General features: G+C 36.3%; 1 long non-coding RNA gene across 1 annotated transcript; it reads left to right on the forward strand.

Moving 5' to 3' along the window:
* The first annotated feature begins 16,489 nt into the window (after positions 1-16,489).
* On the forward strand, positions 16,490-38,466 carry LOC139038000 (uncharacterized). Its single transcript, XR_011490902.1, has 3 exons — positions 16,490-16,591; positions 34,772-34,831; positions 38,210-38,466. It is a non-coding gene; the product is annotated as an uncharacterized lncRNA (long non-coding RNA).
* Positions 38,467-72,089: the final 33,623 nt, after the last annotated feature.

Below are 72,089 nucleotides of genomic sequence, written 5' to 3' on the forward strand. Positions count from 1 at the left end.
TCTCCCACAGAGTCCACAAGTCTGTTCTATACATCTGAGTCTCTTTTTCTTTTTTGGCATATAGGGTTATCGTTACCATCTTTCTAAATTCCATATATATGTGTTAGTATACTGTAATGGTCTTTATCATTCTGGCTTACTTCGCTCTATATAATGGGCTCCAGTTTCATCCATCTCATTAGAACTGATTCAAATGAATTCTTTTTAATGGCTGAGTAATATTCCCTGGTGTATATGTACCACAGCTTCCTCATCCATTCATCTGCTGATGGGCATCTAGGTTGCTTCCATGTCCTGGCTATTATAAACAGTGCTGCAATGAACATTGGGGTGCACATGTCTCTTTCAGATCTGGTTTCCTCAGTGTGTATGCCTAGAAGTGGTATTGCTGGGTCATATGGCAGATCTATTTCCAGCTTTTTAAGGAATCTCCACACTGTTTTCCATAGTGGCTGTACTAATTTGCATTCCCACCAACAGTGTAAGAGGGTTCCCTTTTCTCCACACCCTCTCCAGCATTTATTGCTTGTAGACTTTTGGATAGCAGCCATCCTGACTGGCGTGTAATGGTACCTCATTGTGGTTTTGATTTGCATTTCTCTGATAATGAGTGATGTTGAGCATCTTTTCATGTGTTTTTTTGCCATCCGTATGTCTTCCTTGGAGAAATGTCTGTTTAGTTCTTTGGCCCATTTTTTGATTGGGTCATTTATTTTTCTGGAATTGAGCTTCAGGAGTTGCTTGTATATTTTTGAGATTAATCCTTTGTCTGTTGCTTCATTTGCTATTATTTTCTCCCAATCTGAGGGCTGTCTTTTCACCTTGCTTATACTTTCCTTTGTTGTGCAAAAGCTTTTAAGCTTCATTAGATCCCATTTGTTTATTTTTGCTTTTGTTTCTAAAATTCTGGGATGTGGGTCATAGAGGATCCTGCTGTGATTTATGTCGGAGAGTGTTTTGCCTATGTTCTCCTCTAGGAGTTTGATAGTTTCTGGTCTTACATTTAGATCTTTAATCCATTTTGAGTTTATTTTTGTGTATGGTGTTAGAAAGTGTTCTAGTTTCATTCTTTACAGGTGGTTGACCAGTTTTCCCAGCACCACTTGTTAAAGAGGTTGTCTTTAACAACCTTGCCTCCTTTGTCGAAGATAAGGTGACCATAGGTTCGTGGATTTATCTCTGGGCTTTCTATTCTGTTCCATTGATCTATATTTCTGTCTTTGTGCCAGTAACATACTGTCTTGATGACTGTGGCTTTGTAGTACAGTCTGAAGTCAGGAAGGTTGATTCCTCCAGTTCCATTATTCTTTCTCAAGGTTACTTTGGCTATTTGAGGTTTTTTGTATTTCCATACAAATTGTGAAATTATTTGTTCTAGTTCTGTGAAAAATATCGTTGGTAGTTTGATAGGGATTGCATTGAATCTATAGATTGCTTTGGGTAGTATAGCCATTTTGACAATATTGATTCTTCCAATCCATGAACACGGTATATTTCTCCATCTGTTTGTGTCCTCTTTGATTTCTTTCATCAGTGTTTTATAGTTTTCTATGTATAGGTCTTTTGTTTCTTTAGGTAGATATACTCCTAAGTATTTTATTCTTTTTGTTGCAATGGTGAATGGTATTGTTTCCTTGATTTCTCTTTCTGTTTTCTCATTGTTAGTGTATAGGAATGCAAGAGATTTCTGAGTGTTAATTTTATATCCTGCAACTTTACTGTATTCGTTGATTAGCTCTAGTAATTTTCTGGTAGAGTCTTTAGGGTTTTCTATGTAGAGGATCATGTCATCTGCAAACAGAGAGAGTTTCACTTCTTCTTTTCCTATCTGGATTCCTTTTACTTCTTTTTCTGCCCTGATTGCTGTGGCCAACACTTCCAAAACTATGTTGAATAGTAGTGGTGAGAGTGGGCACCCTTGTCTTGTTCCTGATTTCAGGGGAAATGCTTTCAATTTCTCACCATTGAGGGTGATGCTTGCTGTGGGTTTGTCATATATAGCTTTTATTATGTTGAGGTATGTTCCTTCTATTCCTGCTTTCTGGAGAGTTTTAATCATAAATGGATGTTGAATTTTGTCAAAGGCTTTTTCTGCATCTATTGAGATAATCATATGGTTTTTATCTTTCAATTTGTTAATGTGGTGTATTACATTGATTGATTTGCAGATATTAAAGAATCCTTGCATTCCTGGGATAAAGCCCACTTGGTCATGGTGTATGATTTTTTTAATATGTTGTTGGATTCTGTTTGCTAGAATTTTGTTGAGGATTTTTGCATCTATGTTCATCAGTGATATTGGCCTGTAGTTCTCTTTTTTTGTGGCATCTTTGTCTGGTTTTGGAATTAGGGTGATGGTGGCCTCATAGAATGAGTTTGGAAGTTTACCTTCTTCTGCAATTTTCTGGAAGAGTTTGAGTAAGATAGGTGTTAGCTCTTCCCTAAATTTCTGGTAGAATTCAGCTGTGAAGCCATCTGGTCCTGGGCTTTTGTTTGCTGGAAGATTTCTGATTACAGTTTCGATTTCCTTGCTTGTGATGGGTTTGTTAAGATCTTCTATTTCTTTCTGGTTCAGTTTTGGAAAGTTATATTTCTCTAAGTACTTGTCCATTTCTTCCAAGTTGTCCATTTTATTGGCATAGAGCTGCTGGTAGTAGTCTCTTATGATCCTTTGTATTTCAGTGTTGTCTGTTGTGATCTCTCCATTTTCGTTTCTAATTTTGTTAATTTGGTTCTTCTCCCTTTGTTTCTTAATGAGTCTTGCTAATGGTTTGTCAATTTTGTTTATTTTTTCAAAAAACAGCTTTTAGCTTTGTTGATTTTTGCTATGGTCTCTTTACTTTCTTTTGCATTTATTTCTGCCCTAATTTTTAGGATTTCTTTCCTTCTACTAACCCTGGGGTTCTTCATTTCTTCCTCCTCTAGTTGCTTTAGGTGTAGAGTTAGGTTATTTATTTGACTTTTTTCTTGTTTTTTGAGGTAGGCGTGTAATGCTATTAATCTTCCCCTTAGCACTGCTTTTACAGTGTCCCACAGGTTTTGGGTTGTTGTGTTTTCATTTTCATTCATTTCTATGCATATTTTGATTTCTTTTTTGATTTCTTCTATGATTTGTTGGTTATTCAGAAGCGTGTTGTTTAGCCTCCATATGTTTGAATTTTTAATAATTTTTTTCCTGTAATTGAGATCTAATCTTACTGCACTGTGGTCAGAAAAGATGACTGGAATGATTTCAATTTTTTTGAATTTACCAAGACTAGATTTATGGCCCAGGATGTGATCTATTCTGGAGAAGGTTCCGTGTGTACTTGAGAAAAAGGTGAAGTTGATTGTTTTGGGGTGAAACGTCCTATAGATATCAATAAGGTCTAGCTGGTCCATTGTGTCCTTTAACGTTTGTGTTTCCTTGTTCATTTTCTGTTTAGTTGCTCTATCCATAGGTGTGAGTGGGGTATTAAAGTCTCCTACTATTATTGTGTTACTATTAATTTCCTCTTTCATACTCGTTAGCGTTTGCCTTACATATTGCGGTGCTCCTATGTTGGGTGCATATATATTTATAATTGTTATATCTTCTTCTTGGATTGATCCTTTGATCATTATGTAGTGGCCATCTTTGTCTCTTTTCACAGCCTTTATTTGAAAGTCTATTTTATCTGATATGAGTATTGCAACTCCTGCTTTCTTTTGGTCTCCGTTTGCGTGGAATATTTTTTTCCAGCCCTTCACTTTTAGTCTGTATGTGTCCCTTGTTTTGAGGTGAGTCTCTTGTAGACAGCATATATAGGGGTCTTGTTTTTATATCCATTCAGCCAGTCTTTGTCTTTTGGTTGGGGCATTCAACCCATTTACATTTAAGGTAATTATTGATAGATATGGTCCCGTTGCCATTTATTTTGTTGTTTGGGGTTCACGTTTACACCACCTTTCTGTGTTTCCTGTCTAGAGAAGATACTTTAGTATTTGTTGAAGAGCTGGTTTGGTGATGCTGAATTCTCTCAGCTTTTGCTTGTCTGTAAAGCTTTTGAGTTCTCCTTCATATCTGAATGAAATCCTTGCTGGGTAGAGTAATCTAGGTTGTAGGTTATTCTCTTTCATTACTTTAAGTATGTCCTGCCATTCCCTTCTGGCCTGAAGGGTTTCTATTGATAGATCAGCTGTTATCCTTATGGGAATCCCTTTGTGTGTTATTTGTTGTTTCTCCCTTGCTGCTTTTAATATTTGTTCTTTGTGTTTGATCTTTGTTAATTTGATTAATATGTGTCTTGGGGTATTTCGCCTTGGGTTTATCCTGTTTGGGACTCTCTGGGTTTCTTGGACTTGGGTGGCTACTTCCTTCCGCATTTTAGGGAAGTTTTCAGCTATTATCTCCTCGAGTAACTTCTCATGGCCTTTCTTTTTGTCTTCTTCTTCTGGGACTCCTATGATTCGAATGTTGGGGCATTTCACATTGCCCCAGAGGTCCCTGAGGTTGTTCTCATTTATTTTGATTATTTTTTCTTTTTTCCTCTCTGCTTCATTTATTTCCACCATTTTATCTTCTAACTCACTTATCCTATCTTCTGTCTCTGTTATTCTACTCATGGTTCCCTCCAGGGTGTTTTTGATCTCATTTATTTCATTATTAATTTTTAATTGACTTTTTTTAATTTCTTCTAGGTTTTTGTTAAACCTTACTTGCATCTTCTCAATCTTTGTCTCCAGGCTATTTATTTGTAACTCCATTTTGTTTTCAAGATTTTGGATCAATTTTATTATCATTATTCTAAATTCTTTTTCAGGTAGATTCCCTATTTCCTCCTCTTCTGTTTGACTTGGTGGGCTTTTTTCATGTTCCTTTACCTGTTGGGTATTTCTCTGCCTTTTCATCTTGTTTAGATTGCTGTGTCTGGAGTGGGCTTTCTATATTCTTGTGGTCTGTGGTTCCTTTTTATTGTGGAGGTTTCACCCAGTGGGTGGGGTTGGACGATTGGTTTGTCAAGGTTTCCTTGTTAGGGAAGCTTGTGTCAGCGTTCTGGTGCGTGGAATTGGATTTCTTCTCTCTGGAGTGCAGTGGAGTGTCCAGTAATGAGTTTTGCAATGGGTCTTTGTGTTAGGTGTGACTTTGGAGAGCCTGTATGTTGACATTCAGGTCTATGTTCCTGCATTGCTAAAGAATTTGCGTGGTATGTCTTGTACTAGAGCTTATTGGCTCTTGGGTGGTGGTTGGTTTTAGTGTAGGTATGGAGGCTTTTGGATGGTCTCTTATTCCTTAATGTTCCATGTAGTCAGGAGTTTTCTGGTTTTCTCAGGTTTTGGGCTTAAGTCTCCTGCCTCTGGATTTCAGTTTTATTTTTCCAATAGTCTCAAGACTTCTCCAACTATACAGCACTGATAATAAAACTTCTAGATTAATGGTGAAAAGATTCTCCACCGTGAGAGATAACCAGAGAGGTTCACAGAGTTACATGAAGAATAGGAGAGGGAGGAAGGAGATAGAGGTGAGCAGGAGGAGAAAAAGGGGACTCAAGAGGAGAGAGACAGATCTACACAGTTATCTGTTCCCAAAGTGTTCTCTGTAGCCCAGACACCCACAAAGATTCACAGAATTGGATTGGGAAGAGAAGGGGAAAGGAGGAAATAGAGGTGTTCTGAGGTAGAAAACAGAGAGTCAAAAGTGGGAGAGTAATCACCACACTCCTGAATAGAAATGGGAACTGAATATTGGATTCTTAAATGTCCAAAATTTATATCACATACTGAAAAACAAAGATTGAAAATCTAGTGTAGAGGTTAGACTCTTTGAAATACAATATTTAAAAACAAAAACACACAAAAAAATTAGAAATGTATATGAAGTTTGGTTTAAAAATAGGGTTTCTCTCTCTCTCTCTTTTTTTTTTGGCAAAGTTATAGTGAAATGAAAATGAAAATTAAGGAATAATAGAGGAGTATTAGAGAATTTTAAAAGGAAACAGAAGAGAAAAACAAGAAAAAGAAAAAAAATTTTTTTCTAATTAAAAAAATCATATAAATATATGAAAATGAAAGTTGAGGAGTAATGGGGGAGTAATAGGGAATTTTAAAAGAAAATAAAAGAAAAAATTTAAAAAAAAAGGAAAGAAAAAAAAATTTTTTTTAATTAAAAACAAAAATACATATATATCTAGGAATTTCTCTGGAGTTGTTGCGGTCAGCGAAGGTTCAGTTCAATTTCAGATAGCTCCTCTTTCCAGCTTACACTTCTAGATATCTAAAGGCCCCTTCCGGTGTAGTCGGTGTTACCTTCAGGGATTTTAATCTGTTGCACCGGTCCTTTCTGAAGCGGTTCCCTTTGTTTATTTTGGCTTCTCTTCGGTGTCTAATTTCCGCCCTGACACAGGTGGGTGGAGGTGATCTCTTATTTAGGCTCCCTAGTTCAGTTTAGTCCTGCTACGGGGAGGGCGGGGCGCTGCAGACAGATACCGCTCCGTGTAGCTAGCACTCACCGGCCACACTGGGTTTGCCCCGCTCACGGGTGTCAGTGCTTTCCCCGTCTACACTGCTCAGGCTCCCGGCTGCTCTATGTGGAGCGGGCCCTGCGTTGAGTGCGGTTCCAGTTTTCTGGTACTCCACAAAAGCGCGGATTCAGTTGTGCCTGCGTTTTGTGCCTTTCCTGGCCTGAGCGGTTCAGGCAGCCAGGGTGCAGCGCGCCTTTTCCCTCCATGTCGAGCAGCCCAGGCAGCCAGAGGCTTGGGCACACTCTCCACGGATGTGGCGCGCCTTTTCCCTCCGCGTCGAGCGGCCCAGGCAGCCAGAGGCTTGGGCGCAATCTCCCTAATACGGCGCGCTTTTCCCCTCCGCGGCCCCAGCGCGCGCCGCCAGTCGGGTCTCAGGAAGTCTTTAGATAGGAACCGGGGGCCTGTTTGCAGTGTGGGAGGGGGTGGCTTCTCAGGGGCTGAGTTTCCCCTTTTCCCCTTCCCCCTGCCTCCTACCTCCAGCGGGGATGGGCCGGCTCTTCTCTGGACTTTTTCAGTCCCTTTGTTTTGCGAGCTGCAGGCAGTGTGTTCCGGCCGGTTAATTTTGTCCCACCGTTTAAAAAAAGCTCCCGCCGATTGCTCTCGGGGTCTTCAGGCCCGTCCTTACCCTAAGCAATGCCGCCCGCTCCTCTCCGTTCCGCCCCCGCTTGTTGCTGGCGGGTGCGGGCGTCTGGGGTACTTTTCTGCTGGGAGTTGCTTTTAGGCACGTAATCTGTGGGCCTTATTTAATTTTTCCTCCCAGTTAGATTGCCAAAAACTTCCCCCAGTCCCGCCAGTGCGAGGGTTTCCTGGTGATTGGAAACTTCCTCTATTAAGACTCCCTTCCCGGGACGGGTCTCCGTCCGTAGCTCTTTTGTCTCCCTTTTAATCTTTTATATTTTGTCCTACCTCCCTTTGAAGACAATGGGCTGCTTTTCTGGGCGCCTGATGTCCTCTGCTAGCGATCAGAAGTTGTTTTGTGAAATTTGCTCAGTGTTCAAATGTTCTTTCGATGAATTTGTAGGGGAGAAAGTGGTCTCCCCGTCCTATTCCTCCGCCATCTTGGCTCCTCCCCCAGATTATAGGATTATAATAGGATGTAAAAGGATTTATATAGGATATAAAAGGATTGTAAAAGACTATTATGAATGACTATATGGCAATAAAATGGATAACCTGGAAGAAATAGATTCTTAGAAAAGTTCAATCTTCCAAGACTGAACCAGGAAGAAATAGAAATTATGAACAACCCAATTACAAGCACTGAAATTGAAACTGCGATTTAAAAAATCTCCCAAAAAACAAAAGCCCAGGATCAGATGGATTCACAGGAGAATTCTATCAAACATTTAGAGAAGAACTAATGCCTATCCTTCTAAAACTCTTTCAAAAATTTGCAGAGAAAGGAACACTTCCAAACTCAATCTGTGAGGCCACCATCACCCTGAAACCAAAACCAGACAGAGACAACACAAAAAAATGAAAACTATAGGCCAATATCACTGATGAACATAGATGCAAAAATCCTCAACAAAATTTTAACTAAGAGAATTCAGCAACACATCAAAAAGCTCTTACACCCTGATCATGTTTGGTTTATTCCAGGGATGCAAGGATTCTTCAAAAGATGCAGAACAAAGCCTTTGACAAAATTCAGCACCCATCTATGATTAAAACCCTTCAAAAATGGGCATAGAAGTAAACTACCTCAACATAGTAAAGGCCATATATGATAAGCCTACAGCAAACATTATTCTCAATGTTGGGAAACTGAAAGCAATCCCCCTAAGATCAGGAACAAAACAAGGTCGTCCACTTTTGCCACTATTATTCAACATAGTTCTGAAAGTCCTAGCTAGAGCAATCAGAGAAGAAAAACAAACAAAAAGAATCCAGATCAGAAAAGAAGTAAAGCTCTCACTGTTTGCAGATGATGTGATACTGTACATAGAAAACCCTAAAGAGAGTATCAGAAAATTACTAGAGCTAATGAGTGCACTTAGCAAAGTTGCAGGATACAAAATCAATACACAGAAACCACTTGCATTTCTATATATTAACAATGAAATATCAGAAAGAGAAATTAAGGAATCAATTCCATTCACCATTGCAAGAAAAAGAATTAAATATCTAGGAATAAACTTACCTAAAGAGACTAAAGAACTGTACATAGAAAATTATAAGACACTAATGAAAGAAATCAAAGATGACATAAACAGATGGAGAAATATTCCATGTTCCTGGGTAGGAAGAATCAATATTGTGAAAATGACTATACTACCAAATGCAATCTACAGATTCAACACAATCCCTATCAAATTACCAAAGGCACTTTTCACAGAACTAGAATAAAAAATTTCACAATTCATATGGAAACTCAAAAGACCCTGAATAGCCAAAGCAGTCTTGAGAAAGAAGAATGGAGCTAGAGGAATCAACCTTTCTGACTTCAGATTATACTACAAAGCTACAGTCATCAAGACAGTATGGTACTGGCACAAAAACAGAAATATAGACCAATGGAATAAGATCAAATGCCCAGAAGTAAACCCATGCACCTATGGGGTCCTATTTTTGACAAAGGAGGCAAGAATATACAATGGGGCAAAGACAGTATCTTAAATAAATGGTGCTGTGAAAACTAGACAGCTTTATGTCAAAGAATGAAATTAGAACACTTCTTAACACCATACACAAAGATAAACTCAAAATGGATTAAAGACCTAAATGTAAGACAAGAAACTCTAAACTCTTAGAGGAAAACATGGGCAGAACACTCGATGGCATAAATCAAAAGATGCTCAACATCACTCATTATCAGAGAAATGCAAATCAAACCACAACGAGGTACCATTACATGCCAGTCAGGATGGCTGCTATCCAAAAGTCTACAAGCAATAAACGCTGGAGAGGGTGTGGAGAAAAGGGAACCCTCTTACACTGTTGGTGGGAATGCAAACTAGTACAGCCACTATGGAGAACAGTGTGGAGATTCCTTAAAAAACTGGAAACAGAACTGTCATATGACCCAGCAATCCTACTCCTGGGCACACACACCGAGGAAACTAGATCTGAAAGAGACACGAGCACCTCAGTGTTCATCGCAGCACTGTTTATAATTGCCAGGACATGGAAGCAACTTAGATGCCCATCAGAAGACGAACGGATAAGGAAGCTATGGTGCCTATACACAATGGAATATTACTCAGACATTAAAAAGAATTCATTTGAATCAGTTCTAATGAGATGGATGAAACTGGAGCCCATTATACAGAGTGAAGTAAGCCAGAAAGATAAAGACCAATACAGTATACTAACACATATATATGGAATTTAGAAACATGGTAATGATAACCCTATATGCAAAACAGAAAAAGAGACACAGATGTATAAAACAGACTTTTAGACTCTGTGGGAGAAGGTGAGGGTGAGATGTTCTGAGAGAATAGCATTGAAACAAGTATACTATCAAGGGTGAAACAGATCACCAGCCCAGGTTGGATGCATGAGACAAGTGCTCAGGGCTGGTGCACTGGGAAGACCCAGAAGGATTGGATGGGGAGGGAGGTGGGAAGGGGCATTGAGATGGGGAACACATGTAAATCCATGGCTGATTCATGTCAATGTATGGAAAAAACCCCTACAATATTGTAAAGTAATTAGCCTTCAACTAATAAAAGTAAATGAAAAAATAAATAAAGCAGAAATTGTCAATCACACACACAAAAAAAGAACTAACTCAAATGTGTTTCTTTTTATGGCTGAGTAGTAGTCCATTGTATATATGTAACACAACATCTTTATCCATTCATCTGTCAGTGGACATCTAGGTTGCTTCCATGTTCTAGATATTGTAAATAGTGCTACAATAAACAATGTGATATATGTGTCTTTTTCACTTTTGGTTTCCTTAGGGTATATGTATAGGAATGAAATTGCTGGGTCATATGGTGGTTTTATTCCTAGTTTTTAAGGAATCTCCATACCGACTTCCATAGTGGCTGTATCAATTTACATTCTCATCAACAGTGCAAGAGTTTTCCCTTTTCTCTACACACTCTCCAGCATTTTTTGTTTGTAGACTTTTTGATGATGGCTACTCTGGCAGTGTGAGGTGAGAAAAATGGTACTGAAGAATTTATCTACAGAGCAGCAATGAGAAACAGACATAGAAAATAGACATATGGACATGGGGAGAGGGGAGGAGAGGGTGAGATGTAGGGAAATAGTAACATGGAAACTTACATTACCATATGTAAAGTAGATAGCCAACGAGAATTTGCTCTATGGCTCTGGAAACTGAAACAGGGGCTCTGTATCAACCTAGACGGTTGGGTGAGTGATGGGAGGGAGGTTCTAAAGGGATCCAATATACGTATACTTATGGTTGATTCATGTTGAGGTTTGAAACAATACAACAAAATTCTCTAAAGCAAATAACCTTCAATTAAAAAATTAATTAATTTTAAAAAATTAAGGCATTTGAGAGTTGCAGAATCAAGAAGGAAGTATCAAAGAAAATAATATTTTCCAAAAGACAAAGATAAATCACAGAGATGAGCCTTACACTGGTACTGCTGTCTCTTCAAGATATGTGTTGATTCAAAATGTAGTCACAACCTCTTAGACAAGATCCTGGGAAGCTAAAGGAAATAATAGCGGAAACTGGTATTTTATGAGGCTGAAGGGCAAAACTGGGACTCAAAACCTCATAAAGAAAGAGGGACCCATTCCTTGTGTAATGGCTTAAGCAGACAGCTGATTTCACAGTGGATTAAAGCTATCAGCCCTTACACCAAAGTTTGAAAAAATAAAGATCAGTAGTCTCTGGGGGAAGATAAACATCAATAAAGTTTGATTTGCCTTTATATGCTTTAAAAAAAATGTATGTGGTTTTAAAAAGCATTCAAAAATTCAAGAACGGGTCAATATCTTGGGGGGAAGAAAAACAGTAAAAGAGACTTAGCTGGAGACTCAGTTATACTGGTATTAATGAAGAGCATCAAAATAATTATGATTAATTAAATATGAAAAGGCAGACTACCAGCAGAAACATGGAAATCATACACAGCAATCAAATGAAAACTCTAGAATTTAAAAATACAGAAATTGAAATTAAGAACACAATAGACTAACTGAAAATTCTATATATTAAGGTTACATTACAAAAATAAAAAGTGCTGCTGCTGCTAAGTCGCTTCAGTCATGTCCGACTCTATAAATCATGGAAAAGTATACACACTAAAAATAAAGTAAAAACTATGAAACAAAATATGAAAACATAAAGTATACATATACAGCTATGGCATATGTAGCTAAAATACATAAACTTAGGCTCCATGGAGGAGAGCAGAGAGCAAATGAGGCACAAAAATACATTAAGAAATAACAGTAGAGCACTTTTTGAAACTAATAAAAAAACATCAAGTTACAGTTTCAAGATTTACTATGAACTAGGGTAAGCATGAAGAAACTTGAAGAAAATCAAGCCTATAGGCAAAAGAAAAGAAAGCAAAAACAAGCCAGTCAAAAGAAAAAAAAACACAAAGAACCAGATAAAACGAAGAGAGAAGAATGACATTTTCAAAGGAATGACTAAAATAACTGACAAAACTGACTCTGTATTCATCAAAAATACCCTTCAAAACTGAAGGCAAAATACAGACAAATAAAGACAGAGAAATTATCACCAAAAACTTCAATGAATACTGAAGGAAGTCATTAAGTTAGAAAGGAAAGGACCACAGATGGAAACATAATTAACATTGTAATTACTGGTGAACAATTAAAAACATTCTTCCCTTCCCTGAAATTAAGAATAAGACTAGGCTGCCTGCCACTGTCAGTTCTATTTACCATTGTGCCAGAGGTCTATTCAGTACAAAAGACAAAAAGAAAAAAATAAAAGTCATTATTCATAGACAATACATTTATATGAATTTAAAAGCAGGAATATGAAATTAAACGCATGATCTGACCATGGCACTAGTAATAAAGAACCTGCCTGCCAATGTAGGAGACTTAAGAGACATGTGTTTGATCCCCGGGTCAGGAAGATCCCTTGGAGAAGGGAATGGCAAGCCACTCCAGTATTCTTGCCTGGAGAATCCTGTGGACAGAGGAGCCTGGCGGGCTATAGTCCATGAAACCACAGAGTCAGACATGACTGAAGTGACTGAGCACATACACAAAAGCAGGAAAGAAAATTCTGTAGCATTAGCAGTCAGTTTAAGGAAGGGCTGAAAGGGTGTGATGGAGGGACTCAAAAGAGGCATAAAGAATATTTCTGAGGATGTGCTGCATTCTATCTTGATCTATATGGTGATTACATAGGGATGTTCACTTGGTGAAAATTATTCAACCCTACAGATACTTTGACAAAAACTTGTGTATATGCATACACACATATATGCATAAACATGAAAAAAAAAAGCTACCAGCCTAACATTTCATCATGAGTGGGAGTTTTTTCTAGAGGATCCCCTATCAAACCAAGTTAGAAACTCCATAGTTGAGCCACTATTAATTTTTGAGTTACTATGCACATGAAAATATTAACAATTTTCTGCATAGTAGAATTAAGAGATGGTTTTTATTATCCATTGTTTATATTTTCTAGATGTTTAACAATCAAAGAGATTTGCTTATGAAGTGGGAAGATGAAAATTACTTTTTTGAAGAGAAATTAATTACCAATAAACAGAAAGCAAATACCAACCCACTGTAATATAGATAATAATAGCCATCAATGAGATTCATTGTCTGCTGCTGAAGACTAGAATTCACCAAACAACTACTACAATGGTAATTTGTGAGGCCAGTGACATGACCTTTCTTAGCTGTTCTCACATCATGGTGTTAAGAAAATGAAGACTTGTTATTAATGAGAAAGATAAAATTAGATCTGATATCTGGAACTGATCTAATGTTCATAGTTAAATGCCAATTTTATTACAAGCTGGCCAGTTTGTTCTCTATTTGGACATAAACAATCTTGCAAGGGTCCTATGAAACTATGAACCTAATGAGATGAAAAAGGTCATTTCACAATTTTATCTAATCACAAAAAAAATCAAGGTCACTCTACTGAGTCTTCAAAATGTCAAACAATGCCCTCTCTTGGCTAACATGAGTAATTGCTACTTCTGAACCAATTACAATTCTATCTTCATTAAGGCCTTCCTTACTTACAGACAAGATTTATTGAAATGCTGAATCATAAAATTACCCCTGATACATGAAAGATTTCAATCAAAAAGAAACCTCTACCTCCTTAGACACTCTCCAAATCACCTCACAATTTCTATATCCTAAGAAAGCTTTTGCCTAATTCCTTTATTAAGATACTCTTGTTTTCCCTTGTTTGCACTGTCACTGAAACAAGTAATAAACTCAATTTTCCTAATTTCAAGTATGTTCATGTGAAATTTTGCTGAAGGGCACTCACTCACATAGATGGTTCTATTTACTTGACAGTTTGTTGACTAACTTTATTGAGCAATACTCAGTGTTGGTGAGACTCATAGTTAAATTTCTATGCCAGGCACTTGGAGTAAAAAAAAAACAAACATATTTTTTTTTCCTTTAAACAATTAGGAACATAAAGAGAATTATTTATGTTGGTAAAACTCTACTTCTGTGTGTGACAATTAAATGCAGGCCTGACCTTATAATAAAATTCACTTGTAGTCCTGATTTGAAACTTTCAGTGATTCTCAAGTTACTCAATCTAGTGGTTTCAAAAAAAAGTTATCTTCAGCAACCTGGATAACCCAGATAATTTCCGGGAGATGGTGAAGGACAGGGAAGCCTGGCGTGCTGCAGTCCACAGGGTCACAAAGAATCTGACATGACTGAGCAACTGAACAGAAACAACCTGGCTAGCATCAGATAGGTCTTGATTTTTTTAATCCATCCAATCACTTTCCACCTTTGATTGGGGATTCTAATCCACTTACATTGAAAGCAATCATTAATAGGTAAGGACTTACTAATGCCATCTTAATACTTGATTTCTGACTGCTTTGTAGTTCCTTCGTTCCTTTCTTCCTCTCTTGCTATCTTTTGTGAAATAGTAACTTTCTGGAGTGGTATGCTTTGATTCCCTTCTCTTTATCATTTGTTTAATATAGGTTTTTGTTTTGTGCTTTGAATGAAACATCTGATAGATATGAGTCTATTATTTTACATTAACAATTTAAGATTACTTTCAGAAACTTTATACCTCCACTCTCGCCTCCAACATTTTATGTTTACATCTTTTAATATTGTGTATCCATTGACAATTATTATAACTATAGTTATATTTAATATTTTTATCCTGTAACCTTTATAATATAGTGGTTAACATAATACTATATTATTAGAGTTATCAGAATATGATTATATATTTAAATTTACCAGTGTGTTTTATATTTTCATATGTTCTCAAATTACTAAGCAGCACTCTTTCATTTCAGCTCAAAAACTCCTTTCAGCATTTCTTATAAGGCAGATCTAGTGGTGATAGACTCCCTCAGCTTTTGTTAGGCTGAGAAGACTTTCTGAAGGAAAACTTGCCATGTGAATTATTCTTGGTGGGTTAGCACTTTGAATATATCAAACTAGTCTCTCCAGGCCTGCAAGTTGCTGCTGAGAAATCCACTGATAGCCTCATGGAGGCAGTCAGTTAGTCACTCAGTTCAGTCGCTCAGTTGTATCCAACTCTTTGTGACCCCATGGACTGCAGCACACCAGGCTTCCCTGTCCATCATGAACTCCTAGAGCTTACTCAAACTCATGTCCATCGCGTTGGTGATGCCACCCAACCATCTCATCCTCTGTTGTCCCCTTCTCCTCCTGCCTTCAATCTTTCCCAGCATGAGGGCCTTTTTCAATGTATCAGTTCTTCGCCTCAGGTGGCCAAAGTATTGGAGTTTCAGCTTCCTCGTCAGCCCTTCCAATGAATATTCAGGACTGATTTCCATTAGGATTTTCTGGTTTGATCTCCTTGCAGTCCAACAGACTCTCAAGAATCTTCTCCAACATAACAGCTCAAAAGCATCAATTCTTCAGCGTTCAGCTTTACAGTCAGCTGAGCTATATAGCTGGACTTTATAGTTCAATTCTCTCATTCATACATGACTACTGGAAAAACCATAGCTTTGACTAGGTGGATCTTTGTTTGCAAAGTAATGTTTCTGCTTTTTAATATACTGTCTAAGTTGGTCATAGCTGTTCTTCTGAGGAGCAAGTGTCTTTTAATTTCGTGGCTACAGTCACCATCTGCAGTGATTTTAGAGCCAAAAAAAAAAAAAAACAGTCTGTCACTGTTTCCATTGTTTCCCCATCTGTTTGCAATGAATTAATGAGACTGGATGACATGACCTTAGTTTTCTGAATGCTGAGTTTTAAGCCAGCTTTCTCATTCTCCTCTTTCAGTTTCATCAGGAGGCTCTTTATTTACTCTTCCCTTTCTGCCATAAAGGTGGTGTCATCTTCGTATGTGAGGTTATTGATATTTCTCCCAGCAATCTTGATTCCAGCTTGTGTTTCATCCAGCCCAGCATTTCACATGATGTACTCTGCATATAAGTTAAATAAGCAGGTGACACTATACAGCCTTGGCATACTCCTTTCCCAATTTGGAACCAGTCTGTTTTTCCAAGTCCAGTTCTAAGTTGTTTTTGACCTGCATACAGATTTCTCAGGAGGCAGGTAATGTGGTCTGGTATTTCCATGTCTTGGAGAATTTTCCACAGTTTGTTGTGATCTACATAGTCAAAGTCTTTGGCATAACAAATAAAGCAGAAGTAAATGTTTATCTGGAACTCTCTTGCTTTTTATATGATCCAATGGATGTTGGCAATTTGATTTCTGGTTCCTCTGGCTTTTCTAAATCCTTTAAACATCTGGAAGTTCACAGTTCACATACTGTTGAAACCTGGCTTGTAGAATTTTGAACATCACTTTACTAGTGTGTAAGATGAGTGCAATTGTGAGGTAGTTTGAACATTCTTTGGCGTTGCCCTTCTTTGGGATAGCTCAACTGGAATTCCATCACATCCACTAGCTTTGTTCCTAGTGATGCTTCCTAAAGCCCACTTGATTTCACATTCCAGGATGTCTGGCTCTAGGTGAGTGATCACACTATCATGAAATTCTGGGTCATGAAGATCTTTTTTGTACAGTTCTGTGTATTCTTGCCACCTCGTCTTAATATCTTCTGCTTCTGTTAGGTCCATACCATTTCTGTCCTTTATTGTGCCCTTCTTTGCATGAAATGTTCCCTTGACATCTTCAATTCTCTTGAAGAGATCTCTAGTATTTCCCATTCTGTTGTTTTCCTCTATTTCTTTGCACTGATCACTGAGGAAGCTTTTCTTATCTCTGCTTGCTATTTTTTGGGACTCTGAATTCAAATGGGTATATATTTCATTTTCTCCTTTGCCTTTAGCTTCCCTTCTTTTTCCAGCTATTTGTAAGGCCTCCTCAGACAACCATTTTGCATTTTTACATTTCTTTTTTTGGGGATGGTTTTGATCACTGCCTCCTGTACAATGTCATGAACCCCTGTCCATAGTTCTTCAGGCACTCTGTCTATCAGATCTAATCCCTTGAATCTATTTGTCACTTCCACTGTATAATCATAAGGGATTTGATTTAGGTCATGTCTGAATGGTCTAGTGGTTTTCCCTACTTTCTTCAATTTAAGTCTGAATTTGGCAATACGGAGTTCATGATCTGAGCTACAGTCAGCTCCCAGTCTTGTTTTTTCTGACTGTATAGAGCTTTTCCATCATTGGCTGCAAAGAATATATTCGATCTGGCTTCAAGCCTTGTGGAGTCTCTCGTTTTTGTTTTTTGTATCACTGCTTTTAGAATTCTATTTTTGTCTTTGATTTTAGACAATTTTATTTATTTTTGTCTTTGATTATAGACAATTTTATTATGATGTGCCTTAGAGGAGACTGCTTTGGGTTGAAGCTGTTTGTGGATCTATGAGTTTCATGAACTTAGACATCTAAGTCTTTCCCCAGATTTGGAAAGTTCTCAGCCATTATTTCTTTAAACATCTTTTCTGGCCTTTCTTTTTCTCTTTTCTTCTTCCAGGTCGCCAATAATGCATAGACTATTTCACTTAATGGTATCCCATATTTCATACAGGTTTTCCTAACCAGCTTTCACTCTTTTTTGTTTTTCTGCTTGTTCTCCTATGATTGGATAATCTCCAAGGGCCTGTCTTCTACTTCACAGAAATTTTCTACTATTTGATTGCATCTGTTGTTTGTGCTTTCCACTGTATTTTTAATATAAAGTACTTATTTATTTGTTTCATTATTTATCTTTGGCTGTACTGAATCTCACTGTCATGCTCAGGCTTTTCTCTAGTTGCAATCAGCAGGGGCTACTCTAGTTTGGCTCATGGGTTTCTTTTTGGTGACGTCTCTTGTTGCACAGCACTGGCTCTCAACACATGAGCTTCAGTAGCTGTGTGCTGACTCTAGAGCACAGAAGCTTTAGTAGTTGAGGTGCATGGGCTCATAGTTGCAGTTCTCAGGCTCTAGAGCTTGGTCAAGAGTTGTGGCACATGGGCTTAGTTGCCCTGTGGATTGTGGAATCTTCCCAGACCAGGGACTCAACCCATGACCCCTGCAGTGGCAGGCAGATTCTTAACCACTGGACAACCACAGAAGACTTCTACTGTATTTTTAAATTTCATTAGCTGTATTCTTTGATTCCACAATTTTGGTTTGGTTATTTTTCATGATTCCCATCTCTTGTTCAGCTTCTCATTTTGTTCATATATTGCTTTCTTGATTTTACCTAAAGGTTTCCTGTGGTGTTTCCTATCTCACTGAGTTTCCTTGAAATAACATTGACTTATTTTGGGGCAAATACCAAATCTTCATTTTCTCGGGGTCAATTAATAGAAAATTACTATGTATCTTTGGTGGTGTCATATTTCTTTGATTTTTCATGCTCCTTGAAGACATTCACTGCTTTTTATTACATGTAAAGAAGCAGTCACCACCTTTAGTCTTTACTGAAAGGCTTTGTTAAAGAAATGCCTTTCATCAGCCCTGTTAGACTACTGAGGCTTTCTCAGATCTTTTTAATGGATTCGCTTGCTCCTATTTCTTTTTCCTTCTTTGAAGAAGTTCTTAAGATTGCATGCCTTCTCTCAATTCTTCAAGGCCATCCTGGGTGCTGACGTTCTTCATTTTGCTACCTGCTAAATGCTCAATCAAATGTGTGTGTGGTTTCTCTTAATTCTGCAGAATCAGGCCAGCTTTCTACACATGCTCACTAGTCATCTGTAAAGGCTCTCTCATTCCTGTTGGCAGCACATATGGGGAACTTACCATGAGGTGGTGGAATATGTGGGTAAGGCACATGGTATATTGAGGGTTCCTATGGATCACTTGGGGGAATCTGTAGGCAAAAAGCTCCTTTGTGACTTGTGGGCAGGCTTCCTTGTGAAGTGTTTTACACAGCTAGTAGGATTAGCATTCCTTTGACGCCCATCAAGAGCCTGTTCTAGTGTTCTCCTAGCTGTGCCCTGTAGCACACCTCGATTTTTCTGGGTAGTGTGAGAAAAAAGTTGGTCTCCTTGGCATTGTCCCACTCAGCTGGGAAAGCCAGGCACTCACTCATACTCTCTTACCTGCCCCTGCAAGTAAAACCACAGGTCAAGGAGGTCTCTCTTGGCACTGAGCCGTGTCACTATGGGTGACGGGTGACTCAGGTAACGTGAACTAGTTCCTCTTATTCTCTTCAATTTGCATCCAATCTTGGATCTTTTTCTTACCCCAAAGTTGTGCTGGAGTTTCTCTGCTAAACTCCTTGACTTCTACAAATGGTCTCTTATCCATGGGCTATTGTTTAACCGGATGTTTTGACTGAAAATGCTAGAAAATTCATATTCTTCCATGAAAATGTCAATCTCTCATTAACAGTCAAATCTTTAAAATCAATCTCCTATAGAATATTTAGTACATGTCTCTAAAATGTTACCATTTTAATAAGAAAATAATAAGTTTATTTGACTTTTCCAAAGCAAAAATGCCTATCTCCCATTTTTAAAATCTATGATTCATGGAAAAATATATACAGCAATCATGGCAAATAGTAAATAATATATATAAATAACTCAGGAGAAATATGTTAATAATGTATGATATTAGAGTAAAATATAGTATTTAATAAATACATTATTTTTACAAAATGTATTCAGCTAATCAGAGGTTTGATATTGAATTTTATGCATTGAAATAATCATAAAAACTGAATCTGTGAACCTTGTTCTATTATTAGAATATCAGAGGCTGTAAATCATTAAGTTTTAAATTATATCTCTTACTGAATTTTGGAAAATATTAATGGCAAACTATATAGATATTAAATATTGCATCATAAAATTGAAGTTAAACTCTATTTAGGAAATTTTAAATGCAGAAATAAGAATAAAAATTATTTATTTTGTGAGTTCCAAATATGCTTTATCTACATTTGTATAAATTGTGTGGGCAAGCTAATAAAGATTCCAAATCTCTATCTTTTTTTTAACCCACATTCTGATTTCAGATCTATTTATTACAGATCTCCATTTATTACAGATCTGATCTGGTCATTTTTTTCTCTTTTAATTATATTTGTTTTTCCTAATTCATTTGTGTATTTTCACATGAAGATGTTACTTTCCCTGCAGGGAGAAAATGAGATTGTTCCTCATACATCATTTTTTAAAATTCTGTTTGTAAGTACATATGCATTTTTAACAACAGATCACTCAACTGCCCATTAAAATTAATGTTTTTGAAATAATGTTATAAAATAAAATATATTTGTATTATATCAGATTCATATTATAAATGTATTAAAAAGCTAGAAAGAATTCATTTAACTATACATACTTACCATTTAAACAATTGAAAATGTCTTTATATCATAATGAAATGAATTGTCTGTCACTTAATTTGCTTTAAAATGACAAAATTTCATTAAGTCATTTGGAAAGTCATATACTGGATGGATAAGTAACACAATTTGAAATATTTTCCCCTTCAGGGGACTCTAGTAACCCAATAGATTATAACAAATGACAACTCCATCAAATTTCAATTTACTGTTGCACAACACAATGAGTTCTCAAAAAAAAATTTTTTTTAATGAAATTACCAATTGCCTACATTATTATCTCATGTAAGTTTTTGGACAATATTACTCAGACTCAGATGGAAAAGTAGATGTTCTCAATTTTGGCTGATACATTAAATCATCAAGACAATTAAAACTTCTGATTCCTGGGTTCTTTTTTTCAGGTATTGGATGTAAATGTCTGGAGTGGTGCCTGGGCAAGGGTTTATTTTTATAATAACAGGCAGAGTTGAGCAGCATTATCTTAAGAGTCACCCATGTGTTTATTTTTAACATATTTTTAGTAACATTAGAAGTTATTACATATATTGTTAGACACCCGCCACACACAGAATATTGCTGTAGTTATGATATCAATTCAGCATTTCAAATTCAGCAGAAAGAAAGAGCTCAATTCTGTCAGAAGTAACTCAAAATGAAGATAAATAGTTTCAAAAGAAGTTGAAAAATCACACCATGTTAAAAGTGCGTTTCTTTCTAAGGGCACAAATGCTTATTTCTACCAATGAGCTACTCCACAAAATGATCTGAAAGCATTATCTTTAAGTCAGACCAGTATAAAAACACTCTGATGCTTAATATTGAGTCAATTGCTTGCTTTCCCTAGTCCTTGATTTCTTACCTTATAAATTAGAAAAATGCCCTATAGTCATCTAGAAAATTAATTTAAGCTAACAATTAAATAATTTAGTAGGTACATTTTGAATACCCGTTTTCTCCTGGAGTGTTATAATTTTTCTGTTCATTAGAAAAATATACCACTAAAAGTCAAATAGCTTAATTCTTGAGTAAAATGTACATGAATCTTCTAAGAAGAATTTTTTGAAGTCCATGCAGTAATTATACACTAATTAGTTAATTAATTAAAACTAATTAAACCAAATGAGTAAGGATTAACTATCAAAGTTTTAAATGGAGTTGTTTTAGAAGTGGACTCACTCATAAGTTTTGTAGTACCAACCTAAGTCTATCCATAATATGATTTAATCGAAATTTAATTAGCTGTCAAGATTTCATGAATATAGTAGTTATGTAAAGTAAGTTACATCTTTAGTTTTTTAGGACTATATGGTAGAAAATATTCCTTTCGGCTTATTACTTACAATACACTTTTCTTTTTTTACTGTGGTCACATATTACTTTCTCCATCATATGCACATTTACATTCTTCTTATTGTGCTATTTATTTTCAAGTCTTAGAGTTTCTGTGTATGGTCAGTATACTCATAATTCCCTAGCAAATCTATATGGTCATAATTTCCAACTAAGTATTTTAATAAAAGGACACAGGATCTATTAATTTTCCAGAGATCCAGAAAGGCTATATACAAAAATCCAAAAAGGTCATAAGTCTTCTAAATTGGTTCCCTTTGTTCAGAGGCTCAGCCTGACAGACTCAGAGTCAGGGCTGAGTGAATGGAATATGGCCTCCTATGAATCAGAGAATGCCTCAGACAGCTGGCTTTACACATGCTGAGGCCTAGCATGTACAGGATAAACAATGAAAGCCTCTGTTCCTGATCACCTCTTGTTGTTGCTAACTGTACTCAGGGCTTTAAGTCTCCAAGTTCTAGACTTTTTGAATATCATAATCTTTCTACTTTTGTCGTTCTACAATTGTAGTTCTCTCTCTCAGGAATGATCGTTCATTTTCTTTTCCCCTAATTAAACTACTCTTATTGCTTAAAGGCAGCTCAGCTTTGTCTCTTCTGGGATGTCACCCCTACAATCTGTCTGCTGACTGGTTGGAAACCCTCACTTGTTCTTGTGATAGCATAGCAACCTTATTCCAATGGAGCACTTCTCAGAGTCTACAGAGATCATCTACCTCTGGGTGGGTAAGGTTCATGTGTCTTACATAGGTCTTAATGGTATTTGAGCCAATAACTAACAGTCAGGGCATTTCATATTAAAATCCAAATATCTAGCATCTCAGAACAAACAGATATATCCAATAACAATGGAGTGACATGACAATAATTTTTCAGAACTGAGTAAATGTTATCTTTCAGAAGGGGAGTAACTAGATGCTCTCTAGTTCTTAAAAGTGTACACTGCCTAGTTTTCTTCCAATCTGTAAATTTATTTAAGTTTCCTTAGCAGTGTGGCCCTATGAGCTCTTATTTTAGCTTTGTTAAAACTGACTCTCTCTGACTTGTTCATTAATAGATGAACAAGCAAGTCACTCAGTCTTCTTGTTAATTCTTTTGCTGATTATTAACACAGGAATAAGAGCACTATTGTTCTATAATTCATAATAAGGTAATTTTTTAATATCAAACATGCTGATATATGTAAAATATTGTATAACTTTAAGTTTACTATAGTTAGATAGAGATATAATAATAGCTCTTTTAAGTACCATATTAAGACCATGCTTGGTATTTTCTAGCTAAATGTGAAAATGTGCACTTACAATTACCAAGATAACAATTCATACTCAATACCATCATTGCATTTGATAATTCAGTTGTACTGATGAGACAGCATAACTATAAAATAATAAAAACAATTAATCAGCAATAATAAAAATGATAAATCAAACTAAGATAAATCAACATTACATACAAGGAGCATTAGGGGTAAGAGTGAACAAAAGTCATTACTCACCTAGTAATAGTTTAAGCAGATATTGTTTATGTGAAATGACAAAAAAATCTTATAAAGATAACACTGTTGTGGCTTTGGTGACCATAGACTTCATGACGTAGAAAATAACGATTTAATAGAAAGAAAGTAAATTATGCCCATAGTTTATTTAATAAAGGCTGGGATTCAAAACTAAATACAATCAAAATAATGATTTATCATTCAACTCAAATTATACCTAATGTGGAAAAAATTCATCAAAATAGTAATACTTATGCTAACTTTAAATAATTAGCAATAATACACTGCTGCTGCTGCTGCTAAGTCACTTTAGTCATGTCTGACTACCTGTGACCCCATAGATGTCTGCCCACCAAGCTCCCCCGTCCCTGGGATTCTCCAGGAAAGAACACTGGAGTGGGTTGCCATTTCCTTCTCCAATGCATGAAAGTGAAAAGTGAAAGTGAAGTCGCTCAGTCGTGCTCAACTCTTAGCGACCCCATGAACTGAAGCCAACCAGGCTCCTCCATCCATGGGATTTTCCAGACAAGAGTGCTGGAGTGGGGTGCCGTTGCCTTCTCTGAATAATACAATAATCATAAGGAAAACGTACACTTACAATTTACACAAAAATATTATTCTGGCTTCATGAAAAGCAAAACCTATAAAAAATCTAAATATTGAAAATCTCTTGCTCACTTCATAAAATCATTATTCTGTGACATAAAGTATCTGGAACATGCAGAATATTCTATAGATACTTAGTATATAAAAGAATATACTAGTTAGCTTTAAACATGTTATGGAGTGAAACAAACATTGAAAATTCTGAAAACATTTAATTTAGTTACTTTTTATCACTTAAAATATACCTTGAACTGTAAGAAAACACAACATATGCCACTAAAACCTATTTCATATGTATTTTTTCAATTTTAGCATTTTAAACTTTTTGGAAGTAATCAGATTCTTGTCTTCAAAATATATTCAGGAAAATAAAATTTTCTTATACAGTTATTATTCCCCAAAAAAATTTACACTACTTTCCCACATTGAAAGTGCAAAGATGAAAATTCATGACTCTATCACACAAGACATGGTGAGTTTGTCTATTTTCCTCTCAGCATGGATTACCCAAAATGAGGGATAATCTCTTCCCTCTGATCTATCTGATGATAAAAGTTATCTAAATTTTTAGGGCAAAACTTTTATGTTGGAAAATACGTTAGCATCACAGTGGCACTGTTCAATAGAAGCAGAATGCCAACATGCTCTTATGGTTCATAATTCAGTTTCTGAATATAATTGAAATTGCCCTAAATCCATTGTAACGCAGGCTAAGTTTACAACTGCCCCTTATTTGTCTTGCTTACTTGCTTTTTATTGGAGAAGTTTGCCCAGGTTTCAAGGAAGGAGAAGAATTCAGATACTTGGAAACTTTAGATTTGGAACAACCCACCAAAGCTTCTATGAAAGGATGTAACCAGTTTCCTTTTTCTAAAATTAAAACTCATTGCCTAGAATAAACCTTACCATTGCTAGGGAGAAATGCCTTCCTGATCCAATATGTTATCACCACAGTCTCCCTAGTATTTCTCTCCCACAGATTTTCAAACCCAGCATTGTATGAAAATTATGTTGTGAAATATTTTTTTTGAAGCTGGAATACTTGAAAATAACAACAAAATTGGCTACTAATGCATACCTGGTTCCAATTTGGGAAAGGAGTCTGTCAAGAGCATATATTGCCACCCTGTTTATTAACTTATATGCAGGGTACATCGTGCAAAATGCCAGGCTGAATGAAGCACAAGCTGGAATCAAGATTGCCAGAAGAAATATCAATAACCTCAGATATGCAGATGGCAACACCCTTATGGCAGAAAGTGAAGAAGAACTAAAGAGCCTCTTGATGAAGGTGAAAGAGGAGAGTGAAAAAGTTGGCTTAAAGCTCAACATTCAAACAACTAAGATCATGGTCCCATCACTTCATGGCAAACAGGTGGGAAAACAGTGAGAGACTTTAATTTGGAGGTGGGGGGACTCTCCAAAATCACTGCAGATGGTGACTGCAGCCATGAAATTAAAAGACGCTTGCTCCTTGGAAGAAAAGCTATGACCAACCTAGACAGCATATTAAAAGCAGGGACATTATTTTGCTGACAAAGGTCCATCTAGTCAAAGCTATGGTTTTCCCAGTAGTCATGTATAGATGTGAGATTTGGACTATAAAGAAAGCTGAGCACCAAAGAGCTGATGCTTTTGAACTGTGGTGTTGGAGAAGACTCTTGAGAGTCCCTTGGCCTGCAAGGAGATCAAACCAGTCAATCCTAAAGGAAATTTGTCTGGAATATTCATTGGAAGAACTGATGCTAAAGCTGAAGTTCCAATGCTTTGGCCACCTGATGCAAAGAACTGACTCATTGGAAAAGACCCTGATTCTGGGAAAGCTTGAAGGCAGGCGGAGAAGGGGACGACAGTGGATGAGATGGTTGGATGTCATCACAGACTCAGTGGACATAAGTTTGAGCAAGTTCTGGGAGCTGGTGATAGGGAAGCATGGTGTGCTGCAGTCTGTGGGGTCGCAAAGAGTCGGACACGACTGAGCAGCTGAATTGAATGCATACACGAATACACGAATGTTTATGATAAGAGCCTTATCCATTACAATATTCAATTGTGGTCATGTGGGTTGGTTTATGATTTGGAAGAATCTGGTTTAGAAGAGAGAGAGAGAGAGAATGAGTTCCAGTTGAAATGTATGCTTGGAAAGCCATTGAAAACATGTACCTGAAAATCAAGACAGAGTCCAAACCTACAGATAAATATCTGAGAATTACCTTTATGAAGCTATAGGAGTTTTCTTTTTTTTTTTTCCCCCCGTGTGGCATATCATCAAGTCTTCATGATTTGGGTCATTCCTGTTTCTCTCTCTGTTCCCCTCCTGCAGTTTATCCTTTGAATACATTGAACAACTTGTGATATCCCAAATGTGTCATGTTTCTTTGACATATTACCTGGAATGAACTCCATATTTTCCTCCCTTACCATAATTCCTAGAAAACTTCTGTATCTCACTTAAGACCCTGTTGGAAAGTTTATATTTGTAAGATTTTTCATGACTTTTGAAATGAAAATGGCTCATTTTATTCATTGTTTCTTCAGTGTTTATCCCATTAATTGCTGTTATATGTTTAATTACCTGACAGCTGTCAGGCTCCTCTAGGGAAAGTTATATCTTATTTGTCTAAAGCATATGAAGATTTTTCAACACATTTGCTAAATAAACTGATTTATTAATAATTAACAATTTAACAGACTTTCCTGCTAATTCACTATAGCATATTTGTTTCTCCAAGAATTCTCCCCCTGAATTGAGTACAAGTAATTCTGTCTTTATCTGAACTGTCTTTATCTAAACTTGCTTTCATAAAAGTCAAATTTTAAATCAGTGATAGAGAAATTTCAGAGTAATTCATGTAACAATTCAGCTGTAGTGCTTATAACCTCAAATAATTTTCCTCTCAGTATCCATCAAAGCTAATGTGACACAGCAACAAGCAGGAGAGGATGCTTTCATAAATGTATATGAGCTGTTATTTCTAAACTTATTTTTGCTGATGTCAATATAATCCTCCAGTTAACTGATTCATATTAATGTAGGTTTGACATTTATTTAGTGTCTATTATATGTCAGGCACTGTGCTACTTGTCCTTGATCCCTATCTGGTGATTCCTAGGGGACATGATAATAAATTAAAATCTCACTATGTACTAACAATAGCAAACAATGAAAAAATTCTATAATACACTGATAATAAATATTCTATAGCTGTAAACATATATATTAGTAGAGTTTATGGATTATGTTTAGACAATATAACATTATTGACTTTGAAATTTTTATCATAGTTTAAATTATGCTCATATTGACACTAGACTTCTGTTTGTTTTTTCCATTTACAGTAAAGTAAACAAAAAAAGTACAGAAAAGGAGCCCATTGTGAGAAAATCTCTCTTTGCTCTTAAACATGATCTGCTTAGAGTCAAATGTTTAATACAAGGGAAACTGAAAAATATAAATGTGACTGAAAGTTCACCTCATATGTTATCTACACTTGGAAAATGTCAAGCATGTTTAAAGTTATATTTGTTTGAATAAACAGTAATCAAATAATAGATGTGTTACCCCAAAGGAAGTTAGCTGAATGAACACAGAGAATTTATCAGCTGCTTTTGCTGCAAATATTTTTCTGGAATACTTTTTCCAATGCTTTCTTAATTTCACTTTGATTTGATTTTGTAGAATGAGAACTTGAAGGGTTCACACGACTCTCCAACCCCAGATTAAGCACCAGGGTAGAGACAGAGACAGCTGCAGGAAAGTTCCTGTGGATTGTCTTAAGGAGGCAACAGAACTCCTAACATTTAAAGAGCCTGGCACCTTCATGTGGATTTTTTATGGCTCAAATAAAACATCTGGAAAGTCTTATTGATTCCCCATCCTCTCTCAAAAAACTTATTTATTTTGAGGCACCTTCTGACAGATTAAAGGAACATTAATGGTGACAGGATGGTTTTCTAGAGCCTTTTGTGGACTCAGCTTATTCCAAGAGAGGAAATGTGATATATATTTAACTAGAGTTCTTTAGATTCTGATTTTAAACACAGTCCAACCTCTTCACAGTAAAGCAAGATGGTTATCATTCATCTCCCACAACTCTAAATCACCTATTTGATAGAAATGCCATTTAACATCTTACAATGCACAGGCCCCCATTCTTCTCTACCTCACCATTCACACATAACACACACACACACATACAATAAAGAATTATCTGATCCAAAATATTAAAACTGCAGAACTGAGAACGCTGCTACACAGGAACTGTAATTTGAGTGATTATGGATTTCCATTGCAAAACTATGGAGGCCTGAAAGAAGTGATACAATATTTGAAAACTGCTAAAAATAAAAGGAGTTTTTGATACAATATTCTATATTCAGTGAAACTGAATTTCATGAATGAAATGACAAAAAGATATTCTTTGAGAAAATCAAGCTAAGGGAACATTTCTGCCAGCAGATCTGCTCTCAGTTGGTAAAGAAAGGTTTGCAAGACTTCCCTGTTGGTCCAGGGTTAAGCATTCCCATGCCATGCAGGGGACATGAGTTCAACCCTAGTCTGGGAAGATTCCATATGCCACTGGGCAACTAAATTGATGTGCCACAAATACAGAGTCCACACACCACAGCTACTGAAGCCCGTCTGCCCTAAAGCCTGTGCTCTGCAACAAGAGAAGCCACTGAAATGAGATGTCCAAGCACTGAAAATAGAAAAGACCTGCATGCAGCAATGAAGACCCAGCACAGCCAAAATACATACATACATACGTTTGTTTTTGTTCAGTCATTAAGTCAGATCCTACTCTGCAACCCCACAGACTGCAGCATGCCAGGCTCCCCTGTCCTTCACTGTCTGCTCAAATTCATGTCCATTGAGTCAGTGATACTTTCTAATCATCCATCCTCTGCTGTCTCTTCTTCTTTGCCTTCAATCTTTCCCAGAATCAGGGTCTTTTCCAATGAGTCAGTTCTTCCCATCAGGTGGCAGAGCATTGGAGCTTCGGATTTAGCAATAGTCCTTCCAATGGGTACTCAGGGTTGATTTACTTTTAGGATTGACTGGTTTGAACTCCTTGCAGTCCAGGGGACTCTCAAGAGTCTTCTTCAACACTACAGTTCAAAAGCATCAATTCTTCGGTGCTCAGCCTTTTTATGGTTCAATTCTCACATCCATACATAACTACTGCAAAAACCATAGCTTAAACTATATAGATTTTTGTCAGGAAAGTGATGTCTCTGCTTTTTAATATGCTGTCTAATTTTGTCATAGCTTTGCTTCAGAGAGAAAGTATCCTTTAATTTCATGAGTGCAGTCACAGTCCACAGAGATTTTGGAGCCCAAGAAGAGAAAATCTGTACCACTTCCACAGTTTCCCCTTCTATTTGCCATGAAGTGATGAGACTGGATGCCATGATCTTTAATTTTATGATGTCGAGTTTTACACCAACATTTTTACTGTCCTCTTTCAACTTCATCAAGAGGCTCTTTAGTTCCTTTTCACTTTCTGCCATTAGAGTGGTATCATCTGCATATCTGAGGTTGTTGATATTTCTCCCAGAGGTCTTGATTCTAGCTTGTGAGTTATCCAGCATTTCATATGACGTACACTGCATATAAGTTAGATAAGCAAGGTGACAATATACAGCCTTGTCATACTCTTTTCCCAATTTTGAACCATGTCCTGTTCTAACTGTTTCTTCTTGACCTGCATACAGGTTTCTCAGAAGACAGTTAAGAAGATCTGGTATTCTCATCCCTTAAATGATTTTCCAGAGTTTGTTGTGATCCCCACAAAGGCTTTAGTGTAGTCAATGAAGCAGAAATAGATGTTTTTCTGGAATTCCCTTGCTTTCTCTATGATCAAACAGATGTTGGCAATTTGATCTCTGGTTTCTGTCTCTTTTAAACTCAGCTTGAACATCTGGAAGTTCTCAATTTACAAATTGCTGAAGGCTAGCTTGTAGGATTTAAGCATAACTTTAATGGCATGTGAAATGAGGGCAATTGTACTGTAGTTGGAACATTTTTTAGCATTGTCCTTATTTGGGATTGGAATGAAAACTGATCTTTTCCTGTCCTGTATCCACTGTTGAGTTTTCCAAATTTGCTGGCATAATGAGTACAGCACTTTAACAGCATCATCTTTTAGGATTTGAAATAGCTCAACTGGAATTTCATCACTTCCACTAGCTTTGTTATAGTAATGCTTCCTAAGGCCCACTTGACTTCACAGCCCAGGAAGTCCAGCTCTAGGTAAGTGACCACACCACTGTGGTTATCCTGGTCATTAAGACGTTCCTTAAGACCATTAGCCACACTCATCAAGAAAAAAAGGGAGAAGAACAAATCAACAAAATTAGAAATGAAAATGGAGAAATTACAACAGACAGCACAGAAATACAAAGGATCATAAGAGACTACTATCAGCAACTATATGCCAATATAAGGGACAACTTGGAAGAAATTGACAAATTCTTAGAAAACTATAACCTTTCAAAACTGAACCAGGAAGAAATAGAAAATCTTAGCAGACCTATCACAAGCACAGAAATCGAAACTGGAATCAAAAATCTTCCAACAAGAGCCTAGGACGAGATGACTTATCAGGTGAATTCTACCAAAAATTTAGAGAAGAGCTAACACCTATCCTCCTCAAACTCTTCCAGAAAATTGCAGAGGAAGATAAACTTCCAAACTCATTCTATGAGGCCACTATCACCCTAATACATCACCCTAGGGCACCCTAGACAAAGATGCCCCCCAAAAAGAAAACTACAGGCCAATATCACTGATGAACATAAATGCAAAAATCCTTAACAAAATGCTAGCAAACAGAATCCAACAACATATTAAAAAGATCATACATCATGACCAAGTGGGCTTTAATCCCAGGGATGCAAGGATTCGTTAATATCTGTAAATTAACAATGGGATACAGCACATTAACAAATTTAAAGATAAAAACCATATGATTATCTCAATAGATGCAGACAAAGCCTTTGATAAAATTCAACATTCATTTATGATAAAAACCCTCCAGAAAGCAGGAATAGAAGAAGCATACCTCAACATAATAAAAGCCACATAGGATAAATCCACAGCAAACATTATCCTCAATGGTGAAAAATTGAAAGCATGGGCTTCCCTCGTAGCTCAGTCAGTAAAGAATCTGCCTGCAATAAAGGAGACCCGGGTTCGATTCCTGGCTTGGGAAGATCCCCTGGAGAAGGAAATGGCAACCCACTCCTGTATTCTTGCCTGGAGAATCCCATCAACAGAGGAGCCTGGTGGGCTACAGTCCATGGGGTCGCAAGAGTTGGACACGACTTAGCAACTAAACCACCAACCACCACCACCACCCCTAAAGTCAGGAACATGACAAAGGTGCCCACTCTCACCACTACTATTCAAGATAGTTTTGGAAGTTTTGGCCACAGCAATCAGAGCAGAAGAAGAAAATAGGAATCCAGATTGGAAAAGAAGTAAAACTCTCACTGTTTGCAGATGACATGATCCTCTACATAGAAAACCCTAAAGACACCACCAGAAAATTACTAGAGCTAATCAATGCATATAGTAAAGTTGCAGGATATGAAGTTAACACACAGAAATCCCTTGCATTCCTGTACACTAACAATGATAAAACAGAAAAAGAAATTAAGGAAACAATACCATTCACCATTGCAATGAAAAGAATAAAATACTTCGGAATAAATCTACCTAAAGAAACAAAAGACCTATATATAGAAAACTATAAAACACTGATGAAAGAAATCAAAGAGGACACACGTAGATGGAGAGACACAATGTTCATGGATCCAAAGAATCATATAGTGAAAATGAGTATATTACCCAAAATAATTTATAGGTTCAATGCAATCCCTATCAAGCTATCAACGGTATTTTTCAGAGACTTACAATAAATTCTTTCACCATTTGTATGGAAATACAAAAAACCTCGAATAGCCAAAGCAACCTTGAGAAAGGAGAATGGAACTGGAGGAATCAACCTGCCTGACTTCAGACGATACTACAAAGCTACAGTCATCAAGACAGTATGGTACTGGCACAAAGACAGAAATATAGATCAATGGAACAAAACAGAAAGCCCAGATATAAATCCATGCACCTATGGACACATTATCTTTGACAAAGGAGGCAAAAATATACAATGGAGAAAATACAATCTCTTTAACAAGTGGAGCTGGGAAAACTGGTCAACCACTTGTAAAAGAATGAAACTAGAACACTTTCTAACATGATACACAAAAATAAACTCAAAATGGATTAAAGATCTAAATGTAAGACCAGAAACTATAAAACTCCTAGAGGAAAACATAGGCAAAACACTCTCTGACATAGCACAAATCATAGCATAGTCCTCTATGACCCACCTCCCATAGTAATGGAAATAAAAGCAAAAATAAACAGATGGGACCTAATTAAACTTCAAAGCTTTTGCACAATAAAGGAAACTGTAAGCAATGTGAAAAGACAGCCTTCAGAATGGGAGAAAATAATAGCAAATGAAGCAACTGAAAAAGAATTAATCTCAAAAATATGCAAGCAGCTCATGCAGCTCAATTCCAGAAAAATAAATGACCCAATCAAAAAGTGGGCCAAAAAACTAAACAGACATTTTTCCAAAGAAGACATACAGATGGTTAACAAACACATGAAAAGATGCTCAATATCACTCATTATCATAGAAATGCAAATTGAAACCACAATAAGGTACCATCTCATGCCAGTCAGAAGGGCTGCTATCCAAAAGTCTACAAACAATAAATGCTGGAGAGGGTGTGGAGAAAAAGGGACCCTCTTACACTTTGGTGGGAATGCAAAATAGTACAACCACTATGGAGAACAGTGTGGAGATTCCTTAAAAAACTGGAAATAGAACTGCCATACAACCCAGCAATCCCACTGCTGGGCATATACACCAAGGAAACCAGAATTGAAAGAGATATATGTATCCCAATGTTCATCGCAGCACAGTTTACAATAGCCAAGACATGGAAGCAACCTAGATGTCCATCGGCAGACAAATGGATAAGAAAGCTGTGGTACATATACACAATGGAATATTACTCAGCCATTAAGAAGAATGCATTTGAATCAGTTCTAATGAGGGGGATAAAACTGGAGCCTATTATACAGAGCAAAGTAAGTCAGAAAGTAAAACACCAATACAGTATACCAATGCATATATATGGAATTTGTAAATATGGTAACGATGACCCTATATGCAAGACAGCAAAAGAGACACAGATGTAAAGAACAGTCTTTTGGACTCTGTGGGAGAAGGCGAGGGTGGGATTACTTGAGAGGGTAGTGTTGAAACGTGTATATTATCATATGTGAAGCAGATAATCAGGCCAGGTTCGATGCATGAGACAGGGTGCTCAGGACTGGTGCACTGGGATGACCCTGGGGTTGGGATGGAGAAGGAGGTGGGAGGGGGGGTTCTGGATGGGGAACTCATGTGTGGCCGAGGCTAATTCATGTTGATGTATGCCAAAAAACACTATAATTTTGTAAAGTAATTAGCCTCCAATTAAAATAAATAACTTTTTAAAAAAGAGATATATATTGAGTGGTTATTCTGTCTAGAGTAATATTATAACACTAGTTCAGATACATATATTACATAACAGAGGTTTTTGATTGTAAATGATGTTGTCTATAGTACACTGAAGTTGATATTAATCTGTGCAGTTCATTTAACAGAACTGGTGTATATTACTTTTAAAATCAATATCTAAGTTCATTTACTGAATTTAGATTCCTTATTTGCATGCTAGATTTCTTCAGGCATGTCCAACTCTTTGATACCCTATGGACTGTAGCCTGCCAGGCTCCACCGTCCAAGAGATTCTCTAGGCAAGAATACTGGAGTGGTTTGACATTTCCTACTCCAGCAGATCTTCCCAACCCAGGGATCAAACCCAGGTCTGCATTGCAGGTTGATTTTTTACTGTCTGAGCTGCCTTAGTCCGAAATATTTAGAACCATATTCATTTTCAAGAAAAGTCTCCTTTTTTCATGGCAGTTCATATAATGACTTAGTTTCCAGGAAGGTTTTTAGTAAAAAGTGATGCTGCCTATATAAAAAATGTCCTATCAGAAATATTTCCCCCTCAACTAATCTGAATAAAAATACTGCTATAAATATTTCACAGTTATTAGTGAAAGGTGTACTGAGAAAATCAAAACAAAAACAGAGTCTCTGCCTCAAAGGATTGCAATATTTTCTAGTGGTTTTGAGTTGGCACTAATATCGGGACAGAAGGAAATACCCAAAATAGCAACAACAGGCTCTTTGGGCTCCCTGCATTAATTTTCTCCCAAATACCAAGCATGTCTATGTATGTGTGTATGAGTGTGTGTGCGTGTGTGCGTGTGTGTAATATTGTCAAGAGAACACAGGATAATATACTTTTATGGGAATATCTGTGTGAGCCCATTAAAATATATATGAATCAACTTTGTGTAATGGAATAAGAGGAAGCTAATTTTAATTTTGGCGAACTGTTTAGGAAAGACACTTATATAAGGAACTTTTCCCAATGTACTGGGAAAATTTACTTTCTTTTCTTATTACTATATATTTGTAAAGCAATAAATCTCACCAATACAGATTATCAAAACTTAGAAATCAGAGTGAGGTTACAGCTCCTTTTATTTTGTTCAGGATTCTGGAAAGATCAGTAATGAAAAGAATAGATATTTGAATCTTTTTTTAAATGCATATATTAGAAAAGACTTATTCTTCAATCTCACCCCTTCTTTACCTCCACTCCCATGCCCTCCATATCACACACAAGTGTCCACAGGGTTACTGTGGATTGTTATTTCCTGAATTGTGGGCAATATAAATACGATGGATTAACATTTCAATGATTGCTGATAATCTAAACGTGTTCTCCTTGTTTTTCAGGTGTCCCTATGATACTGGGAGTGGAGTCAGTCATGAAGACTAAATGAGATATAAGTGAAAGTGAGTCCTTTTAGAAAAATTGTGTACTAAGAAACTGTGAAGAAATAATATCAACCAGTGCCTTGCATTTTGTCATTAATTTATAGAAATGTATTGATTTAACACTTAAAGTTTTATTTTTGCCTTTCTACACTACTTAAATCCCTGACCAAAAGAAGATAATTCTTTTCAAAGGAAACAAAGGATTCTGTTGCAGTTCTGGATCAGATCTAGATGAGAATTGGACCAAAAAAAAAAAAAAAATGTAGAAAGTCTTCTATACCAGTAATAGGATTGAAAGTCTCTTTCAAGATTAGTTCAGTTTACAGGAGACCAATTTCTGACTAGTTTAACCTCCTAATAATAAATGGGATTCCTGAAGAAGAGCCTCCTGGATGATTAGACTCATCACTTAAAGTAGATCAATTCTTATGAGAAATATTTTCTAAGGCAGTCTGCACTGATACCCTGCAGTAATGTTGAGACCTTTCTATCTTAAGAAGCTTGTGATTGCTGTATTTATTCAAAGAATATCACTGCATCTTATGTAACTCTATATGGAAACATTGCAATAAAAAGCAAAAAGAATAATAGAAAATAATGGAAAAATATTAATTCAGACTGAGAGCTAATAATGTGAAATGCCATTCACTTTTCCCATGTGGAGAGAAATAAAAGGGTATCAAGTATTATGAAAAGTACCATCAAAGTAATAGAATTTTAAGTGTGTACTTTAAGGAAAAAGACCATATTGATACTGCTTCCTGGCTGATGTTTTAATTTTCTTCATGTCAATACATTTCCTGGAGTTGTACTTTAGTTCTTAACTGTGTCTTACCAGCATAACTAAGTCCAAGCTTCTACTGCTCCCTCCATGACAGGCCAACAAGTTGAGAGACAAGGTGCTAGGACAAGGAATAGTGACTTTACTAAGAAAACCATCAAACCAAGAAGGTGGTGGACTAACATCCTAAAGAACAACCTTTAATATATCTATTATGTATGTTTCAACTATAAGCCACAATCCCTTTCATAATTAATGTACCTACAAGCATTGTTACCAAGACTGGGCAGAAAGCAATTAGCTGTAGAGGACAAAGGCTAGAGCTTAAAGAAATAGATCCACCATGAAGTCTGGTTAGTTCTTCCCATTAATACTAGTATTTTTATCTCTCTTCTATGTAGAGGTAAATATATGCATTTCTTTTATTAACATAAAATTACTTTCTTTCATTTAAGATTATGCATGTGAAAAATGTACAAAACTAAGCATTTATGTGCCTAACCTAAATCTGAAATTAATTTTATGATTTTTGTGTTATGGTTTTCTTTTGACCTTTATTTCAATTCTATTCAACATCTTTGCTCTACTTATGTTCCCAATAATGCTAAAGCTGGAACAAATATATTACGAATCTGCTGTCTGGCAGGTACTGAAGTTAATGCTCAACTGTTATTGAGGCAAACACAAATTTATTAAAACCTAAGTTCCTTCTTAGCACTTAGTTTTCTAGCTTGAAGAATTTTACAATAGCTATATCAGTTATTGAAAATGCACATGATTAGATGCCCTGTAGGAAGGACATGAGTCTTGAAAAGCAAATACAGATTTTGACACACTTTCTGGTAATTCAGAAACTACAGGCAGGCAGAGGTGGGGTACTACTCTCTAAACACCAAGATCTCCTCTTGGAATTTAAGAAGCTTGAGCATTGGGTAAGGACAGAATAAAGAAATGTGACACTGTGTATTTCAAACAAAACTGAGTCACTGATAAATTTTGAAAATTCTTTGAGCAGTATTGTAGCTGATACAAGAAGATCACATAGGAACGAAACTGAAAAATAGCAAATGGTGCTTCCCTTGAAAGAATAAGAGGGTACTATCCATTGACCTAAGCTTTTGAGAACTCTTAATTAATGTATTAGCCTTGGTGGTTCTTAAAAAACAAACAAACAAAAATGCTAATGCAGTGGCTACTTTGTCCTACCCCAGGAACTTAAGCTACCAAAGTTATCATTACAAAGAGCACAGTTGGAAGAACTTACTTGTGATGAGACCTAATTACCAACATTCCAAACAGTCAACAAGAATAAGAATTTCCTGTTGAAAGGACTGATAAAAGTGAACTTTTAACCTAATGACCACATCACCTGACCAATCAATGAAATACAAATCTAGCTTTCTTTCCTCTTTAACCAATCAACACTTCACCTCATCTTGCACCAATGAACTCTTCTTAAAAACAACTTACCTCATCTTCCTCTGTTTTACCCATCAAAACCCTGAGTTCCTCTCCTGTAATCAGGGGACACTATTCCTGCAGTCAGGGGACCCAAATCTGCATATTCCGAGTTGCAATTCTTTGGTCCCAACTAAATGCTCTGCCTTTAGAACTGGTTTCTTATTCTTAGATCAACAGGCTAGAGGATGAAACTTTTGGTTCTATAAGGACCCCCCCACACACAAATAGTATTCGATTTGTTAATCTGAGTTTTGTACCCATAATTATTATATATTCCAAATATAAGGAAAAGTCTTTGAGCTGTAAAAACCTTGTCTTTGAGCTGTAAAAACCCAGCATTCATTTCATCTGTATAAATGACATTTTTAAACATCTGAAGGCAAAGACATAGAGACTTTTATATGGAATTTGGAAAGACTGAGAAAAGTCAACAAAGGTATTTCTAACAGACTGGGCAGTATCCTCAGCATGCATACCAATGGGTAGTCATTATAGAGCTACAAAATAAAAAGACTGAACCAAGATGTCTAATTCCACAGTGTTGAATTGGGTATATTTGTTTGGTTATTATTATTAAATCCATATTATAATTAATTTTGAATTGGAAGGGCTTTCTCAGGATATCTGCCACAATTTAGGTTCTCAAATTTCAACTAAGTACTACTAACTACTGAATTCCACTGTCATAACACAAAACATTTTATGACTAAAATCAAATAGGACTTATAAATATGATGATAATATTCACTGTGAGTTTTATATTTCTGACTCTGATTTTTCTACTGATTTTCAGTATCATTAGAATAATATAGAAAAAGATAAGCATAAAATGACTAAAATTAATCACCTACATAATACAGAATCTCTCATAAATCAAGCTTCCACCTATGTCCCAAGGGGCTTTTGAATAAAATACTGAATAACTTAAGACAAAATAATATGACAGTGAGATTTGGCTAAATCAGCTTATAATTAAAAAAACACACATAGAAATAATATTTAAATCACAAGGCAAACATACAAATAAATATAGTATAGACTAGGGACACAAATACATTAACTGTTTTAAGTTAATGTGATTGCTATGAGTCAAAGCAAAAATTTAAATAACAGGGCATAGAAAACAAGATGGTGGAGCATATCTCTCTCCACAGATACAACAGGAATACATCTTCAGACATAGAAGTATATGTGGAAAACCAGCTGAGAGTGGGTGAAGTACCTGACCCACAGAAAAGAATATATAGAACCACGCAAAACTCGGTAGGACAAAGGAATGAGGTGGGAAAACAGGAGTGTTAATAGGACTGGACCTGCCCTCAGTGGGTGGGGGAACTGAAGTAGGGGTCCAGTCCCTACATTGGGGCAATTGTTTGAGTCAGAGGAAAAACATTTAAGGCTGAGAGTGAAACAGTTGATCTGGGGCAGCCTAAATGGAATGAGAATCAGACAATCCTTGCCAGAGCCATAATACCCCAGACAGGGACACAGCTCCCCTGGAAGGCACAGTGGCTGGGAGGTGGAGTTTAAGGACTTCAGAGCAATCCCAGGGTGAGGGCTGCTAGTGACTGTGGAGAGGCAGATTAAGGGGATGTGAGGGAGGACATCATGGGGGGAAATGCCAGTGGTGAAAGCCATGCAGCTACGGAAGCAAGGTGATACTGCTGAGTCATGCGCAAGATGTGGAGCCATCACCATAACCTCTCTCTTCCCACATGCCAGCATAGGCACCTGAACAATGGAGAGGCTGGCCCATCAAATGCCTGATGCACTGAACTACAGAGTAGGGCCCCACCTAGGGTGCCCCTTTAAGTGCCCGACGTGCCAATCTACAGAGTAGGACCCCAGCCAGGGGGTCCCCTCTATGTGCCTGACTCCCTAAACAACAGAGATGCACCCAGGCAAGGGAACACTCTAAGTGCCTAAATGGGGTGGAACTGCAGAGAAAGTCTGGCCAAAGAGGCCTTCTGATTGCCAGCTACAAGAGGCTCGAAAAAAGACTCTGATAGCGCCATAACTCCTGCAGTGGAGGCAGTCCGTGTCCCTGCACCCTTGGTGCCACAAGGGTCCTGACAAGCCAAGTAGCTATGCCACCTCCACGCTCAACTCTCACTGGGGCAGAGCTGCCACAGGCAAAAAAAGTCTTGCATCTGTGTGCTCAGGGTCGATACGGTCACGTCTGACTCCTTGCAACCCTGTAGACTGTGGCCTGCCAGGGTTCTCTGTCACGGAGGGGGGTTCTCCAGGCAAGAATACTGGAGCATATTGGCCAATACTGGTTGTCATACCCTTCCAGAGCACTATATTTCCTGCTGCCCTAGATGCCAACTCCCCTGAGTATCTGGTGCTGCCAGAACCCCTGTGACCCAAATAGCGGCACCACTTCCACACTTGGCCCTCACAAGGACAAACCCAAGTCCTCCAGGGCAGCCTCAAGAGCAAACCCCAGTGGGTGACCCACATGTAGAGGTAGAAACAAAACCACAATTGAAACCCAGGGGCAGTGTGGCTAAGGAAGAAGACCCAAAACCTTCCCACCAGCTGCACAAGCTGCAGATTAAATCCACACGATCAAATGGGCAGACTCTGTGTCTATGGAATATGTAAAAGGACATTGAGAGCTCCCACAAAAGAAAACTCACTAGTTGTGATAACTGTGGACATTGGAGGCAAGAACACACAGGAGCAAGACCAGATTAGAATCTGAGCTGCCCCCACAGCAGGTCCAGAGATCAGCACAGTGTTGGAGGGCATCCTAAGGTGGTGAGGAGCTCTGTGACTCCCAGCGAGGGAAAGGACTCTGACAGTATGACTCAAGAAAAACATTTATTATTCTTATGTTTTGACTTGTACTGTAGGTTCTTTTGGATTTTTAATTATTTTTTTCCCTTTTTGCCCCCTCTGTTATAGTTGTCAATTTTACTGGCACTATGAATCTAATCTAAGCTTTTTTTTTTTCCTCAGTCACATTTTTTATTGTTAAAAACGTTTGCCTCTATATTGGGCTTTTGCAGTTCTATGGAGTTATACTTTTTCTTTTTTTTCTCTTTTTAAAATTTTAATCTTTAAAATCTATTGTACTTTTTCTACATTTATTCTGTTGCTTTTCCTACTGTTATCATATTCTAATGCATACATGGTGTGATCACTCACACTCACCTAGAGCCAGACATCCTGGAATGTGAAGTCAAGTGGGCCTTAGGAAGCATCACTAGGAACAAAGCTAGTGGAGGTGATGGAATTCCAGTTGAGCTATTTCAAATCCTAAGAGATGATGCTGTGAAAGTGCTGCACTCAATATGCTAGCAAATTTGGAAAACTCAGCAGTGGCCACAGTACTGGAAAAGGTCAGTTTTCATTCCAATCCCAAAGAAAGGCAATGCCAAAGAATGCTCAAACTACTGCACAATTGCACTCATCTCTCACACTATTAAAGTAATGCTCAAAATTCTCCAAGCCAGGCTTCAGCAATACGTGAACCGTGAACATGCATATGTTCAAGCTGGTTTTAGAAAAGGCAGAGGAACCAGAGATCAAATTGCCAATATCCGCTGGATCATTGGAAAGGCAAGAGAATTTCAGAAAAACACCTGTTTCTGCTTTACTGACTGCCAAAGCATTTGACTGTGTGGATCACAATAAACTGTGGAAAATTCTGAAAGAGATGGTACTACCAGACCACATGACCTGCCTCTTGAGAAACCTGTATGCAGGTCAGGAAGCAACAGGTAGAACTGGGCTTGGAAAAACAGACTGGTTCCAAATAGAAAAAGGAGTATGTCAAGGCTGTATATTGTCACCCTGCTTATTTAACTTATATGCAGAGTACATCAGGAGAAATGCTGGGCTAGAGGAAGCACAATCTGGAATCAAGATTGCCAGGAGAAATATTAATAACCTCAGATATGCTGATGACACCACCCTAAGGGCAGAAAGTGAAGAGGAACTAAAGAGGCCCTTGATGAAAATGAAAGAGGGTGAAAAAGTTGGCTTAAAGCTCAACATTCAAAAAACTAAGATCATGGCAACTGGTCCCATAATTTCATGGGAAATAGATAGGGAAACAGTGGAAACAGAGGCTGACTTTATTTTGGGGGCTCCAAAATCATTGCAGATGGTGACTGTAGTCATGAAATTAGAAGAGGCTTGCTGCTGGGAAGAAAACCTATGACCAACATAGACAGCATATTACAAAGCAGAGACATTACTTTGTCTACAAAAGTCCATCCAGTCAAGGCTATGGATTTTCCAGTAGTCATGTATGGATGTGAGAGTTGGACTATAAGGAAAGCTGAGCTCTGAAGAATTTATGCTTTTGAACTGTGGTGTTGGAGAAGACTCTTGAGAGTCCCTTGGACTGCAAGGAGATCCAACCAGTCAATCCTAAAGGAAATCAGTCCTGGGTGTTCATTGGAAGGACTGATGTTGAAGCTGAAACTCCAATACTTTGGCCACCTGATGCAAAGAGCTGACTCATTTGAGAAGACCCTGATCCTTGGAAAGATTGAGAGCAGGAGAAGAAGGGGACAAAAGAGGATAAGATGGTTAGATGGCATCACCAATTCAATGGACATGGGTTTAGGTAGACCCTGGCAGTTGGTGATGGGCAGGGAGGCCTGGCATGCTACAGTCCATGGGGATGCAAAGAGTTTGATATGACTGAGCGACTGAACTGAACTGAACTGAATGCATATATACGGAATCTAGAAAAATGGTACTGAAGAACTTATTTACAAGGCAGCAATGGAGAAAGAGACACAGAGAGTAGACTTAGGGAGATGGGGAGAGGGGAGGAGTGGTTGAAATATATGGAAAGAGTAACATGGAATCTTATATTACCATATTTAAAATAGATAGCCAATGGGAATTTGCTGTATGGCTCAGTAAAGTCAAACAGGGCCTCTGTATCAATTTAGAGGTGTGGGATGGGGAGTAAGATGGGAGGAAGGTTCAAAAGGGTTATGGTATATGTATACCTATGGCTGATTCATGTAGAGGTTTGACAGAAATCAAGAAAATTCTGTAAAGCAATTATATGTCAATTAAAAAAACAGCAGGGCACAAAACACATGCTAACAAAAAGAAATATCTCAGCTTTATTAAAATATATTTTCCTGAAATGTGTGTTTAAAAATTTCAATTGTACAATATCTGCACAAAAGCTTGAGTAAAATCAGGAATATGCTTTGAGTAATAATTGGATGCTGCTAAAGCATGTCCTTCAGCATTGTAACAGGAGCAATTTTACTAACCCTGAGGCCTGTTAAGAATTGATACTAGCAGTATGAATGCATATAACTGAAGATCCATCTATTATTTTCACATATTCTTTTTCCACTAATACATTTATTCAATAATTATTTGCCATGTTCCTATTCTAAGACTGATATTATGCTAAGAATGTAAAATCACCCTAGTTTCATAGTATAGGCTAGGAAACCTTCACTGATCTTGACAAGGGGAGGTAAATTCTTACCTAAGATATTTATTTGACACTCTTTTTAACTACTGTCATCAGTTTTAAGCTCAAACTATTGAAAGTATATTTACCTTCTAATTTATCCAAAATAGCATTCAGAAACAGTTGGAAAACCCCAGAAACTTGGATGATTTTCCATTTTTCCTCACACAAATTCAAATAATTGGCAGGAGTACAAATGTTTACTGCTGAGTAAGTGTGTCACTGAGCAAATTATGAGCCGTGGCTACATATTACAGCTTCCCAAAAATGAAATCAGATTATTATTTCCTTGAGAAATCAATACCATTTATGATGATCATAATTCTTTTTAGTAGTATTACCACATACATACACACTAATGGCTACACACACAGAGAGAAAAAAGACAGTGCTTTAGATGAGCTGAAGTTTTCATTGTGTCAAAGACAATTGGCAACCACAAAAAGCTAGGCTATAATAGGATATGTACCCTTTAGAAATAAATCAATGCAATGTGTATTAGCGGTGCTTTCCCCATGCTGGTTTTAGGGCACTAAAGCAAAATTAGAGCTCTTAAATTATTGCAGATAGAGAGCAACAACAACAATAAAAGCATCTCTTCCCTATGAAAGCTTAGTTTCTCAAAGGCAGAGTTTTTTGGTTTAGCCTTAAAATAAAAATAAATAATTTTGATTCTTCAGGCAATGACCTCTGAAAAGCAATACTCGAGTCACAGAAGGCAACTCTATTAAAAATACCAATTGGGCTAATAGCCTGCTCTGTGTCATGTGAAGTAGCGCTTTGTGAATTGAATTTCTCTGCTGATATTTTTAGCTCAGTCCATCACTTAAGGATCATTCATCTCTTAAACCAATGCAGTTTCCATTTTCTATCTGAGCCTAGAAATCAATTGAAAGTGATTGAAGGAACTGGAAATGCTGTTTGTGCCTATAGAAGCCTCTCAGCAGTTTTGTCAAACAGTAAAGAAGGCCTTCAATAGCCTGATCTTGTCCTACCTAGCCAGTAGTTCCCAACAAGTCCCCACTTTAATAATTTATTACAGTCAGACTGATCTCTTTGCTGTCCTCCAAATGGCAGATGAATTCCTATTCCCCTACTTTTCTGTGCCCCAATGTCCCTTTGTCTAACTTTTGGTTAGTGTAGAGACAGTGTATTGATGTAAAAACAGCATTCACCCCTAATCCAGACAGCTTTATTTGAACTGTAAGGCTGCCACTCGCGATATTTTGGCAGTCACCTGTTTTGAAACTTTTTCCATATCTGCAATCCAGAGTTAGTAATATTACTTTCTTTTAAATTTGCTATGAAAACTAAATCATATAATCTATGAGAACATTACAAATAAGACGCAGCACACTGTAAATGCTATATGAGTGTTTATTTAATTATTAGTGCAAATTTTCTATCTTCCAAATGCTAACTATTAAATATTTTTTTCTAAATACTGTATCCCATTTAGATTTTGACTTCTGAATTTCTAAAGCACTTTGACAATACCACACACATGTACTTAGTGATTTGCTAATTGTTTCATATATTTCATCACTATTTATGCAAAGAAGTTATTAGCACTTTAAGTAAATTTTCTTTCATTTCTACATCTACCATAATTATCCCTGTGCTAGAAAAATAATAGACTTAATTTATTAGTTGACTGATTTATAAAATCCAATTTATAAATTGAAAACTATATTCCATTGCTAAAGACCAGAAAATGTCAGCTCTATGACTTCTGATACCCCAATATGCTGTTAAGTCCATTGGAACTTTTATGGCAAAAAACTCTATTTTGAATTAAATAATTCCATTTTTTAATATTTATATTTTGGAACTTGTATTCTCCATGTACTCACACATTATATACATTATTTTCTTTAAATAATGTTAATAACAGCTGTTTCAACATTATTTTATGCTAATTTTGAGACTGTATCATTTTCTAATATATTTTGATTAATATACCTCCTTATAGGTTATATCATTATACTTCCTGAACTAGTAGTAAGAAATTGTGATTTTTATGTTGTTAATGTGTATTGTTACTGTATATATGTTTCAGTTAATAAACTGATATCTGTTTTCCTCATGAGAGTGTTGTTACTTTTAGTTTCTTCTTAGACTGCAGGAAGCTGGTTCTATTAATAAAACATTGCTTGCATTCTTCATCAAACCAACCAATAAACTGGGACAATCTGCACTCTCATGAGTTTTCTACAATTAATCATAAGTTGGAAGTCACAGGAAAAACAACTAACCTGAAATCCAAGGACAGACGAGTGTCTGCAGTTGAAAGACAAGACATGAGCATTTACACACCTGGGGCAAATATAGCCAGTCAGTAGTGAGAATTCAGGTAAAAATGTAGTGCGCAGGTCAACAAAAGAATATAGAAACCACAGAGGCCACAGATATAAGGGAAATACACACTCAGATTCTATTCCACAAAACTCACAGGAGCTCACAAGAGAACACTGGTGACAGGAGTGACAGAACCATTTGTGCTTCATGTCCTGGGAGAGGAATACCTGTAGCTATGGAAAAGGAATACCACTCTCCACATTCTCTCTCACTTTTCTCCCCTAAAGACAAATATGTAGAGAGGAAAGGGGAAAGGAAACACTTTTTCCTACAGGTTCTGGTAAACATCCTTTGCATATGGGAAGAAGTAACAGAAAACCATTCTCTATATCTGGTAAATATGAAGAAATGTATGCTAACTCCAGAACTACAGCTGAGCAATGGGTAAAAATGCTGTCTTAGGAGGAGGTACACTCAGAAACAGGATGCTTGATTAAGACTGAAACTTTGCCACAGTAGAGACTAGTTCTCTTCACCACTAGGGTAAAGACAGTGAGTAACAAGCAACAATGTAATACTGCAGGGATACTTACGAGAGTATGTAAATTTTCTTAAAGTGTACCACAAAGAAAAAGTATAATGCTTAGTAGAAAGCAGATGTTAAGAAAAATCCTTTGTCAACTAATACATATGAAAAACACAAGGTATCACAAAAATAATTCAAGACTTGAAATACACTATAGGAACCATACCAACAACAAACCCTAAATACAGCTAAACCCTTGGATAGACACAAATTTAACACCAAAAGTCTAATAGAAGGAAAAGCTAATCCATTTCACGAAATAAAATATAGTTGTCAAACAAAACAAAGTCCTATGCCTTTTTATTGTCTTGCAATAGATGCCTTACATAAGGTACCCAATTCTTAGCAAAATGTTGAATAATAGAAAAAAATGGGGGAAAATGAACCACAATACTAAGAGATAAAGCAACTAGCACAACTGAACTCCAATATGTTGGAACTATCAACATGGGGAAATCTTGAAATAACTATAACAATGTGTTAAAGATTCTAATGTTTAAAATGTGTAACATGAAAAGCCATATATATTTATTCAAGAGAGAGAGAGGAACTATAAGAAAGAATCAGAGAAAAATTCTACAAATAAAACATAGAAACAGAGATGTAAAATGCATTCAGTGGGCTTATCAGTAGGTCAATACAGCCAAGAGAAAATAGTGAAATAGTGAAACAGATAATATATATTTCCCAAACTGAAACACAAAGAAAAAAATTAAGCATTGATTAGAGTACTCACTCATGATCTCTAGAGCCATTGATGACAAAGAGATCAGTTCTCCAAGAAGATAAAACAATCCTGAATATACCTGAATTTTAAAAACAGCCCACATATCTATGAAATAAAAAAGTGAACCAATAAGTTAATAATAACAGGTACTTTCTGATGGGCAATATAAAGTATTAACAAAATAAACTTTATTCTTGAATCAATAATGTTGTTAATGGTTTTTTAGTATAACCACTTATTAACTTCCTTGTAATTTCTCTAATATCTCTACTGCTTAATTTATAGACATCCTATAATGCAAGAAAATAGAGAAACTTTTAAATTCCTATTATTTATATCTATTACTACATTGGTGTGGAGGGGGGTTGATGAAAAGGAATGAGTAGAAACTCAGTTTTCTATTTAGTTTTGATAAAGCACAATTCAACAAAACCATTAGGTAATTTTAACACAAATGTTTAATCAATGTTATTAACACTAATGTATTTCATTTCTTTCCTGTTAAGAAAAATTTGAACCAAGAAAACATTTTCTTTGATGCTTTTAACTCTCATTAAATCTCTGTTTTAAAGTACCTTGTGTCACTGAACTGCCACTGGCCTGGCCAAGAACACTCACTCTTCCTGGCAGACTTTTCAGACACCATTATTCTCCTTCAATTTTCCAACATTCATGTATATAGGGATACATAGCAGACTGAGCTGACAGGTGTACATGAAAATTATATAATGTGGGATCAACATTTCCTAAGAACTCATAATCTAACTCAAAATGAATGGTTATTCAATAAAGGAATCAGTAAAACCACAACAAAGAAGATGGAAATTAAGATATGTCTTTTATCTAAGGAGAGAAAAGAATATTTAGGAAGCATGATTAAAACAAGCAGGATGCAGAGTGGCAGAGGGAGTATAGCATTGAAAAGCCAACAGAAATAATGGAGATTTGTTACACTAATTACAAGATAAGAAGCATGAGATTTTTCTGAAGCATTATTCAGTATCATATGGAGAAAAAATTAAGATCTTAGCAATCTTATTATCAAAGGATCTTCATTTTTGTAGCTAGTTAGTATTATTTATAAGGTTTGTCAGTGGGTACTAACTGCTATTCTATGATGTGTTGGTCTTTATAGACAGTGATTACAACAGGTAGACATAAAGAATAGAATTTTATATGTGAGAAAATAATCTAGATTTTGTTATATCCATCAACACAAAATTTAAAGAATAGTCATTGTACAAAAGACCTAAACAGACTTTCCTCCAAAGAAGACATACAGGTGGCTAATAAACACATGAAAATATGCCCAACATCGCTCATTATTAGACAAATGCAAATCAAAACTACAATGAGATATCACTTCACACAGGTCAAAATGGTCATTACCAAAACATCTACAAACAGTAAATGCTGGAGAGGGTGTGGAGAAAAGGGAACCCTCTTGCACTGTTGGTGAGAATGCAACTTGATACAGCCACTGAGAACAGTATGGAGATTCCTTTAAAAAACTAGGAATAAAACCAACATATGACCCAACAACCCTAGGTATATACTAGGTATATACTCTGAGAAAACCAAAATTGAAAAAGATACATGTAACCCAGCATTCATTTCAGGTCTATTTACAATAGCTAGGACATGGAAGCAACCTGGATGTCTATTGACAGATGACTGGATAAAGCAGCTGTGGTACATATATACAATGGAATATTATTCAGTCAAAAAAGGAATGCATTTGAGTCAGTCCTAATGAGGTGGATGAACCTAGAGCCTATTATACAGAGAGTGAAGTAAGTCAGAAACAGAAGAATAAGTATCATATACTAACACACATACATGGAATCTAGAAAGTTGGTACTTTCTAGATTCTCATATGAACCTATTTGCAGGACAGCAGTGGAGACACAGGCACTGAGAACAGACTCATGGACACAGCTGGGGCTGGAAGAAGGATAAGGCGGGAGGTATGGAGAGAGTGACATGGAAACACATACCATACGGAAAATAGATAGCCAATGGGAATTTGCTGTATGACTCAAGGAACACAAACAAGGACTCGGTAGCAACCTAGGGGGTGAGATGGGGAAGGAGGTGGGACGATATTCAGGTGGGAGGGAACCTGGGTAAACCTATGGCTGATTCATGTTGATATTTGGTAGAAACCAATGAAATACCTGTATGCAGGTCAGGGAGCAACAGGTAGAACTGGACATGGACCAATAGACTGGTTCCAAATAGGAAAAGGAGTACGCCAAGGCTGTATATTGTCACCCTGCTTATTTAACTTATATGCAGAGTACATCATGAGAAACGCTGGCTTGGAGGAAGCACAAGCTGGAATCAAGATTGCCAGGAGAAATATAAATAACCTCAGATATGCAGATGACACCACCCTTATGACAGAAAGTGAAGAACTAAAGAGCCTCTTGATGAAAGTGAAAGAGGAGAGTGAAAAGTTGGCCTAATCTCAACATTCAGAAAACTAAGATCATGGCATCTGGTCCCATCACTTCATGGGAAATAGATTGGGAAACAGTGGCTGACTTTATTTTTGGGGGCTCCAAAATCACTGAAGATGGTGATTGCAGCCATGAAACTAAAAGACGCTTACTCCTCAGAAGGAAAGTTATGACCAACCTAGACAGCATATTAAAAAGCAGAGACATTACTTTGTCCACAAAGATCTGTCTAGTCAAGGCTATGGTTTTCCCAATTGTCATGTATGGATGTGAGATTTGGGCTGTAAAGAAAGCTGAGCACCAAAGAATTGATGCCTTTGAACTGTGGTGTTGGAGAAGACTCTTGAGAGTCCCTTGGACTACAAGGAGATTCAACCAGTCCATCCTAAAGGAGATCAGTCCTGAATATTCATTTGAAGGACTGATGTTGAAGCTGAAACTCCAATACTTTGGCCACCTGATGCGAAGAACTGACTCATTTGAAAAAACCCTGATGCTGGGAAAGATTCAAGGCAGAAGGAGAAGGGGACGACAGAGGATGATGGTTGGTTGGCATCACCGACTCAATGGACATGGGTTTGGGTAGATTCTGGGAGTTGGTGATGGATAGGGAGACCTGGCTTGCTGCGGTTCATGGGGTCGCAAAGAGTTGGACCTGACTAAGCGACTTCACTTTCACTTTTCACTTTCATGCATTGGAGAAGGAAATGGCAACCCACTCCAGTGTTCTTGCCTGGAGAATCCCAGGGACGGTGGAGCCTGGTGGGCTGCCGTCTATGGGGTCTCACAGAGTTGGACATGACTGAAGTGACTTAGCAGCCACAAAACCTAAAAATCTAAGACATTGATCATATATGTCTAAGATTTTATCTTACTTCATATTAATAACTTTTAATCCAACACAGACTCAAAACTGTTCTTATTGGAAACTTTACAAATATTAATTAAAAATGAAAAAGATATTTCAGTGTGAGGTACACAATTATAATCTCTTTAAAATCGAAAATTCTTATCTTTTCTCCCAACATTAAATTATTTAATTTAATTAAATAATTAAATTTAATTAAATTATTAAATTATTAATTAAATTATTAATTAAATTATTTCAACAGCTCTCTTTCTTTTGAAGTCATGAGCTGAATCACCAAACTGCCTGATAATAAATGTGCTAGGCATAAAAGTTTTATGCTGAAAGTACAAAGTGAACATGTTACAAAGTTATCAATTAATATATAATTTTCTGATTGGCAGTATTTCCTCCTATAATGTCTACTAATCTGCTCACATTATTCTCTAAAAGTCTAGTTAAAATATTTCTAGATGATGTACTTAAATTATCTCTACAAAACTAACTTAGACTGTGAGATCTAGCAATTTTGATGTAAAAATCCAAGGGCCATAGAAAAATTTATTTGTAGAGCATCTTCATAATGCTATTAAAATTTTTTTGATAAAAGTTATTTATTCATTGGATCATTGCATTTAACTTTTCACATAGTGGATTTAGATAGTTATTTTCAATTTCCTTATAATTACTTTATTCTAAACACCTGGGTTAAGATTTTACCAATTTATTAGTTCATTCATTCATTCATTCATTCAGTGTCTATGTTTGAAGCTGAGTATAGAGAAGCCCACATGACAGGTCTAGTCAACTAAATAAATGATAAGAAAAAAAGTCCCAAATCATAGAATTGCACAAATAAATAAAATGTTACCAGATAAGTAATATATTGGGTCTGTTGAGACAACTTAAGGCCATTAGTTTAGTTTGGGAGGAGCTAACAAAGGAAGTTAAATGGTCTAGCATTATTATTATCTTTTTTTTTTCTTGGTGAGACTAACCTTTATAAAGGTTGCAAAGCAGGATAGTTGTTATATACACTTTTTAAAATTTTGCTTTTTTCTTAATGTTCAATCTTAACAAGACTTGCTTTTAAATAACTTCTCATAATCCACAAGCATAGAAACATTCTATATGAGATTTCTTCATTGTAAATATAATTCTTCTTTACATGGAATCCAATGTTACTTTACTTAATAGACTGTACAGTTTAAATGTTTACAAAATATTTTGCTTTCAAATTAAAGACTTAATATTCTTCATAGTAGGAAATGTCCTATTTTATAAAATAAAAAACTAAGGCTGATACTGTTTAAATGTTTTATCAAAGATCAGATGCCTGTAAGAGTCAGACATAGAAATCAAAACCAGGTCAGTTAAAAGTAGTAGAAAATGGGAGTTTTCCTCTGGAGCTAGAGTTTTCCTGGATGCCCTGGAATAATTGTTTGATCCCAGTGTAGGATTCTATTAAATGGTTTATCAGTGGGATCTGGCATTGACTTCTGGAGATGTGCTGAGCCTGATAAGGGAGGAAAGACCCCAAATGTGTAGCAAGAATTAGCACAAACCCCAGCCAGAGGAATATTCCGAGTTTGAAGGTTACTTCAGTAAAGAAACTAGATGTATTACTGGATAAATAAGAATCCACTGACTGGAAATATTTTATCAGGATGTAAGTTTTACCATTCTAGCAAGGGTCCTGGAGGATGGGGCAGATGTTGCTATTGGATGGCACTTAGAAGCTTGTAAAATGTGATAGCAAACATTCAGCAAAATGAAAGTGTCTGAATTGCTTTGTCAGACAGCAGAGGAAGAAATAGAAGATAAAGAAAGTAGACATGTTGAAGTGGCTATCTTATGTAAATCTACAACATAAATCAGAGGATTATGTTTCATGGAAGGGCCAAAGTGACAAATTCAACACTATAATCAATAATGTGATGAAGTGTAAAGCATCAATATCATTAAACATTTAGAGTTTGCTCTTTTCCATTAGGAAGGGCTGATGATGGAAAGGCAATCACAGATATGTGTTTATTAATACACATTGTGATGACAAAGGCCCAAATAGAGGATGAGAGGTACCACTTAGCCAGAGCCATAAATAACAATTACCTTCATATCCAGAAAATTTAGAGAAGTACCCAAGGGAATTTGACCTACAGATAGTTATGGGATATAGTTAATAGAACCCCATATCCTTAGGATCAAAGCCAGTGGACAGCTAAATAAATAAGAGGGACAATTTAGTATATAAAATTATATGGAAGAAAAATGGAGGAATTGGAGATTGATTGTGGCCACTTTTATAAAATCATGAGTTTTTGCTCAATTTCTGGATATGAGTCAGTCTTCAGAACAAGAGCAAATGTTTAAAGAAGTAGCCAGAACTCTAGGAGGGAGAACACTATAACGACATGCCAACTATTTATCACAATTTCTATTTTCTTTTCCCAGTGGGAGTATGGTCATTTACTGTAATGACCTAATGTTGAAGAAAGGAGAATAACCAGATAATTTCAAATCTAGGAAAAACACTCCAGCTCATATATTAGATGACATAAGAAACTATACAGTTTTGCTGGGTATAAAATTATAGGACAAGATAGTTTTCTTTCTGTAAGTTTTAACATGTAAATAAGTATGCAAAGATATGAAGAAAAAGGACCTCTTGTGTACTGTTGAAGAGAATGTAAATTGGTATAGCCATTATGGAAAACAACATGAAGGTTCCTTAACAAATTAAAAATGGAGCTACCATAAGATCTAGCATTTTCACTTCTGAATATTTATCTGAATAAAACGAAAATCCTAGATGGAAAGGACATATGCATCCCCATGTTCATGATAGCATTACATGCAATTATTACACAATAGCCAAGATATGCAATCCTGTCCATCAGTGGATAAATGGATAAAGAAATAGTATATGCACCTAATGGAATGTTATTCACCCATAAAAAGAATGAAATCTTGCCACATGCCCAACATAGATAGACTGTGAGGGCATTATATTAGGTGAAATAAATCAGATAAAGACAAATACTCAGGGGAGGGAAAAACTGGGAGACTTGAATTGACATATACACACTACTATATACAGAATAGATGACTAATGTATAGCACTGGAAATTCTACTCAATATGCTGTAATGACCTATATGAGAAAAGACACTAAAAAACAGTGGATATATGTACATCTGTAACTGATATACTTTGTATACAGCTGAAACTAATGCAACATTATAAATCAACTATACTCTAATAAAATTTTTAAAAAGAAAAAAATATTGAATGATCTCTCTTACATGTGGAATAAAAAACAAACAAACCTCATAGACAGATTGATAGCAGCCAAAGGTTAGGGGTGGAAGAAACAAGGGAACAGCTTTCTTTGTTTGTTTTAGTTTAAATAAATTGAATAATTTATAATAAAAATTATTTCTTTAGTTTCTGATAATCTTCGGTCATTTCATAAAACCAAATACCTGTACAGTGAACATGTAACTAGTATCTTTCATGGAGTGTGAATTTACTGTGAAATGCATAAGATCAAAAAAGGGCAGGGAAAGAAGGAAGGTGGTTGGAATAAAAACCATCAATTAGTATTTTTTTTCCTTTTCTTTTTTTTCTATGTCTGTGTTGTCTCCTTTAGAAACCCAGTATGAGATAACTCCTCAAACACATTCCTACTTATTGGCTGGCTTTTGGTGGGTTTATTTGTTTATAAGGAATTAGCTGGAATGCTGTGGGATTATTGAGGGATGTCAGAACTATCAGTCACAGTAGTCAAGTAGGAGGTCTTTTTTTTTTTTTTAATTTTTTTTTATTGAAGGATAATTGCTTTACAGAATTTTGTTGTTTCCTGTCAAACCTCAACATGAATCAGCCATAGGTATACATATATCCCCTCAAGTGGGAGGTCTTAAAAGGACCATTGCAATGTGGTGGAGACTTTTTTCTTTTTATACAAGGGAGTTTTTTAATTAACTGGAGGATAATTACTTTACAATATCATGGTGGTTTTTGCCATACATCAACATTAATCAGCTGTATGTATTCCTCCATCCTGAACCCCCCTCCCACCTCCTTTCCAACCCCATCCCTCTGGGTTGTCCCAGAGCACTGGCTTTGAGTGCCCTATTTCACGTATCGAACATGTACTGGTCATCTATTTTACCTATGGTAGTATACATGTTTCAATGCTGTTCTCTCAAATAATCCCACCCTCGCCTTCTCCCACATAGTCCAAAAGTCTGTTCTTTACATCTATGTCTCTTTTGCTGCCTTGCATATAGGATCATTGTTACTGTCTTTCTAAATTCCATATATATGTGTTAATATACTATACTGGTGTTTCTCTTAAAAATCAGTCAGTAAGGTGCAGTCAAACTGCACACTCTGATCCTTCCTGGAACGGCCATACCAGGAGAGGAATTTCACCCTGTGAAACACCTTGATGTTTGTAAGGTTTTATAATAAGAGGCACACATAGGTCAAACATCTCATTTGAACACACACACAAACACAGACACATGCATACACACTTAGAAGTGTAACTGTCAGTATCAATCATTTTGTACCTTCATGTTTGAAAATGTTTGTAATATTTTCCAAAACCACACAAGAAGTAGGAGTTACATGATGGCTACCTGTCCAGTGAACAACTTTTCAGTGAAATGAAAGGTGAAGTCAAAGTGTTAGTCACTCAGTGGTGTCTGACCCTTTATAACCCCATGGACTGTAGTCTGCCAGGCTCCTGTGTTCGTGGGATTTTCCAGGTAAGAATACTGGAGTGGGTTTCCATTTCCTTCTTCAGGGGGTCTTCCGGTCCCAGGAATAGAAACCAGGTCTCCCGCATTGCAGGCAGATTCTTTACTGTCTGAGCCACCAGGGAAACTAATTGATCTTGAGGAGACATTTCAGACATAGATTTTTTTAACTCAGTATCTTCAGTCTTATATTTTTGACATTCAGTAGGAAAACTAGGAGTCTCAGCATCTGATAAAGATTTTAAATCACAGAACAATTCATTGACACTTGCAGAATAGTTAGTTTCATTTGCCATATTTCGTTGACCAAATAATACATACATGTCTTGCATCTTTTTCCTTTTGGGGCCTCTTAAAGAAAAGGGGCTAATAAGAAGCTAACATTTCTTTTTCTCATTATTTCCAATTCATCACAGGAAAGTGAAAAATAACATTTGTGCTAGAGACCTGAGTTTTGAATAACAGCAGAAACAAAAACATGATTAAGTGATTTTTGAGAAATGAAAGAAGGTAGAATGTATTGGGAAAAGCCTAGCAAACTGACTGGGACATGGAGGGGCAGCAAGAATCTAGTTATATTTCAGGCTATAGAATACCAAGAGAGCAGAAGAGACTAAATAAAGAGAACTCATCTAGAGAGTAAAGAGTTACTGTGGACATCAGTGGATTAGACTAACATTAGACAAACTGATTAGACTAATTAGACTATATAACACAGCGCTGGTAAAACACCATGCATGGTGTCTCACACTGTAAAGCCGTCTACACCATTGATTTAACTCTTTTCTGTGGTTCGTTTCCCTCTCCTATTTGCTAATTTCCACACTCCATAGTCACAGGTTCCCTGAATTTTTTCCCTAGGACTCACTCATCACATGCACATATACCAGAAGCATACTTTCCTTTATATAGTGTGATCAGGAAAGAGAAACTCTCCAGCACATGTTACCACTATTCTGTAACACTGAATCTTCTGTAAGCATTGCCTATATGGCAAGTCAATACTGGCACAACAGCAGGCTCTGCTCTGACAATATCCTAGACCTGTTTAATGACCTGTGCCCACTGCTGCAGCCAGTTTCTGCTCTTATCCAACTTGAGAAATTTCTGGGCTTTGGAAGATTTGTAGACAGATCCTTTTTAACTAAGTTTATAAAATAATATGTTTCTCTTACTTGGAAAATTTAAGGAGTGTCACTAGGGCTGTTCCCAAAAGTCTTTAAGTTGCATTATTGTGTTTTGTTCTCTTAGTAACCTTCAATGGCCTTAAAACTTGTATCTGACTATCATACCAGAGTTGGGTAGTTGTTCTACTTTCCTCTATGACTTATCATGATTTGGGAAAAGCTTTTATCTATATTTTTGCGATTGTATTTTAAGAGTTTTGTTTTTATTCTCCTTTTCAATTTTAATATTGGTGTACTGTAGTTCTGAGCAATATTGCCAAAATCCTTCATTCCCCAAGTGAATAAACAGTTCAGTTCAGGTCTGACTCTGCAACCCCATGGACTGTGGTACGCCAGGATTCCCCGTCCATCACCAATTCCTGAAGCTTGCTCAAACATAAAATAGTAGCATTAGGTAAAAATTAAGTTTCAGATAGCCATAAATAGACACTAATGGTTAGATAATATGGAAATCAATTTTAGTTCATTAGTCAGTACAGTTGCATTATGGAAATCAAAATAAAAAGTTAAAAATCAATTTATAAGAAAAAAGTAATATATTGGAAATTTTAAGCTATATATAGTTTATTAGAAAAAATAAGTTAAAGACTTAAAATCACAATTTTCACTGCAACCTTTTATTCTTTCTCTCTCTACCAATGTAGTTTCATGACAAATCTGAAAAATTCTTGTTTAAAGCAAGAAATTGGACAGGAACATTTTGTGAACCCAGATATGAAAGCCATCAAAGAAAACTCTAATGGAAAAGCATAAAATACCAGTTTTCAAGCTCTGTGAAGTCCAAAGAATTTTCATAGGTTTTACGACCTATGAAAAATGATGACAGAGTTAATTTTTTTAATTTTGAAAGAAGAAACTTTGAGTCTTGTAATCTTCATTCTATTATGACCTACTTTAATCAATGTTATTAGACATAACCAATATTAATATACCAAAAATCTGCAGGATTTTAATCTACAGATGCATCCATTTACATAAGTGTGCTCACATTTTAGTAAGAAAGTGGGTTAAAAAAAAGAAGAAATCCATAATTATGCATTATTTGAATCAAGATAAACAGAACATGGTTATTCAGGGACACAAATACATGGTTGTTTTCCTCTTACTAATTTCCTGTCAAGAATTTAGAGTTTAATCCTCTCCATGGGCCCACAATTAACTGACTTTTTCTATTCCTCTGATGCTTCATTTTCCCTTCCACCAGAATGATGCATTGATGAGTACTGTTCTTGGTCCCCAGGAGATTTACATGATAAGCATTCCATGCTCACATCATGGATCAAAATGTCAGGAGTCAGAAATTGATCAACTTACCAACTGTTGTTAGTTTCTCTAGAGCAAAATCATGCCAGCTTTATTCAAATAGTCACTTATAAAATATCACTAAAGATATGAGTCTGTTATTATTAAATGTACCTTACACATAGCTATACTATTATTTGGGACATACATGCAGATTAGAAGGGTACATAATTTAGGATATTCACAGTTGTAAATTGGAATTAAAAGTGGAAATGTGTATAATTATATTATCCATATGGCACAGCTGCAGTATGATTTTATAAGATTGACTCTTGTATGGGGATAAAAAATGATAAGCCAGTGTTGTTGTTATTATGAGCAACACAATAACATATGGGATGTAGGCCAATAGCATCATTCTAAATCAGCCTTAGAATTTCATAAGCCACTGAATGTCACAGATGGAAGCTGTTATTCATTCCACCTGCTAGACATGATGAAAGATAATGATAAAAGTTCAGAAGTAAAATTAAAATGAAGACAGCTAAGCCTGCCTCAACTCTACTGGCTACAATTACTAGTGATATGTTGTTTACAGAGGTCAGAGGTTCCCACTGATCATAAAACTATGACAAGATGACAGTGCATTAATTTTAATAAGAATTTCATAGGAATCTGCTTTCTTAATTTACATGAATAAGCCCAATGTTCACATAATCCTCCTTGAAATGAAGATCATCAAAAGAAGAAAATATATCTGGTTATTTAATCTCTATCTATATTTAAGTTTAAAACAACTAGAGGAAAGCACAAAATTTCTTGCTAGTTGTTTCATTTAGGATATTATTTTTTGGGATTTTTTTATGATTTATACTATGAATTCCTGCTTATTATAAAATGTGACAATAATGAAAAAATTTACAGAAAGGAAAAAGTAAATATTTACCTTTTCTCCCTTTCACATAACATAAATCCAAGCCTTACCCCTCTCCTTAAGTAATCTACATTTACATAAAAATACATTCTATACATATACTTTGGCTTAAGTACATGCAGTATTCCCCCCACATAAATAGAATTGAATTATATTTGTGCACTAATAGATACAAACATAATTTTGCATTTCTATAAATAATGTATTATAGATACTTGTTTTTGACTTGCTGTTTTTACTCACCAATATAAGCACATAAAAATTCATGATATTTGTTAAAGTTCTGTGTAGTATTTCTCATGAAAGAGATAAGAGCATTAATTTCACTACTGCTTTACTGAATAATTATGTTTTATTTTTAATTATTCACTGTCATGAAAAAGTTTTGGAAGAAAACTACATACACATGTAGACATAGATACACATAGAGATATATTTAGATAGAGATAGATGATGAATACACATATGAGTATGTATATACAAAGCATGCACACACAGTCAAAAGATATGCTTCTCCACTTAAAACAGAAAATTCCCACTGATACATAAGCCTTTTTCTCATTTTCTCATCTGGTTCAGTGTTGCATATGTATATCAATACACCAGTAAGATATACCTTAAATTTTTACATATTTATATCTTTTAACACATAGATGAGAAAATCTGTTGTTTTTTTATTTTCAAAGTTGTAGGGCTATTATTGCATTTTTATTTCTCAAGATGAACTTTGGAGTTTTGCTTGGGATTACATCTTTATGTTACATTAAAGGTATAAGTGTTCTACTACATTGATATTAGTCATTCACATATATTATGTTTTCAATATTTTAATTTTTCACAAAATTGTTATATATATTCATCATTCTTATATATTTACATTTTCATGAATTTATAAAAGTGATTATTTTTCCTGTTGTAAATTTTTACTTGAGTTTTGCTGGTGAAAAAGATGACTATGTTTATTGATCTTAAAACTAACCAATTCCCCAAATTCTTGTTATCTGCTTTAAAGGCAGCCTTAAAAATCTTAAAAGCAGCTAGAATAAGTTAAGCAAAATTGCACATATATTTACTTACACTGACAATGAAAACATTTTAAATGTACCAAATGATTCAGCATTTTAAAGCCATCAATTCTATCCAAACTGAAGATCACAATTATGATCAATTCTCTCCTAGCAGGATTTTGATAGATATAGATAGATGCACTTTAAAATTTATATGGGAAGACAAATTAACTAGAGTAAGATGCCAATTGGCCAGAACAATTTTAACAAAGGACGATCAGTTTGGTGGCACCAGGCCACCTGAACTTAGGACTTACTGCAAATCTACAATAAATGTGAAAGTATGGTATTGGAAAAGAACTAGATGAATAGAGCAGGACAGAGTCCAGAAACAGACCTAAACAAATATGCCCATTTTTTTTTAACTACAAAGGCAAATATATAGAAAAGATCATCTTTTCAAGAACTGTTGGAATGCCTGAATAATGAATAAATGCCAAAAAACAGAATTTCAACCTAAAACTTTGTACCTTATCTAAAAATTAACATGAAATAAATCATAAACTTTAAATTAAAAATGTAAAACTAAAGACAAATATGTAGGAAAAGAAAATGTATGCTCTGGAATTGGCAAGAACTTCTTAGACAAGACAAAGTGAAAAAAAAAAAAAGAAAGAAAATCGCTTTGCTAAATATGGTGGTAATAGAATAAAATTAATAAGTCACAGACTGAGACAAAATATTTGCAAATTACATACTGAACAAAGAATGTGCACTTAGCATATACAAAAGACACTAAAAACTCCACAGGAAGAATATAAACAGTTTAATTTAAAAATGGACAAAATTTTTGAAAATACACTTGACCAAAGTGCATAAAAGAATGTAAAATAGCACTTACAATTATATTCATCACCATTAGATATTCAATAAGTGCAAATCCAAACCAAGTTTATTAAAAATATATGTTACTGACAACAACAAGTGCTAGTGAGGATGCAGAACACTGATGTATCAAAACTGAGAATGATACAGCGGCCCTGGACAGGAGGTTGGCAGTGTCTCAGGGATTTAAACATATATCTCACTTCTAAGAATTTACTCAAAATGAATGAACAATTATACTCATACCCAAACCTATATATTTGGGTTCATGACAGTTCTATTCACAATTGTTAAGAACTGAACATGTACAAATGTCCTTTATAAGCAAGTGGATAAGCTGTGGTACATTTATGACAGACTATGATTCTGTAATAAAAAATAATGAACTATGGTTCCAGCAACAACTTGGATAGATCTTAAGTCAAGGGAGAAAATGACTACAAAGGGGTAGTGAGAATTTCTGCAGAAGCTGTAGAAATGCTCTGAATTCCAATTGTGATAGTCATGACCACATAGACCTATACACCAGTTAGAATTGATGACACTCCACACACAAAAAATGTTAACTTAAAAATAAATTAAATTATAATAAACTCTAAGGGGAAAGGAAAATAAAAATTTCTTCTCTTCCATTCCAAAAGACTTCTTTCCATGTAATATCTCAAGGGATATTTGTTTCAAATATTGTGAACAGTTTGACTTTCATCCTTCAATATGCTCCTAAGGTTGGTAGCTAAGTGAAGTCGCTCAGTCGTGGCCAACTCTTTGGAGACCCCGTGGACTGTAGCCTACCAGGCTTCTCCATCCATGGGATTTTCCAGGCAAGAATACTGGAGTGGGTTGCCATTTCCTTCTCCAGGGGATCTTCCTGACCCAGGGATTGAACCCGGGTTTCCCACTTTGTAGGCAGACGCTTTACCATCTGAGCCACCAGGAAAGTCACTGGTAGCTAAGGAGATAAGCAAATCACTTTAGCACTGTGAAAGGAATAGAGGGAAGTATGGAAGGTGGAAGGCTTCCCAAGTGGCACACTAGTCAAGAATTTGCCTGCCACTGCAGGAGACACAAGAGACGCGATTCGATTCCTGGGTCCAGAAGACCCTTTGGAGAAGGAAATGGCAACCCACTCCAGTACTCTTGCCTGGGAAATCCCATGAACAGAGGAGTCTGGAAGGCTATTGTCCATGGGGTCACAAAGAGTTAGAAATAACTGAGAATTGAACACACTTATGGAAGGTGGGTAAAAACAGATAATATCCTCTGAATGCCTACATATCAGGAACTTAAAATGAAAATGTTTCTCAGTTTCAAATAATGCTTCAACTATATAGGCAGCAAGGACTTTGTGAAAGATTGTATTTTCCAAACAAAAATGGCTGCAAAGATATCTCCCATGTCATATACGGTTATCAAGGTCACCTTGCCACTCTTCCATCAAAAGATGGTGCTCATCTCTACTACTTTAACCAAGTCTTGAACAGGCCCTGCTACTGCTATAAACAACACAATTTCTTTCAAGATTTGGTACCAGTTCCAGATATGATCCTTAGCAGTCCTGGAAGCTCCTGCTTCCTGTCCAATGGAGCCTTCAGACAACTCTGGCCTGAGCTGCAGCTTGACACAACCCTATAAGAGACTGCAAACAAGAATCCCGTAGCTAAGTCATAAACTACAGAATCCTGAGAGATAATAATAAATTGTTGCTGTCACTACATTTTATTAAACTGTCTCAGGGAACTAGAACATACTTCCTTCCTTCAAACTGAGTGGTCTCAAGAGACATATATGAAGAGATATATTTGTCTCTTCAAATATGTACAGTTGTGTGACCTGCAGCTAATTACCCAGCTCCAGGCTATAAAACAACTTGGAAAGATCTTGGAAAGAAGTAGCAAACAAGAGAGGGAAATTCAGCAGAGAGAACTGTTAAGGTGTTTCCTCCTCAGCTCAGGCCTAATCAAGGAGATTCTAAAGAGGCCATGAAGAGGACTTTGTAAGTATTCTTGGGAGTTTTCAGGGAGCAGTAAGGTCACAGTAGATCTGTGTCTACCTCAATCCTGAGGAAAAATTATAAAGGGCAAGAAGTTTGAAGATGCCCTGCAGAAAGAAAGAAGAACTGTTAAAAGGAAGTATTTCTCTCCAATTAACAGAATGTGAAAAGATATCCTTCCCTATTTCCATGTTTCCAGGTTCCTGCCTTAAGCAAGCCTGAGCTAACAGAGAAGGAAGATTTTAAATTAAAATAAATTTTGAAAGTTTGACTATTATGTGGACATAGATTTTATGTGGAAATGAGAGCAGCTTTTCATCTTGAAATTATGAAGGGGAATTTTTTTTCATTATTTGAGAATGTCCAGAAAAGACAAGGGTCTTTCCTAGATTTCATCCAAAAATCAAGATATACTGTGTTGGAATTGATAGAGAATAAAGATATTTTTGTTCATCTTATGAATCTCACCTGTTTACTAGTTTGGTTATAGCTAGAATGTTCTAGGTATAGTGATAAGTTATTTCTTTGATTCTCAGAAACACCCAGTAATGTAGTCAGAAAAACTGATGATTGGTGAATTTATGGTCAAAACATTCCAGTTAAAGATCTCAAAGACTAAGTCCAAGAGCACCCTTCTGAGTCATGTTGTAGGACTGTTCACTAGCTGGAGCTCCTTGCACATCCTCTGTGAACTTTACAGCAGGAGAGGAAAGACCACAGTGATGGCTTCTTGTTTAAAGTAAGCCTATTTGGATTGAAGATCCTTAGTAAACTAAATACTATTGCTCTCAATTGGAAAATCCCTTTCTTTCAGCCTTGTATGTATAAGAATGGCGACCATATTTTGAAATCTATTTTTAAAATTTTAAAAAATAGTATATTTTAAAATAAAAATAAATTTAAAATATATTGCTTATGATTTCTTTCCTTAACTATGGTTATTACATCTGAGATACTTTGCTTTCTCCTCGCTTATTTAAATTTAATTAATGTTGCCCTTTTGTAAAAATTCAATTTATTTAAACTAAAAAAAAGTTACCTTTTTAAACTATACTTGTTTTACTTTTAGAAATACCTTTCCCTTTTGTTTAGTATATATAATAACTTAATTTTTTTTAAATCTTCTCATTATTAATATAACTTCCCATGAAATACTTTTCATTGAAGATCTTGTACATCTAAGAGATATGATTCCCACATGATATTCAGTCTAAATATTATACATAATTTGTATTCAGTGTGGCATTCATGGTGTGATTTCTTGTCACTAGATAAAGTTTTCAGGTTTCTTTGGTTCTCCTCCCCAAACTGTAAAGGTTATTTTAATGGAAGTCTCTCATTCAAAACGAGTAACAAAAGACAAAATACATATGTTCCTAGAGCATACCCATCTGCTCTCATCCACACAAGGTGCACTTGACTTCTATAAAAGGTTTTCTTGGAAACAAAGATTTGGAAATGTGCACATAGGTGAAAGGCAACGTTCTGGGTACTGAAAAGTAAGGTTTTTCCTAGGGACCAACGTAACTTAGGCAGCTGGATTTTGAAAAACTGACATCAACCCAAAATAATGCTAACATTTTTGAAACTTTTGGTGGCTAATATTAAATTTCTTTTAAAAATCTTTTTTTCTACTTTTAGCTCTATGTCTCTTATGCTTTTCCCTTTTCTTAGTATTATTTCTGCTTTTCTACGCCTCGGGTCTGTCATTATTATTAAGTAGCCCCCACAGTCACTGAATTTCAGTAATTCTACATTAAATGCATTATTGAAGTTACTCTACAGTGGCTGACTTTATTTTTCTGGGCTCCAAAATCACTGCAGATGGTGACTGCAGCCATGAGTTAAAAGATGCTTACTCCTTGGAAGGAAACTTATGACCAACCTAGACACCACATTAAAAAGCAGAGACATTACTTTGCCAACAAAGGTCTGCCTAGTCAAGGCTATGGTTTTTCCAGTGGTCATGTATGGATGTGAGAGTTGGACTATAAAGAAAGCTGAGCACCAAGGAATTGATGCTTTTGATGCTGTGATGTTGGAGAAGACTCTTGAGAGTCCCTTGGACAGCAAGGAGATCCAAACAGTCCATCCTAAAGGAGATCAGTCCTGGGTGTTCATTCAAAGGACTGATGTTGAAGGTGAAACTCCAGTACTTTGGCCACCTGATGTGAAGAACTGACTCCTTGGAAAAGACCCTGACGCTGGGAAAGATTCAAGGCAGGAGGAGAAGGGGACTACAGAGGATGAGATCGTTGGATGGCATCACTGACTCAATGGACATGGGTTTGGGTGAACTCCGGGAGTTGGTGATAGACAGGGAGGCCTGGCATGCTGCGGCTCATGTGGTCGCAAAGAGCCAGACACAACTGAGCGACTGAACTGAACTACAGATTCTAATTTTTTTTATCAAAAATGATCATTTAAACTGATTTTGAAACATTTCTAAAGTAGCTCTGCAGAGTAACCATCTTGGTTTATCAACTATACAATGAACTTAATATTATATACATGCTTACTATACCCAGTAATTTTAGGTAGGATATTTTTAATAATAGAGGAGAAGAAAAAAAGATCACCTTTATGACATCTTTGTTCTGTCAACTAATTCTGACATGTACTTGAAAAGGCTTCTCTGTGGAATAAGTTTTGCAAAATCACCTTCTTCATTGACTTAATTCTATTTCCTTTTAAATAGTCACACAGGCTTTCCTCTAAACAGCCTAAATACACCTTGTATCCAAAGTGCATAAATCTAAAACAATTTCTTGATTTGTCTTACATAAACTAATATTTGTGACTAATTTAATTGTTAAACATGAAAGATGAAAATAAAGAGTATTTTTACAATTAAAAGTTTTTAAGAAAAAAATGTCAAAATGCTCTTAATCACCACCGTCTAAAAATGAATAAATTCTCTTTAACCATCTCACACATTTCTAATCTATTTACATGCTTAGTCGTTCAGTCCTATCTGACCCTTTGCAACCCCATGGACTGTAGCCTCCCAGGCTCTTCAGCCCATGGAATTTTCCAGGCAAGAATACCGAGTGGGACAACAGATGATATGATTTAAAATTGCTTTGTGTTTTTCTGCTTTAATTCTCTGTTGCTGTTGTTTGTTGTTTTTTAGTCACGAAGTTGTGTCTGATTCTTTTGCTATCCCATGGACTGTAGTCCACCTGGCTCCTCAGTCCATGGAATTTCCCAGGCAAGAATACTGGAGTGGGTTGCCATTTCCTTCGAAAAGGTGTTAAATGTCATTCTGCAAATAATTATATATAAAAGCTAGAATAATAAATGCTCTATTTAACTTTTGATGATAAGTATTAGGGAAAAAAAAGGAAAAATACTTTTACAAGAGAAAGTTAAGTCTAAAACCATGCTAAACTTACACGGCAAAAATGAATAAACAAGAGTCATGACACTGGCTCAGTTGTCAGTTACCAGGCATCAACAACAACAACAAAAACAAATTTAGCCAACAGGAAGATGAAAACCCTTTTCACAGCAGCAAAACATTTGAAAAAACACAGTAGCTGAGATAAATCAAAGGCTTAAAAATTCCCTACTGAGAGCATAGTCCTAGGAGAACTGGTTGGAAACCACCCAATGAAAAAATTGACAAGTTATAAATAAACATTTCTATAAAGAAGACATACAGATAGACAAAACATACATGAAATATGCTCACAATCACTAATTATGAGAGAAATGCAAATCAAAATTACAGTGAGAAAACACCAGAGTGGCCATAATCAAAAAGTCTACAAACCATAAATGCTGGAGTGCTTTTGCAGGAAAGGGAACCTTCTTAAACTGATGTTGGGAATGTAAACTGGTACAGCCACTATGAGCCAAGCCGTGTAGGGCCACCCAAGGACAGGTCATGGTGGAAAGTTCTGACAAAACGTGGCCTACCGGGGAAGGGAATGCCAAACCACTTGTCTTGTCTTCTAGTCTTGAGAACCCCCAAGAACAGTAAGAAAAGTAAAAAAGGTAGGACAATGAAAGATGAACTCCCCAGGTCAGTAGCTACCCAATATGCTGCTGGAGATTGGTGGAGAAATAACTCCAAAAAGAATGAAGAAACAGAGCCAAAGCAGAAACGATATCCAGTTGTGGGTGTAACTGGTGATGGAAATAAGGTCTGATGCTGTAAACAGCAATATTTCATAGGAACCTGGAAGGTTAGGTCCATGATTCAGTGTAAACTGGAAGTGGTCAAACAGGAGATGGCAAGAGTGAACATTGACATTTCAGGAATCAGCAAACTCAAATGGACTGGAATGGGTGAATCTAAGTCAGAGGACCATTATATTTACTATGGGCAAGAATTCCTCAGAAGCAATGGAAGTAGCCATCATTGTCAACAAGAGCCTGAAATGCAGTACTTGGATATAATCTCAAAAATGGCAGAATGATCTCTGTTTGTTTTCAAGGCAAACCATTCAATATCACAGTAATTCAAGTCTATGCCCCAACCAGTAATGCTGAAGAAGCTGAAGTTGAACAGTTCTATGAACACCCACAAGACCTTCTAGAACCAACACCCCCCCAAAAGATGTCCTTTTCATTATAGGGGGCTGGAATGCAAAAGCAGGAAGTCAAGAGATACCTAGAGTAACAGGCAAATTTGGCCTTGGAGGACAAAATGAAGCAGGGCAAAGGCTAACAGAGTTTTGGCAAGAGAACACACTGATCCTAGGAAACACTCTTTCACCAACACAAGAGAAGACTCTATACATGAACACCACCAGATGGTCAATACTGAAATCAGATTGATTATATTCATCACAGCCAAAGATGGAGAAGCTCTATATAGTTAGCAAAAACAAGACCAGGAGCTGACTGTGGCTCAGATCATGAACTCCTTATGGCCAAATTCAGACCTAAATTGAGGAAAGTAGGGAAGACCACCAGAGTATTCATATGACCTAAATAAAATCCCATATGATTATACAGTGGAAGTGACAAACAGATTCAAGGGATTATATCTGATAGACAAAGTGCCTGAAGAACTATGGATGGAGGTTCGTGACACTGTACAGGAGGCAGTGATCAAGACCATCTCCAAGAAAAAGAAATACAAAAAGGCAAAAGATTGTTGAAGAGGCCTTACAAATAGCTGAGAAAAGAAAAGAAGCTAAAGGCAAAGGAGAAAAGGAAAGATATACTCAATTGAATGCAGAGTTCCAAAGAAAACAAGGAGAGATAAGAAAAGCCTTCCTCAGTTATCAATGGAAAGGCAAAGAGGAAAACAATAGAATGGGAAAGACTAGAGATCTCTTCAAGTAAATTACAGATACCAATGGAAGATTTAATGCAAAGGTGGGTGACAATAAAGGACAGAAATGGTATGTATCTAAACAAGCGGAAGATATTAAGAAGAGGTGGCAAGAATACACAAAAGAACTGTACAAAAAAGATCTTCATGACCGAGAACCATGATGGTGTGATCCCACACCTAGAGCTAGATATCCTGGAATGTTAAGTCAAGTGGGCCTTAGGCAGCATCACAACAAACAAGGCTAGTGGAGGTGATGGAATTCCAGTTGAGCTATTTCAAATCCTAAAAGATGATGTTGTGAAAGTGCTGCACTCAATATGCCAGCAAATTCGTAAAACTCAGCAGTGGCCACAGGACTGGAAAATGTCAGTTTTCATTCCAATCCCAAAGAGAGGCAATACCAAAGAATGTTCAAACTACTGCACAATTGCACTCATCTCACATTGCTAGCAAAGTAATGCTCACAATTCTCCAAGCCAGGCTTCAACAGTATGTGAACCATGAACATCCATACACTCAAGCTAGTTTTAGAAAAGGCAGAGGAACCAGAGATCAAATTGCCAAGATCTGTTGGATCATCAAAAAAGCAAGAGAGTTCCAGGAAAAAATCTACTTCTGTTTTATTGACTACACCAAAGCCTTTGACTGTGTGGATCACAATAAACTGTGGAAAATTCTTAAAGAGATGAGAATACCAGACCACCTGATCTGCCTCCTGAGAAATCTGTATCCAGGTTAAGAAGCAACAGTTAGAACTGGACATGGAATAACAGACTGCTTCCAAATCAGGAAAGGAGTATGTCAAGGCTGCACATTGTCACCCTGATTTTTTAACTTCTATGCAGAGTACATCATGTGAAATGCTGGGCTGGATAAAGCACAAGCTGGAATCAAGATTGCCAGAAGAAATAATCAATAACCTCAGATATGCAGATGACACCACCCTTATGGCAGAAAGTGAAGAACTAAAGATCCTCTTGATGAAAGTGAAAGAGGAGAGTAAAAAAGCTGGCTTAAAACTTAGCATTTGGAAAACTAAGATCATGGCATCTGGTCCCATCACTTCATGGCAAATAGACGGGGAAACAGTGGAAACAGTGACAGAGTTTATTCTTTGGGGCTCCAAAATCACTGTAGATGGTAACTACAGCCAAGAAATTAGAAGAGGCTTGCTCCTGGGAAGAAAAGCTATGACCAACCTAGATACCATATTAAAAAGCCAAAAAATGCCCCCCTAGTCAAGGCTGTGGTTTTCCCAGTAGTCATGTATGGATGTGGAAGTTGGACTAGAAAAAGCTGAGTGCCAAAAAATTGATGCTTTTGAACTGTGGTTTTGGAGAAGACTCTTGAGAGTCTCTTGGACTGCAAGGAGAGCCAACTAGTCTATCCTAAAGGAATTCAGTCCTGAATATTCATTGGAAGGACTGATGCTGAAGCTCAAACTCCAATACTTTGGTTACCTGATGGGAAGAACTCACTCATTTGAAAAAACCCTGATGCTGGCAAAGATTGAAGGCAGGAGGAGAAGGGGATGACAAAGGATGAGATAGCTGCATGACATGACTTGATGGACCTGAGTTAGAGGAAGCTCTGGGAGGTGGTGATAGGCAGCGAAGCCTGGCATGCTGCAGTCCATGGGGTCGCAGAGTCAGACAGGACTGAACGACTGAAGTGAACTGAACAGTCACTATGGTGAGTATGAAGGTTCCTGAAAAACCTGAAAATAGAACTAACATATGATTCATCAATCCCACTCCTGGAAATATACTTGGAGAAAACCATAATTTGAAAAGATACATGGACCTCTATGTTTATTACAACACTATTTGCAATAGCCAGGACATTGAAGCATCCTAAATGTCCATCACTGGAAGAATGAATAAAGAAGTGGTACATATATACAATGGAATATTACTGTCACAAAAGGGAGCAAAGATTTGCAGAGACATGCATAGAGCCAGAGACTATATTTGGTTTCCCATGTGACACTAGTAGTAAAGTCTCACCTGGCAATGCAGGAGACCTAAGAGATGTGGGTTTAATCCCTGAGTTGGAAGATTCCCTGGAGTAGGAAATGGTAACCCACTCCAGTATTCTTGTCTGGAGAATTCCATAGACAGAGGAGCTTGGCGGGCTGCAGTCCATAGGGTTGCAAAGTGTTGGACATAACTGAAGCAACTTAGCACACACAGACAGAGACTCTTACATAGAGTGAAGTCAGAAAGAGAAAAACAAACATTGTACAACATTGCTTATATGTGGAATCTAGAAAAGTGATATAAATGAAGATATTTCAATGCAGAAATAGAGACACAGAAAAACTTATGGGTGGTCAAGCTGGGGAAGAGAGGAGTGGGGTGAATTGGGAGATTGAGGCTGACACACATATCCTAGTATATATAATAGTAGGTGACTAATGTAAACCTACTGCATAACTCAGAGAACTCTACTCAATCCTCTGTGATGACCTAAATGGGAAGGAAATTTTAAAAAGAGGATATATATGTATACATGTAACTGACCCACTTTGCTGTATAGCAGAAACTAAAACATTATAAAGCAACTACACGCCAATAAAAATTTTTTTTAATAAAATAAATTTTCAAAAAGTCAACCTTTTGGGGAGTGTTGGCTTCTCTTTGCTGCTTTTAGCAAGGTATTTCAGAAAGCAATAAGGCAAGGGAATAAACTAGCTTGTCTGCAAACAGATTGAAGAAAACATAGAGGATCCAGACATTAAGCTCTTCCCAGTCTCAGAAAAGTCAATTATTCTTACAACCCAAACAGCAGAAAATGAGACAGAAAAAGGCATCTAATAACAAAGCATCTTATGGACAGTTAAATGATACTAAAGAAATGCCCTCAGCTTTGAGATAAGAAAAAATAAATAAATAAAAAATTTTGTAGCCTTTCTAGTAAGTAGTCTTTCCAGTCAAGCCTATGTTTTCAGATGGTTTCAAAGTAGCTGTCATTAGGCAGACAGAGAGAGGCAATGACACAAAGTAAGCAAGGAAATAAAGTAGGCTTAAAAACTACCTCAAGAAAATAACTTGAGGTAGGGCTAAAATCACATAGATATATGTAGAAGCAGAGAAGTAGAACATTATTAAGATTTTTAAAAATAAACTATTAAAATATACCTACATTTAGACAAATACAGAAATTATAAGCTCAATGAATTTTATCAGGGTTAAAAAATTTTCTTATAAAATCAGCACCCAAGGAAGAAACAGAATGGTCCACAGCAATCTGCATACCCATATTTATATAAATAAAATAGTCAATATTATAAAGTATGTCTTGGGGTATATTTTTAATTGAATAGTTTAATATAAAATTACTTAAATCTATGTTTCTATATTTTTTTTTTATTGAAATATAGTTGACTTACACTATTATGTTAGTTTCAGGTAATTCACAGAGATTTGACATTTGCATACTTTACGAAATGGATCACCACAGTAAGGTTTATTAATCATCTATCCGCACAAAGGTCATTACCATGTTGTTGACCATATACCTTATTTGTATATTACATTTCTGTGACTTATTTTATAACTGGACATTTGTACATCTTATTGCCTTCACCTATTCCTCACCTCTCTCCCCTTTGACAACCACCCATTTGCTGTCTGTATCTATGAGTCTGTTTTCCTTTTTTATACTTTATTTGTTTGTTTTCTTTTTTAGATCCCACATATAATTGAGATCATATTGTATTTGTCTTTTTCTGTCTGACTTAGTTCCCTCTATATCTATCCATGTTGAAGCAAATGGCAAGATTTCATTTTTTATGGCTGAGGAATATTCACTGTACATGTATATATTTACATATATACATATACACACACATATACCATATCTTTATCTATTCTTCCATTGATGACCACTTAGGTTGCTTTTATGTCTTGACTATTAAAATAAGACTAATAAATGGATGCATATATCATTTTGAAGTAGTGTTTTTATTTCCTTTGGGTGAAGATCCAGAAGTGGGATTGCTAGATCTTATGGTAGTTGTACTTTCATTTTTTGTGCTGCACCAGTTAACATTTCCAATGAACATGCATGCGCATGAGGGTTCCCTTTTCTCCATATCCTTACCAACACTTGTTACTTGTCTTTTTGCACTCAGCCTGTCTTGTCCCGCATCTTGGCCACCTCCATCTAATAAGTATGCTAAAGCCATCTCTGGTTTGCTCTTTTGTATTTCAAAACAATGACATTTTGCTTAAAATATATATATTTCTTTGACTAGGATAAGATCAGTTAGAATTTATAAGTATGTATCCTTTCCAGTAGAGCATGAGTTAATTTTGTTTAACAAGGAAGAATATTCTTTCCTCTTATGAGTTATATTAATTTTTATAAGAAAATATTACAAAGTATGTCTTCTGTATATTTAAGCTTAAGTTAATAAATCTTAGAAAGACCAAATCAAGAAATTTGATTTTAAAATCAAAATTAAATTCATCTTATTTCAAGAGTTTTGCTTAGTTGACTTGGTGAATATTAAAACACACTAGATAATCAGCCATCTGCTTAATAAAAACTAACACACAACTCTTAATTTTTTTTAGACTAGGGCCACCAACCTCCAGGATCTAATGCCTGATGATCTGAGGTGGAGTTCATGTAATAACAATAGAAATAAAGTGCAGAAGATACGAAATGTACTTGAATCTCCTCTCTTCCCTGGTTCATGGAAAAATCATCTTTCACAAAATTGGTTCCTAGTGCCAAAAAACATTGGGGACCTCTGTTTTAGATCACCAGGTGGCCATTTTTCTTTCATAGTTTAGATAATCTCTTTGTTGAAACCAGAGAATTGGATCATATGATAACTAGTCATAACTAGTCACAAATCATTTAATGTCTACTACAAGGACAGAAAACTTTTGGTGTGATATAAAAATTAGGGAGTAGAGGCTTTGACTGTAGCACTGAGCTTGTACTCTTATCCTATCCACTTTTCTAATTTTCTAAACATGAAAGACATGAAAGTGTAAACCTTTTATCAATGAAAACCTGGACATTTTAAAACAGCTACCACATTCTAAAATAACAACAACTAGCAGTTGTCACATTCAAAGCATTAGAGAAATATTAAGAATTTAGTGTATCCCTTTAGCACACTTTGATGAAATGCATATCAAATACTATTTTCACTCCTTCAAACTACAAAGAAAATTTGCCACCAGACAATTTTCACAGCTCTAATTACAGCGTTATTTATGCTACTATATAATTAAGAGTGAACTACAATTTTGTTTCCTACTCTCAGCTGTAAAAAAATAAAATAAAAATTTAAAAGTTAAAAAAAAACTTTCTCTGATTTTAATGGAACATT

This window comes from Odocoileus virginianus, chromosome 13, assembly GCF_023699985.2.
Source record: "Odocoileus virginianus isolate 20LAN1187 ecotype Illinois chromosome 13, Ovbor_1.2, whole genome shotgun sequence".
NCBI lineage: Eukaryota > Metazoa > Chordata > Mammalia > Artiodactyla > Cervidae > Odocoileus > Odocoileus virginianus.